At 42.5% G+C, this 64,428-nt stretch overlaps 2 protein-coding genes across 3 annotated transcripts; both read right to left on the bottom strand.

Annotated features, from left to right (window-relative positions):
- Positions 1 to 8,481: 8,481 nt before the first annotated feature.
- On the bottom strand, positions 8,482 to 22,116 carry LOC140188561 (claudin-16-like). 2 transcript variants are annotated; one of them, XM_072244969.1, is made up of 6 exons: positions 22,035 to 22,116; positions 21,749 to 21,882; positions 16,871 to 16,973; positions 12,539 to 12,703; positions 11,161 to 11,352; positions 8,482 to 8,899 (listed from the first exon to the last, which is right to left on the bottom strand). In XM_072244969.1, the coding sequence occupies exons 2-6, from the start codon at positions 21,860 to 21,862 to the stop codon at positions 8,811 to 8,813; spliced, it is 663 nt and encodes a 220-aa protein (XP_072101070.1). In that variant the 5' UTR covers positions 21,863 to 21,882; positions 22,035 to 22,116; the 3' UTR covers positions 8,482 to 8,810. The 2 variants fall into 2 exon arrangements, with proteins under 2 accessions (XP_072101070.1, XP_072101071.1); XM_072244970.1 differs by lacking the exon at positions 11,161 to 11,352.
- Positions 22,117 to 35,533: 13,417 nt separating this feature from the next.
- LOC140188775 (claudin-19-like) lies at positions 35,534 to 44,908 on the bottom strand. Its single transcript, XM_072245398.1, has 5 exons — positions 44,513 to 44,908; positions 42,868 to 43,032; positions 40,857 to 40,941; positions 37,527 to 37,673; positions 35,534 to 35,673 (listed from the first exon to the last, which is right to left on the bottom strand). Exons 1-5 carry the CDS (start codon positions 44,733 to 44,735, stop codon positions 35,625 to 35,627), a joined length of 669 nt encoding a protein of 222 aa, XP_072101499.1. The 5' UTR covers positions 44,736 to 44,908; the 3' UTR covers positions 35,534 to 35,624.
- Positions 44,909 to 64,428: the final 19,520 nt, after the last annotated feature.

Here is a 64,428-nt window from a genome sequence, read left to right as displayed (position 1 = left end):
TGTACGCCGGGCTCCCAGTTTGGTCTGGCTGAAGTTTTTGTTTAGCCTTCTTTGGTCAAATAAACTTTCTGCTGTTGGGGATGTGGGATGAATGCATCTATGAAGCTGTAGCAGGCTGTGTCAGTCATTAAATGGCAGAGGCATCCTTCACTGAGTAAAGTGGAGTGGCGATCACAGACGCATATCATAATTGCTTTAGTCTTCAGTCCATGTTGGAATCACTGGAAATGGGCAGCTGGCCTTCACCTTGTGAAGAGTTTCCAAGTACCAGTTCCATCATGACCCTCCAAAACATCTTATTCAAAGCGTTACTGAGTTTATAAAGGTAAATTAGTGAAGTGTTGTTGCTCAATGACCAGGAGAGTTAATAAATACAGGATCCATTTCTCCAGGAGAATATTAAAGGTCAGACACTAGAGAAGCCCATTCAATCCATGGAACTTATTGCTCATTGTCCTTGGCCACGTTGACCCTCCCAGGTTGGGTAAACTCCCCACCCTACCATATATTCCTTCCTCTGCACCACGATCCCTCCCCTGTGGTCTCTTCTTGCCCATCATGAGCGTGCTTTCTCTTACTCAACTCTGAGCAACTGACCATGATTTACTGACCTCTGAAGAGAGAATTCTTCGGTAAAGAGGAAAGTGAAGCCAATAAGATATAAAAACACATCTCACTTTTTTTTTTATCAAACAACTACTCCTAAACTAATTAAAACGTAGAAAACTAAGTAAGTAGACCACTAAAGTAATGACTGGGGTACATGAACTTTATAAAATATAAACTACCTGAGGGAAATCTGGGAATTCTGCAATTCTTGAATTCTTTTCATTTTTCTTCAGTTGAACAATGCAAAAGATGCACATTCTTCGGTTAATTTAACTTTCTGCTGTTGGGGCCCCTGAGGTAATTGCATCTATTAAGCTGTAACAGGCTATTGCACTGTGACATCCAAAGTTCATTTTCAGGGCATCCTACTTCACCCCTGTGCTGATCCGCCTATTTATGGCCTTTAGCTGATCCTCTGTGGAAGGGACTAGAGGAGGAAAGTTCCCCAAGCACTGGTGATGGCAATTCAGTGGAGGAGAAGCGTCAAAAAAGCAAAATATTTCAGATGTAGGAAATATGAAGTAAAAAAGGAACACACAACTGGTCTCATAGACAGAGAAACAGTTGAATGTTTTAGATCAGTAGCCTTTTATGGAAACTTGGAAAAGTTAGGAACGACAGGTTTTTGAGATGAAGAAGAGGGGATAGAGATAGGAGAATGAAAGGGGAAGTCTGAAAGGGTGAAGATTATAACCTTAAGACAAAGAATAAGGATCCTGGTTCTAGTCTGCGCGTGGCAGACTTTGTCCAGCAGACAGTTGTAGTGATAGACCTTATTTCAAAATATCTGAGCTTAAGAATATGAGATTAATTTCTGTGTTTGCTGATCTTGTGATTACCCATGGTAACACGGTAAATGTCTTTGTTAGTGGGATATAATGAACAAAATTTGTAGTGGGACAGGGGAAGACAAATTGATATGCGGTGCCGGAATGACCTTCTTCTTTGGAAGCAGGGTTAAATGAATGCACAGTGGCTGACGTTCAAATGCATGAAATGACAAACCTCTGACTGATGATATTAATAGCCACATGCACGACACCAAAATAGCCAACTGCATGTAGGCGATGTGTGAATACTCAGCCACCTACTCTGGTTCTGAACCATGCTGAACCTGGGACAGAAGTGCCATAACAACAGCGTACCTTTATATAGCACCTTCCAGAAGCAAATGGCACAAGGCATTTTAGAGAGTATTAAGCAGAAAGGCCTCTACAGATGCAGGCATTATAAAGCAGAAGAAAAAAAATGTTGAATATATACAGACGATCTGTGGTGATTGAAAAAAAATAAAAATTAGGTGAAATTCTTGGAAGAAAGCCCCTTGTCAGAATGGGGAACTAGAAGTGGTACAGGAGAAGAAACATGTTGGGGGAAGAGACGCTGGTCATAGAAAGCACGTTACTGAATGGCAGGGCCCCTAATGTTTTCATTTGATAAAACTTAAACTTAATACAAGAGATAATGAAAAAGTGCTTAAAATGCAAAAAAGGAAGTGTGCAAAGCTAAGAAAATGAAAAGTTCTGGAAAGGTGAACTTGTACTTTTCAAAGTACGGGATGTCCTGAGCACTTTACAGCCAATAGAGTACTTTCCAAGTCCGGATATTGTTGTACTTGGGAACTGGTACAACACGTTTCTTCAGAAATTAACTCCTGGTCAGTGGCACTGAATATGTCGGATGGTTACTAAAGCACATGGCATTTGACCTGTAAAATGCAGTTCCTTTGACTCTAGAGGCAACATTCAGCAGAGGCCGCGTACCAACGACTGAGGATTTCTCTCCAATGGCTGCTCCATCAGTCCAAGACTGCAGACCCTACCCCAAAAGTAAGCTCTGGCAATCAGATCAGTTCACCTCATCTCCATCTAGATGACAACTTCCTTCCACTGGAAACAACCCTTATCTGCTCATAAAAACACATGTTGAAAATGACAAACTACACCCACAAAATGCTGGAGCAACTCAGCAGGTCAGGCAGCATCTATGGAGAGGAATAAAGAGTGGACGATTCAAGTTGAGACCCTTCACCAGGACTGGAAAGGCAGGGGGAAGATGCCAGAATAAGAAGATGGGGGAGGGGAAGAAGGAAAAGCTGAAAGGTGATAGGTGAAGCCAGATCTGTGGGGGTGTGGGGATGAAGTAAGAAACTGGGAAGTGATTGGTGGAAAAGGTAAGGGGCTAAAGAAGAAGGAATCTGATAGGAGAGGAGAGTGGATCGTATGAGAAAGGTAAGGAGGAGGGGTACCGGTGGAGGTGATGGGCAGGAGAGCAGAAGAGGTAAGAGGCCAGGGTGGGGACGAAGTAGAGGGAAGGGGGAGGGTGAAAAATACTGGGAGAAATCAATGGCTATGCTTCAGTTTGGAGGGTACCTGGATAGAATACGAGGTCTTGCTCCTCCAACCTGAGAGTTGCCTCATTGTGGCAGAAGTGGAGGTCATGGGCCGACGTGTCAGAACAGGAATGGGAATAAGGATTAAAATAGTTTAACCACTCAGTGGTGTGCATTCACTGTCCAGACTCACAGATGAATGGACAAGGCATCAGCCGACTGTGATGCCTTTTGCAGTCTGAATGAATCTCCTCTGTAGGTCAAAATAGAAATTCAGATGGGAATAATGTGCAAGTTACAAAGCCTAATATGTGCAGGATATATCTTGGAATTGGAATTGGTTTATCATTGCCACATGTACCGAGGAACTTTGAAAAGTTTAACTTGCACACTTTTCATACAGGTCAAATTATTACTAGGGTGATCTATTCAGTAGCTTGCATTATCTTACTGAATACAAATTGCAGGCAGCATTGGAGTGACTTGGTATGCAGCTGTCATTAGGATTGAGGTAAGTTTTGAGAAAGATAGTGCTTCAGAGCATTCACAACTGTTGTCAGCACCCGAGGAACTGCCAGTATACGTGTGCCAAATGTTGAGGCTATGGAGATTTCCAAAATGTAGTAACTCATTTCCAAAGAAGCAAATGTGTGAAGCTGGAATTAGGAGCTGGGAAAGCTGTTTAAAGAAATATTTAGCCAGAAATATCAATGTTTGAGTGTAAGGAAAGGAAAATGTGAACAGATCCTGACCCGGATCTGGGCTGTACCCTCCAAATATCCGGACCGGCCTCTCAGTTTTTTTGCAGTACCTTACTTTCCCTTTTCTATTTTCTATCTATAATTTATAATTTAATTTTTTAATATTGTACTCCAAGGAGCGGGAAGCGCAGAAGCAAATATTGCTGTGATGATTGTACATTCTAGTACCAATTTTTTGGTGACAATAAAGTATGAAGTAAATGTACTGAGCACAGTCAGCCATGTAGACTGTTGATATGTCCACAGTAATCAGTGAGGGCCGTTAGTTTAAAGAGGAGTATTTAAAGAGCATTTTGACCATCTTCAAGGAATGTCAGGATTCTGCTGGAGTACTGTCCTCTTTCCAGATGGCAGCAGCTCCAACAACTCCCCATATGAAACTACCTACTTGGCAGGCACTCCATCCCCAGCCCAAAACATTCTCTCACCACTGTTGCAGTGTCGTAGATGCTAGAGCATGCATAATCAAAAAATTCACCGCTGTTACTTGCTTAGGTTAACCTGATAGTACATCCCAAACTGAGACCTCTGTTGTCTTCAAGAACCCAAGCGGTAGGTGGACATGAGCACCCACAATCACGCATTCCTCTCTCCCCATTACGCGGCACCAGGGCTTGAAAAACGTAACGCTGTTTTCTTGTCAGCGCTCGGTCTAAATCTAAGAATTCTCTCCCCCTTCAGAACTGAGCGAGCCCCTTCAGCCCAATGATGGCAGCGGTTCAAGAAGATTGCTCAGCACCATCTCATCAAGGGCAACTAAGGAGGGAAAAGTAGCAGAAAATGCTGGAACTACTCAGAGGGTCAGTCACTTTGTCTGACCCAAAATGAAAACTCTGTTTCTCTTCCCACAGATGCGCCCTGACTTACTGAGTGTTTGCAGCATTTTCTATTTTTATTTCAGTTTTCTGGTGTCTACAGCTTTTCAAAATGTTCACTTACTTGGCGATGGACAAATATTTGCCTTGCCAGTTATTAAAGAGTGATTTTTGTAAAATAGAAACTAGGTTGTGTGAGGTTATTGTGCAACTATGATGGCATTTGTGTTTTTGAATAAACTTGCATTTGGACTCCCATTGAAGCCTGAAGCTCGGTGGAATTAACTTCAGAAAGGATTACCAATGATCCCTTACACCTCATGTACAGTTCAAAGAAGTACACTCTGTACGTGGGTGTATTTTTCCACATTGTGTATGAAGCTATTCTTGACGTTTCTGTAATCAAGCCTGTTCCAGAATTATAGGCAGCCTTGCATGTTAAATTTTAGCCTACGAGCAAATGGACTGAAACTGCCAAAGCCCTTTTTACCTCAAAGGTGCCTTGTTCAAGCAGGACGAGGTTCAGATCACCTCAATAAACTGAATGGATCAATATCAAGGCAAATGCAGACACTTTGAAATTTGTTAACTTAAACTCTCGGCCCGAAACATCATTGCCATAGATGCTGCCTGACCTGCTGAGTTCCTCCATCATTATCTGTGTGTTGCTTTGGATCTCCAGCATCCGCAGAGTTTCTCGTATTTTTGACCGTTTTGCTGTGTCCATTTTTTGACCTTCAGTAATCAAAGATCCACCGCTTGGGTGAGCTTTGACTTTTGCTCAGGGTACAGAAGTAAAGTTTATTCACAAACAATGATAAATTTGGATTTCTGTCCCCACTTATAATGGATGGCAGAGAAATTAAAATGCTAATTGTTTGAACAATTATAGGGCTTATTTTGAAACTGCAGACGACTTCTGTTTTTGTTTTGACTCCTGACTCCTTCTCTTCTGTAATAACTAAGTTATAGGTTTGTTGTATAGTCACCACATTGTGGCCCAACAATTTCATCAGTCATGTGTCTACTGCTGTAAAAATTCAATCATTCTGCGATTTTTTCCATATTCCAAGTGCAACCTCTCCGGTGAATAAACCATAACTGAGGCTTTTCCCGTGAACTGCAGAGCCAGCCCTTGACAACTGGAGATAGAGTCTTTAAATGTGAGACCCCAAAAAGCTCCTGCCATTCCCATTATAAACTATTACAACGAGATCATGACGTAGGAGCAGAATTAGGCCTTTCAGTCCATTGAGCCTGCTCCGCCATTTCATCATGACTGATCAATCTCTGTCCCAACCCCATTCTCCTGCCTTCTGGCATGTAACTTTTCACACCCTAGTTAATCAAAACCCTTATCAGCCTCTGCCTTAAATACCTGGCGTCCACAGCCACCTGTGGCAACGAATTCCAGAGTTTCACCATCCTCTGTCTAAAGAAATTCCTCCTCAGTTCCATTTTAAATGAACATCCCTCCATTCTGAGGCTGTGCCTTCTGTTTCTAGACTCCTCCACCGTAGGAAACATCCTCTCCACATCCGCTCTATGTCGGCCTTTCAACAGTCAAGAGGTTCCAATTGAGATCCCACCCTCATTCTTCTAAATTCCAGTGAGTACAGGCACAGAGCCATTAATCGCTCCTCATATGATAAGCCTTTCATGGACATAAACAACTAAAGGAAATTTAAAAAATTTACTAATACTTATTAAGTCTAAGCAAAACATAAAAACATTAAAATGAGATTAACTAATGAAATTTCTTCTCTCCCAGGGTCTAGGAAACCACATTCAAATAAATAAGGATTTTGGTTTTTTACAGATTCTGGATAGAATAAGAGAGGGATGTTCCCAGGATAATGCCAGGGAATCCCATCACAATGGGGCTAAATAACTGGACTGTTTTCAAACCAGATTTGCTCAAAGGCCAGCCGGCCTTCAGCAGACATGCCCTGAACTGTACCTTAAACTATATTCTCTAACTCAGAGGCAAATATAGGGAGTAGATGCATTCATTAAAACCATTAAATAAATAATGGGCACTCAGTACTCTTCCAGCCAAAAATAGACTATTTAAAGGGAGAACAATAATCAGACCTTTCTTAATTTTCCATAATCAGACCTTTCCTGACTGCGCTAGGTTTGCTGAGAGGCACCTCTGTATGCCAGGTGATTAAGGTTATCAAAGGCCAGAACTAGATCAACAGGCCTGCTTTGCTTGGGACAGAAATCAATAGCTCAAGAACATTGTTTTAAGATAATTGGTGGACATGTTTGAGATGGTTTGAGGTCATTTCTTCTTACTCAAAGAGTTGGAAGGCTCCGGGACCCACTGCCTGAAAATGTGGGAGAAGGAGAAGGCTGTATCTCAGTTAGAAAATATGAGATGAGCGCCCGAAGAGCCATAGGGTAAAGAATGGAGCTGAGAGCATTGCAGGCATTTGGTAAGAAGCCCCTATACGTGCTGTAGTTTTCTATGGTTCTATGACCCATTGGAGCATGACATTGCAGTCTCTCTCAAAACATGACAGGAGCGAAAACAATAATTGTCTCACTGAACTGCAAAGGAGTCATGTTTCTGAGGAAGGGGGTGGGACTGTGGTTGGATCATTTTGAATGGCATAGCAGTTTGGAGGGGCTGAATGACCTACTTTTATGTTGAAAGGAAGCATGAAGTATAGAATGACTAGCACATGCCTGTTTCTACTCCTCTTCTTAAGCTATGCCTGCTCTCGGCTCTGGCTCGTAAGTTGCTGATTCACTCTGAGATAAGGTGTCCCATTCCTCTAGGTTATTCAAGGGGGCCAATCATCATGCAAGCCTAGCTTGTGAGTTCTTGACCACAAAACTGAGTCAAGAAATTCTCTTACAGGCTCCATAGAGTTTTATGTGTTTTGTTTTATGCGCCGTGTGTGATATATGTTTTGTGGGTGCTCCACGGCCTGGAGGAACGTCATCTCATTTCGTTGCATACATGTCGTCAGATGTCAATAAACTTGAACTAGAGCAGGAGCAACGAGGCAGTGATAGAAGCTGCAATTCTGGTTTGTACTTTAGTTAGTAATCAGGGCTTTGAAAGCTTTAGGGTTTCTATTGTAGGAAGAAATTTACTGGGATTGTCCTCCCCATGTCTAAATTAATACCACATTTAATAGTTCAGTTTCACACTGATCTGGTGGAGAAATTGTCCAAATATGAGCCAGATGTTGAGAAAGAGAGAATCAGCCAGGTAATGATGGTGAGAGAGATCCTCCCTCATCTACACTCACAGTCAAGAGATTGTGTCCTTTAAGATTTGAAAAGTCTATGAATACCAAGGCAGAGAAACGTTACCTCTTCACCAGCTTGAGATCAAGACCTCATCAGTTCGGCTTGCACTAAATTGTTTTCTCCCAGTGAGTCAAGACCTCAGCAGATTGATTCTCTTGGTGAAACAAGATCTCATCTGATTGATTCTCCCAGTGAATCAAGATCTCATCGGATTGATTCTTCCAGTGAATCAAGAATTGGTCGGAACGAAATTGTTCTCTCCCAGTGAATCAAGACCTCATCAGATTGGCCAGCACTAACTTTTTCTCTCCAGTGAATCAAATAACACTGAAAGTTCTTAGATCCCTGGCTTAACTCATCTTTCTAAAGTCATAGTGTTTAAAACGATGACCTTGCTTTCATCATTAAAAGGATGCAGACATATTTCAAATTCCCTCTCCTACATTTTTAGCTTTCACCTTTTCCTCTTGATCCCCAATTTTTAAATAAAACTGAAAATCTAAGTGTGTGAACTACCTGTCCGTCTTTGCCCTTGAGAGTTAAGGCATCAAGGTTCAAGCCATTGTTTATACTCCTTGGGCAAAAACTTTCAGGATATTTTCAGTTAATTACCCTAGTTAAGATTTCATTGAGCAATTAGTATGTTCTTTCATTCATAATTTACTTCAGGCAAAACAGAGATTGCAAATATAGAATCTTTTCACACTTTGGAAAGGTACATTTTATTCTTTTCATCACGTTGCACTGAACTTTTCATCGCAACTCCATGTAAAGGGTTCATTAGGACAATTTGTTGCTCTAAATAAAAACTTTTGATCCTACTCATTGATTGCACTTAAATAAACTACATCGATGCCTCCTCTTTGCGATTCAGTATACACAGAACAAAACAATTTGAAAGCATTAACAATTAAAACCAGCTGCAATATGTAGCCTTTCACCTTTTTGAAGGGTGCAATATGTCCTCTGAGGGACTGGAGAAGCTGTTGCATTTAAATCTGGAACACAGTTCCAGAAGAGGTGCTCCTAGACTCGCGAATCCATGGCATACATTTTGCCAGTGGCTGTTCTTCCATACTGGTAGAAGGACAGGTTGTATCGGGCAGTTCTAGCATCTGTTTGGGGAAAGAGAAATGAGTGTCATTGAAGAGAAGGCTTCAGGCATCAGTGTGTGTGTGTGTCCCAATATCAGGCTTTATAGGAGTGAGTCTGAATATTGGTGTTTGTAGGTGTGTGCGTGTATCTGTGTGCCTGTGACTCAATATCAGTGTTTCTAGTGTTTCTGGGTGTGTGTGTGTCTGAATATCAGTGTTTATAGGTGAGTGCGTGTGTGTGTTTATGTCTGCGCCTGAATATCAATGTTTGTAAGTGTGTGTGTGTGTGTGTGTGTGTGTATGTGTCCGAATATAGGAGTGAGTCTGAATATTGGTGTTTGTAGGTGAGTGTGTGTGTGTGTGTGTGTGTGTGTGTGTATCTGTGTTTCTGTCTGTGTGCATGTGACTCAATATCAGTGTTTCTAGTGTTTCTGGGTGTGGGTGTGTCTGAATGTCGGTGTTTATAGGTGTGTGTATGTGCATGTGTGTTTGTGAATATTGGTGATTTTAGGTGTGTGTGTGTCTGAATACTGGTGTTTGTACTGTGTGTGTGTATGTGTGTGTGTGTGTGTGTGTGTGTGTGTGTGTGTGTGTGTGTGTGTGTGTGAATATTGGTGTTTGTACTGTGTGCGCGTGCGTGTAAGTGGGTGCATATGTGTGTCTGCGTCATTAGGTTACCAAAGTTGTGTCGGCCCCATTGTTCGCATGCCTGACACTCAACTGAAGCACTCTATTCCCAGCTCTGTCATGGGAAGCGATTACCACACACACAGAAGCAAAGCTGCAAGGATGCACTTAATGCCTCATTGAAGAAACACTATGTCCCCATGACTCCTGAGAGACCCTGGACCATGACTAGGCAAAGTGGAGAACCTCAGATCCATACACTGAGAGCGCACAGAGCCCCTGTTTAACCTGCTGAGGAAGTGCACCTCCTCACTTGTCCTGTCAATTACCTCCTGACCTATCTGTGGAAGAGCTTGCATTTACCATATTAGCCTCAATAACCATCTCTGAACACAAAACTGGAATGGAGGTAAGTCATCCTTAATCCCAAGAGACAGCACAGGTAGGAGAACACTGAAGTGGACAATGAGAAAGGGATGGTGTTATCGGAGGATAAAGTCATTTAATTCCATGAAGTCTTTACAGCTAATGCAGAGTGAAATACAACATTGGCCACTTCCAGGTTCTTTCACAACCACCTGAGAATCTGACTAGGAGTTACCTTGCTATCATGAACCCCCAAGCTGTTTAAAGAGGGTTTATGGAATGATGTCATTCTCAGTGTAACACTTCTTCAGGAGCGCTGCACGGGAATGAAGGTCTTATCTGCAACCAAGGGTGTTTTTGTCTTGTTTTACGATTGCAAGAGACTGCTGGGCATTGAGAGCTTCAAGCACTGTATGTCTACCCTGTCAGGGAGTTGCCTATTGGTAGAGGCACTGGGGTGTGGCTGGGCTTGGTGCGGACCGTGTGGCTGCCTGCTACAGTGCGCGAAGGTGGTGTGCAGTGTAACAGTGGGTGATTGTATAGGAGGTTTTCCTCGTGCTCGCAATACCCTGTTGCACACTGGTAACGTAGAACACTGCAAGTCGGGTCTGCAGGTTTACTGCCAAGACCGACGGCTGGAGAGTTTGTGTGGCGTTGGGGTTGTAATGAGGACTACAGTGTGGCCTGCGGCAGCCACCAGAAGGGGAGAGGCCGGAGGCAGTGTGGTGTGGCGTCCAGGCTGGGTTAGGGCTGGCGCTGCTCTCCAGTGTTTGCCTGGAGGGAGACAAGCTGAATACCCTGCATGTGTGCGTGCGTGCATTCATCCGTGGACTGCTGAGAGCTCGTTTTTGCAGACAGCACTCATGCTCCATCAGTCTAAGGGACATGTCACTTAGTAACTTGGGCTATATTGTTTGCTTCTGTGTGACTGTATGTTTACTGCTATCGTATACGTGCTATGTGTGTCTTGTGCTGTGTATGACTGTCAGTACTGTGTTTTGCACCTTGGTCTCAGAGGAATGCTGTTTCGTATGGCTGTATTCCTGGGTATTCATGTATAGTTAAACTTGTGGTTGTCACCTTTAGTGTTCTGGGATGCCAAGTTAGGTGGTTGAGATATTTACCTAAATCTGCCCCCTTCCCCCAATTCCAGCCACCCTCCCACTCCCCAAAACTCTATGAACATGGTGGCTGGCCCTTTGAACTTGCACTCTTTGAATGCTTTAGAACTTTTAGGTAAGAATGTAGGAACAGAGAGAATTACTGTGGAACGAAATAATTTAACTCACCTCTGAAGAGGTAAAGGCAGCAGGTTAACATGATGGAGGCTAAGAAGCAGCCCGTTGATCCCGCCATCCCCAACCAACAGGACCACCCGAATTCATACTGAATTCCCAAAAACACGTGCTGCAGAACCAGAGTAGCTCGCTCCACGTACACGTCCACGGCGTACCACACGGATCCAATCATACCCGGGACACCTGTAGACAGTCAGTCGCCTTGTCAACATATTCCATCTCCCTTCAGGCTCAGCAAAGACACCAGACAGAACTTAGATGCTGACGGCACACCGGTCACGTCCAGTGGCTCCCCAGCCAAGGTCGGCGAGGAATTTGGAGTTGTGACCACTTCACTGGAAGGGTCTGAGGAACTTCAACGATTCTGAAGTAGTTCAATGGAAAGTCCACGAATAAAAGTAAATGCAAGTCAACAATATACTCAGCACCCTCAATGTCCTGGCTTTAAGGCTGCTAATGGTTCTCCTGATTCTCTGAGCAGCCCCAGCTCTTTAAAAGGAACGCTGTGACATATTTTCACTTACGAGGATGGGGGCATCTAAGGAGAGGGAATAGCTGGAGCTATGGAGCAATGGGAATGACTGGTTTCCCATGATACCAATGCCAGCAGTCACTCAAATACTTCTCAGTGCCTCTTCCCTTCCCACTGATAATCATTTTTGTTTTTCTATTACCAGCATTCTTTCCTCTGTTTACTATCATATCAGCTTAAAGCTGTATCTCAGGAAATCCCGATGCTGACCCTACTGTCTTGCCGGCATTATATTGGCCTGAAGATGAACAATGTCAAATTGCTTCTGTTGGGTCCAAAGGATATTCCACAGCTTAACACTTTAGGGTATTAAGCAGGGGGTGTTCCCTGACTCCAGCCCCTCTTTAAACTATCTTCTTTCTTGTCTCACATACACATTTTGGAAAAAGTAATGAACAGCTTATGTCATAGTTATGTCATTTTTAATCCCTTCCATTTTTCCTGAAGATATTGACCTGCTGGGTTCTGTAAGATCCCGTAACTCACTGGTTGACATTGTTGTAATATATCAATCAGGAAACGTAGACTTTGATGAAAATCGAGACTATTCAGCAATCAGAGGCATCGAATGAACTCCTGACTCTAACCTCACACTTTGCCTCAGTGAGAGCGCTCTGAATTGATTGTACCATCTTGCTGCATGGAATAAGGAGGGAGATTGCAGCAGTTCTGCACATCACTGAACTCAGGTGCTGGCAGGATATTCCTTCTCAATGCTCCTCAGATCAACATCAGTCTGTCATGTACCAACCAGTCCTTCAGGAGGTCCCCTCAGTTACTTCATCATATGCTCTTTTGGAAATAAGCTACTAGATCAATGAAGGGAGTTGACCTTACCTCCAATTCCAAAAATGAAGCCTGCCATGTAGCAGATCCGTAATTTAATCTGAGGTTCATCTCTTAGTATCTTCACACAGTCCAATCCCAAAACTAATATAATGAGTGCAAAGCCAGCAAGAATGTCTGCCGTAATCATGAGTGCTCGAGTCAACACTATCTTAACTGGAAGAAAACAAGGGTAATTTTTTAAAAACTCTCTGTGCATCAGAAATGTCTCCAAATAGTGAAGCTTCTCCCTCATCCCTTTTGACCATGAGTATTTTTCCAGTATTTAGCAGTTTCCAAATGGATTCAGTAACCTGGCCTCAAAACCTTTCTTGACAACCGTTCTCAGATGTTCTCAGGATGTCATTGCTGCTGGAAAGGCTGACATAAGGTGGTGGCGCCTCCTAGAGGCACTTGTCATACTTCGCTACAGTGAGCGGATTGATCAGCCATCACTGAGGGAGGCAGCTACGAGGCAACCTCGTTGCTGTGGAATGAGGATCACACACTCCCAGACTGATCAGTCTGATAGATTTCTTTCCTCAATGGGCATTAGTGGGCCTTCTATCTAAAGAGATGGTACTGATCTCTCTGCTGATCTGGTTTGTATAACTCCAAATAAATAAAAGCATAATCTATCCTGAAACATCTCTGCAGTGGTCACTAAGTCCTGGAATGCTATCTTTCAGGTAAATTTTACCGGTAGAAGTACGTAAATTTTGAAATTTTTCAAATAAGTTCAGTAGAGTTTTCCCAGATCCTAATAATGTTTGTCTTCCAACCATTTGAACAGATTAACTGGCCTTTATATCATGGCTACTTATGTGAGCTTTTATGGCAATATGTTGTCTGCTGTTTCCCACTTTTTATCTTTGGTTGAATTTTGCAATTACTGTTGAATGTCTAGTACATCTTCATACCTAACATGTTTTGATGTTATATTTTCCTGTGGACTTGCTCTTTATCATTTCTATAATCAGCCCTCCTCTCCAACTCTGCACTCCCGTGACTTAATGCTTCTTGTTCTCCACCTACCTCGCCAAGAAACTTATCCCTTTTCCCGAACTTTCTTGCTCTTAATTTTCTACTCAGTTTGGGGCTGATTATTTTCATTATATTACTGAGTCCTTTTAGAGCAAGTTTTCTTTTTTTAGGTCCCATTAAAAGCAAATATCATTTTTGTTTTATTTTATTTAGAGATAATAGGTTCTACGTGCCATGCCGCTCAGCAACCCCTGATTTAACCCTAACCTAATCACGGGGCAATTTAGAAAGACCAATTAGCCTACTCACCAGTTCACCTTTGGACTGTGGAAGGAAACTGGAGTACCCAAAGAATAATTCACGCATTCCACGGGGAGATGTACAAACTGCTTAGAGAGGGCACCATAATTTTACACTTATAATTTTCCCTTGAAATTTATTCAGGGTTTCCCAACCTGAGGTCCACAGACCCCTCTGTTAATCGTAGGGGTAAAAGGAAAAGTACATCGCATCCGGAGTTTCTCCGGTAAGCGGACAATTTCCCTCCACGCCTCTCTGACGTAGTGGGGAACCGCGTACGAGGCAAGTTACAGAAGTGGTTTTCCATTGCCTTCTGCCGGGTGAGTTTCCAAAGAGATCACCAGCTCGTAACACAACACGGATGGAAAGCGTGCAGGGAAGCTGGCTGGATTCGAACTCGGGACCTTTCGTCCCGAAGTCCGACGCTGATGCCGCTACGCCACCAGCCAGGTCAATGGTAGGGGTACATGGCAGACATGGCATAAAAATGGTTGAGAACCCCTGTTGCAGAGTCTGGATGATGAAGATTCCCAGCCTTGATCTCTCTTTAATGTTCCCAATAACTCTTGCAAGAGATGGAATTTTCACCCATTCTGTGGTCAGGAAAATCCTAAATGAAATTAGTTGGAGTTGTCTCAGCCTCTGAGTAAAGATCAGTCACCATCATGAATTCTTCAGCAAACTATGTTAGATTGCTTGAAGACAGCTGAAGTGAAGTTCTTGTTTTTGCAGGTGGAGTCTTTGTCTGTGGGGGATGAGCATATCTCTAGTGTATTCAGTCTCCAACAGTCCACTCTTCACATCATTCGCAAGATTTTTACGTACACTAATTTATCACTCTTGTAAAAGATCTGTGGGCTATTAGTTGCTCCGGAATTGGACAAGGATGAAGGAAATGCAGAAAAGCACTGTATGAGGATATAATGTCTCTATTCAGAGTTTCAAAGCAGTTGTATTATTGCTACTTTTCTGGCTTGATTTTGGAATATTGGAGTTTGTGAGCTGCCTCCCAGAGTTTATTCTGCTATTTCCCAGTCTTGCACTTCAGAGGGTGTATTTGTGAATCATCAACCATCTACCCCTCAACCATCAGGTTCTTGAATAAAAAAGGATAACTGCACCCACTTGCCCCATCACTGAAATGTTCCTACAATCATTGATCACACTTTAAGGACTTCTTATGTCATTAGCTCATGTTCTTCATATTTATTGTTATTTATTTATATTTGCTTTTGCACAGTTTGTTATCTTCTGCACTCTAGTTGATCTTTTGTTGATCCTGTTATAGTTACTATTCTATAGATTTGCTGAGTATGCCCACAAAAAAATGAATCTCAAGGTTGTACTGTATATGGTGACATGTGGTGAGGGAGAGGGCGGAGCTTAGTTATGATGGCACAAAAAAGGCAGCTCCTTTGACTGCACCTTCAGAAGCAGCTCTACTTCCATCTTTAATATCTCTATTTTACCCTTTCAGGTTTCTTTTGAGGACCCTGACCTGGAGTGACACACTGACTTCGGTTCTTTGTGGGAATGGGACCCGTTCTCGGGGTTTCACAACTAGCCATTATTCGACATGCCGAGGTGTGGCCTAAGAGCTTAGCTCGCCTTCGGGGGTCCGAGATCTCGTGGCTCTGGAGGCGGGCGGATTGAAAGTTGGTGTCCCGGCAGGAGATCGGTGTATCATGGGAGTCGGAAGATCTCTGGCCGTGTGCCCAGAGACCCAAGATCTTTGGGCACAGAGCTCAGAAAAAGCAATGCAGCGGACTTTTAACATCGTAAACCAGCAAGCTGTTTGTTATGTCTCCCCTCTTGCTGTGAAATGGAGACACCCCTTTCTCCCTTATTAGGGAGAGAGAGAGAGAGAGAGAGAGAGAGAGAGAGAGAGAGAGAGAGAGCCTGTGTTATGTTGAATACTGGGTGAACGAGTAGTCTTTGGGATACTGCAAATCTGTGTCTTTGCTGATGCTTTGCTGCAGCTTACATGCAGGAGGGAGGGGAGCTGGGGGGTACTTTGGGTTTCTAAAATTTAACTGTCGTTCATTCTTTGGGGCACTCCTCTGTTTTTGAAGATGGTTGTGAAGAAAAAGCATTTCAGGATGCATATTGTATACATTTCTCTGGCATTAAATGTACCTTTGAAACTTTTGATATATGTACTTTGAACTTTGAATTTTGAATAGCTCTCGATAGTATCCTTAACGCTGTTTAAGTTAACCAATCTTTTACTAGGAAAGGAATGTTTGTATTCGTACATCATCTTTTATATCCTCAACACTTTTCAGAATGCTTTAAGCCAAAGGGTCACTTCTGAAGCCAGAACTACAATGTAGGAAACCAAACTATTATGAAACAGCAATTCAGTACTCCATGAATGGCCAGTTAATCTGTTGTTAATCTGCCGGTTGGGGGATGAATGTGGTTTCAGACATGGTGAACCCTCTAATCTCTTTAAATTATATTATAGGAGCTTTTCATCCATTAAGACAGTGGAAATGGACTCAACACCACACCACATCACAAATATGCAGTACTCTGAAGGATCTCCGAGAAGTATAAACTATATACCCGCTTCACATCCTGACCCACAGCTGCCTAATTCTGAAATGAGAACACAAAATAAGTTGGCCAGAAATGTTCAAATTTGTTTGCAAGGGTAAAGCCTTGTTAATTATGGTACATGTTGGGAATCATGAACTTTGCTGACATAGATTTCTGCCCCATTTCTCCATCTTTTTTTGAAAAATTACATTTGTTTTATCTCCTTTCAATAATACTTCACATCACATTAAATCTCTTGAACGGCATTAATTACTAATGACTGAGAGAAAACCAGGGAATATTTGGCAGCTGTTAGGATTCTTACAATAGTAGAACATTGGCCTATTTTTCAACAGGAGTATATACCTACATAACACTTTCAATTTTATTGTTTTAGTAAGAGTTTTCCACACTTACAATTATATTCCACAGACTAGGTGTGCAACAGGTGTCCCACCAATTTGTTCGATGGACAACTGGTTCAACGTTTCAAGCATCTGTTCTTCTGTAGATACTTACGTGGATGTTCTGCTAAAATGGAGTCATATTGATCACACGTCCTGATCCCATCCATGGAATTTGTGACACACTCCCACCACAAGCCCCTGCATTTTTGGCTGACCTGGGAACGTGAGCCAGAAACAGAATTATGAACACTTGTGTCTATGTCTCTCCAGTCAGACACCAGTTATCACTGCCATCAGTGTTCCAAGTTAGTCTGGGCATTCTGTACTGCCCAGCTGAGCACTGGTGACTGCAGGCCAGCCTGACCATCCTCGATGGCACACTGGTGCGAACGGCAGATCTTCTACTTCTCAGTCCAAGGACCTGGGTTCAAACCGAACCACCTGAGTTGTGTATATGGAGTTTGCACACTCTGCCCATGACCGTGTGGGTTTCTTCTCAGTGCTCTAGTTATGTCCTACATACCAACAACGTGTGGGTTGGTATGTTAACTGGCCACAGGAAATTGCTCCTTTCTCTGGCTATCCATCCCATAGGATGATGATGGTTCCTTTCAGTCAGTTAGTGGGGTGGTACCCCACTCCTCAGAAAGGAACAGTGTGTGTGTGAGTGGATTTTAGGTGAGTAGGGGGTTGCACAGGTCCAGACCCGCCCTCTCGACATCCCCTCCCGGATCCAGCGGCATGGTGGGGTCCAAGACGGCTGGGGGAAATTCTGTTGCAGTGAATGGTCAGACCAAGCTTCGATGCAAGGGATGCCCTTTCCGCGCTTCACGGCACGTGTTTGCTAGATGACCGTTGACCCTACGAGAGGGTTCATCCGCCCTTTGACAGGTCTTGTTTTTCATCCTGCAGGGTGTCTAGCCACCCTCCACACCAGGCAAGCTGGTGGGGGAGCCAGTTTAGTCGCCGACCACCGGACCATGCGACAGGTAGTACTGGGTTACATGGTACCAGTAGCACTCAGACGAGTGACCTAACCTGGAAATTGCTCCTAGTGTGTAGGTGAATGGAAGAATATGGGGAGATGATGGGAGTTTGGGGAGAATGAACTGAAATTCAAGTTGGATGAGTGTAAAATGGGTATTTGATGCTTAGTGTGAACTTATTGGGCCAAAAGGAATATTTCTACCCCTGTGCCCACTGAAGGCACACCAGCCATCTATACTGATCAGCAGGCCAGCAAGAATAACCTATAATTGTTCGAATTAACAATATCCGGCCATTAAAGTCTTCCATTCTGTTTGCTTCATCTCATCATAGAGAAATGTCTCTTCAGTTTAATGGGCAGGTTAGCCTGGTTGTGGATTTGCTGACTTTGTTCATAAATTTCCTACACCCACCACCTCATCGTCTACGTCCTCTCCAGATAATTGTCCCAGAGTCAAAGGGAAGCCGCTGGTATCTCGCCAGATGCTGCTCCATTGGAGTAAGTTTTCAGAAACTATAGTGATCCTCTGTTGGTGAAGTATTTGTCTGGGAAAGGTACTTGGGATGTGGGAGAGAACAGGAGTACTGAGCGAAAACCCATGCAGTCATGGGGAAAAGGTACAAATCCACACAGACATCACTGGCAATCCGGACTAAACCCAGGTCTTTGGTGCCTGAGGCAACAGCTTTACTGGTTGTACTACTGTGCCAACCTAGATAGATAGATAGATACTTTGTCGATCCCAAAGGAAGGAACAATGTCACAGTAACATTACAGATGCACAAATATACAAATATTAGAAGAGAAGCAAGAAAGAATAAAAAATAAATTACCTCAAACAGTCTAACAGGAGGGGGTCATCACTTCCCTGGCTATAGGTTGACTCATTATAGAGCCTAACGGCCGAGGGTAAGAATGATTTCATTTAGCGCTCTCTGGAGCAGCACATTTGTCTCAGTCTATTACTAAAAGTGCTTCTCTGTTCACCCAGGGTGGCACACAGAGGGTGAGAAACATTGTCCAGATTGCCAAGATTTGCTGTAGGGTCCTTTGTTCTACCACAGAATCCAGTGTGTCCAGTCTGACTCCTGCAACAGAGCCCTTGCACAGAATTACCATACATCACCCAGTCCCAGCTCATGCTACCTCTTATCCACTCACCTTCCTCTTCCCCTCTTAACCTCCATTAGATCAATTGTGAGTAGCCTTGCGAGAACACTTCCTCATCACCCCATATGAAATCCTGATATGTACTCAATGCCTGTGCTTGGAGCAGAGATTGGCATTAAGGTGGGCTCGCCATGCAGATGATGGTGGGTAATGTTGGAGGAGATAGATTGCAGGAATATCCTCAGGAAAGAACAATGCTGAAGTTAGAGTCATAGAGTACTATAGCGTACAAGTCCTTTGACCTATCTAGTCCATTCTGACCATCTAAAATGGAATGTAGAACCTTCTCCAAAAGAAGACAATTTTAGATGTTCTGACTGTGGGAATGGGAAGGACATCCATGCCCAATCAAGACTTCCAAATCTTGCCCAATTGGCTGTCAAACCATGTTTCTCATAGCATTAATGTGTATTCTGAAGATATGCAATATAGCAAATATTAATTTCAATAGCAATCAGTTTTCAGATCTGAATACAGATTGTAGATTGATGCAGCTCAGTACAATAGTCTTCCTGAAGCTGCATTTTTGAGTAAATTGCAGACCTGGAAACACTGAATTGGCCTGAGATATCTGTATATGCATGAATGCAATCAACACATTGATCTGAGATACCTGCACAGGAACAAGCCATTTGTGTTCTCAAGTTCATGCCACCTATCTACCACCCATTTACGTAAATCTTACACTAACTCCCTTTTCTTAACTCTCACTACATTTCCATCAGTCCCCCTAGATCTTTCCAGTCACCCACACACTAGGGACAATTTACAGTGACCAATTAATCCATTGAACTGCACATCTTTGGAATGTGGGAGGAAACCAGAGCACTCAAAGGAAACCCAGGTGGTCACTGACAGAGTGTGTAAACTACATAAAGACAGCAAAAGTGGTTGGAATATAATTTGAGTCACTGGAGCTATGAGTACACACAATGCCCACTGCTTAATCCAAATGAGGTTTAAGTCTGTATTGATTGGGGCTTGTGTACTGTGGCATTATGTGGCTATGATGATACAATACTGACGCCTTTCCTTTGTCGATCACATATCCAGCATCTCCTCCTCATGTGAGTGGCCAGACAGGTTTTAACAAGGCATACCATCACCATAACCAAACATGGGATGTTTTAATGAGGCTTATACTGGTATGGCCATGGTTTGGAGGCTTGTCTGCCTCAATGGCCCAGAGAGCTATGTTGGCCAGAGTCAGGGCCTTATGCTTTGGCTTTCGATAGGGTCACCCATGCCAAACAGGTTAAAGGGTAGAGGCCAGGTTAAGAGTGGTCCTCTGGTCCTCCAGGTTTGGATGTTCAGCTCAGGGCTGACAACCCTGACTGGTAAAACAAAATTGTTACGGAAACAGCAAAGAAAAATCCTTCTACATCTGAGTGTGATGGTATTCCTGAGTCTCCACCTGGGACTTGCATGATTGACAGCAGTGAAAACCAAGAGGAAGCTACTGACACGATGAAGGAAGCCCTGAACACCACCAGAGATGAAAGAGCTTCATTGCTGCCCTAAAACATACTGGCATATTGCCCATATGTGATCCATTGCATAATGTTTTAACATGGTTTTATTACAAAAAATAATGGTTACAGAATAAATGCAACTTGTGCCATCATCAGAGCATATTTTAAGTGCAAATCAAGGCAATTAATTTACTGCCTCTGGCATGCATCAGTAACTTAGGTAATAAGCATTCATTTAAAGGTTTTGCTTTTTGCTAATGGACCAACAGTGAAAAAATAGGAGGGTGAATTTTGAAATCTATCCCTTTTTTCCTAATCGATGAGATTATTCAATTTAGCTTCTCTCCTACTCAGCTCCCTGCAGAATACTTCGTAACTCCCTTACTAATTTGTCTATTTTGCAAGACAATACACACACAATGGAGACAAATTCTCAAATATCAGTAAATCCTCTGTCATCAAATGTTATGAATTTTGATATTTAATTTCTTCAGATGCCATGAATCCAACAGGGTTGACTACGGTAAATCTTACAGAACAATCATAAAATGCAAGTTCCAAATTCCCATTTTAAATACAGTAGATCAAGGTTTATTGCTTCCCCTGAAAGAATGACCCTGCATTTAACTGCTTGCCCGGTGCTCTCCTGTGATAACTCAGTGTCTCAGAGCAGTGGTCATTGCTGTTGCCCTCTCCCCACTGGACAGGAGCCACAGACCAGCATTCAGCTTGTCGACATTGGATAAGTGCAAATGACAAAAGATGAACAACTCTGATGATGTCCCTTTACAGCAACGCCTCTTAGTTTCAGAGCTTGAGGACAAAATCTTGATTTAATTGGTACCCTAAACAGCTATAAAATATTGCGTATCATTATATTATATTTGACGAGCAGGTGTCATATAGGATTGCAGGAGCAAAAAAAAATTATACACTGTAAGATCCCACAGACAGCAATGAGACAAATGCCTCCGAACTCTGTTTAACTGCTTGGTTAAGCAATAACTATTTGCCAGGGTACCTGGGAGAATGACCCTGCTCTTCAAAATGGCACTACAGTGCTGTTCACCTGTAGAGGCACAGCAGGTAATGGTGTTACGTTTCTTCGGAAGGAGGGCACCCTTCGTGCTATCTTGATCTTGTGTTGCATACTGTATCTCTGGGATGGAATCCAGAACTCACAACCACAGCACTACAGAGGCTAGGCCACTTCCTTAATACCCTCTTGAGCACCTCAATATCCAAGAGTGCTAGGAATCAGAACGACGAGTTCTTTAAGATATTGGTTTGCAAAATTCAGGAGACGGAAGCTGACTAAGGAGTAGGTAATAAATTGCAAAGGCAGCCAGTGTTCACTCACCTCCAAACTGTCGTCTGCATTCACCATCCAACAATCCGTCCAAGTCGCCACTATCAAGAAAAACGTTGACACAAAGGCCAGACTGAAGGACATAAGTTGCAGCATAAAAATCATCTTCACTCTAGGCTGGAGCACTGAAGGAAAAGAATATTCATTGTTAGAATTTTTAATGGAAGGGAATGGATTCAAATGTCAAAACAAAATACCCTGATCCATTCGCTCACTTGAGTTAAACATGTAATTATGATAAAAATTATTTGAAAGAAAAGGTTTGCACCAACATTACCTCCGCCCGACACACTCAGGAATCATTGTAAATATTCAGTCACTTTCAGAGGCACAGGACCTAATTATTCTGACCTTCCTGTGCTCAGAGACCCATAAAAATCCATTGTACAGCCGGAAATTTTGACTTGACAGCTAGTTTGAGCTGGAAAAATCCAGACAGCCGTTTACCCCTTTATCGCTTGAATATTTATTCACGCTTTTGTGCTGGGATTTCTATGAGACTTTTACCCGCTGTAGTAGTTCTTCAATCAGATAAAGAAATATAACATTTCATCTTCTCATTTCATTACAGAAATATTCAAACAATTTCACAAATTTTCCTTCCCTTTTACACACCGGTTACCCAGCTTTTGAACCCTGTAATCCCTTAGAGACCCAACGACAAAGCATAATCCTCAGAAGTATATTGGACACTATAAGTCGGGCTGCAGTGCTGATTCCATCCTTAACTAATAGTATAGACACATATTCACTCCCTAACTTTGTGACAGTGATTGGGGCTGTGAGCTCCTGTGACACTCCTGGTGGAGTATTGACTACGTTGTCCCAACTCAGCACAGACCGAGAATCAAACCTGCTCTACGTTAACCTGCCCATTAAAGTGAGCATGGACTCGGAAAATTTGCAACACAGGAGGTCACACAGCCCATTGTATCTGCACCAATTGAAATTGGGCTAGCCAGTCCAATCCCATTCTCCTGCACCAGGTCCAGAGAAAACATTCGAGACATGTTGAAATGTGGTGAGATTTCCTGCCTCTGTTACCCCTTCAGCCAATTAATTCCCTACCACTCCCTGGGTTAAAATATTTTCCCTCATCTCCTCCTACTCCTTCTACCAGATGCTTTAAAATCCTGAGCCCTAATTTAAGACCCCTTTCCTGAGGAAAATAGATCTTACTTTTTTTTTGGATTTGAGTAAATGAGTACTTGATGGTCATGGGGGCAGTTTCCATGCTATATGACTCTATGAGTATGATTCTTTTTCCACAGTAATGCTAAATCTAATTGAATTAGACATAGACATAGACATACTTTATTGATCCCGAGGGAAATTGAGTTTTGTTACAGCTGCACCAACCAAGAATAGAGCATAAATATAGCAATACAAAAACCACAAACAATCAAACAACAAAATGCAAACTATGCCAGATGGAAATAAGTCCAGGACCAGCCTATTGACTCAGGGTGTCTGACCCTCCACGGGAGGAGCTGCAAAATTCCATAGCCACAGGCAGGAACAACTTCCCGTGACGCCCAGTGTTGTATCTCGGTGGAATATGGCCGGAGTCCAACAGCAAAAAGTTCAATATCCAGTCTACAAACACATTCCTCGATCGTAATATGACCAGGATTGCACCATCCATTGTTAACCAGAACAGCAAGCCCCCAACTCCTTTACGCTTACCGCTCTCAGAGCACTTCCAGTCAGCCCGAACAGTCTGGAAGCCGTCCATGGAAAGGTTTTGGTCGGGTATGTTCACGTGCAGCCACGTTTCAGTAAAACACATAACACTGCACTCCCAAAATGTTCTCTGATGCCTGGCTAGCGCCATCAACTCGTCCATTTTATTACCCACCGAACTCCTCTTCTCCATAAGTCTCTGTTATCTCTATCCAGTCCTCTTTCCTCGCCTTTTTGATCCCCCTCTGCATCCTCTGTGTGTTTTCCGCCAGATTTCAGCTGGGGTGTCTGCCGCTTTGTTAGCTAAACCGGCCGGCATAAGCGCAATCAGCTGGTCCCTGGAATAAACAATGCGACCATACTGCTGACCCGCTAATGAGACGTGTCTGAATGTCTGAATTATGATCATTGCCATTGATATTCCTTCCTCCTCTTCAGTTTTATTCCCTAAAACCAAATCCAGAATTGACCCTCCATTTGTTGGACTTGCTGAGTAGTAAAGAGTAAAGAGTCTCATGAAGGCAACTTAGTGATCTGAGCCACGTATCACTTTTACACTCTGTTAACAGTAACTTATTGGAAATGTCCCAATATTACTGCCCTACTGTGATTATGTATTAGAAATCTGTTTGCACGTTTGTTCTATGACTTCCCTCAGACTAGTTAGAGGTGTCTAGATTAGTGCTAACAGTGTGATTGCTTTTTTTTTTTGTTTATCACTTCAATCCAAGCATCAGAGCTTGGTATGACTCCTGTCCTACCCGATTGCAAGGAACTGCAGAGTTGTGAACACACTTGGTGAATCATGAAAACCAACCTCTCCTCCATTTCAGCCAGCACAATCAAAGACCCCTCTCATGTCAGTCACTCTCTTTTCTTCTCCCTTTAATCCTCCCAAGATACAGATGCTTGAAAACATGCACAACAATGACTGTAATGTAAGGTACCCACTCTCTGATACCCACATGCTCTGACTTTCTCACTCCCTATGGCATCTAGATTGTGGAAAACAAGAAGAAAGTTGATAGTTTTATAGCTTGGCCAAACGCATTTCTACAGGTGTACCATGGAGAGCACTCTGACTGGCTGCATCATTGTCTGGTGTGGAGGCTCCACCATCGAGGACATCTATAAAGGTGGTGCCCGAGGAAGGCAGTACCATTCTAAACGATCCTCACCATCCTGGACATGCCCTCTTCTCATTATTACCATCAGGATGTACAGGAACCTGAAGACGCACACTCAACATTTTAAGAAAAGCTTCTTCCTCTCCACCATCAGATTTCTGAATAGTAGGTACTTTCTGTGCAACTTCTTAATAATATTCATTTCCAGGAGGTGATTATAACTGGAAAAATCAACAGCAATACCTCATTCCCAATAAATACAACACTTACAGACACCTACAGAGAATAATGACACATACAAGTTCCCTGTTGGATATTAATGAGGCCTAAAAGCAACTTGAGAGCCTCTTGTCCACCTTAACCTTTGTTAATGACAGATTATTTGTTAAAAACTATTCAGATTTTAGTTATTAGGGACCTTCATCATTCAGGACATATCTTCTTCTCATTGCTACCATCAAGTAGGAGCTACAGAAACCTGAAGAAGCATAATCCACATTTTAGGATCAACTTCATCCCCTCCACCATCAGACTTCTGAACAGTGCGTGGACCCATGAAATCTACGTGGCAGTTCCACTTTCGCACTGTAAACTTATCCATTTTTACCGTAAATTAGAATAATTGTTTATGTTTTGCTCTAGACTCCTGCCACAAAACAACAAATTTCATAACATAAGCCTGATTCTGATTAATGAGGGATGGGTCAACGAAGTAATTTATTACTTCCATGGCTTTCATGTTAATTCTTCAAATTATTTTGGATCAGGATTCCTGAGTTAGGAAATTATTGTATATTTAATTTGAGTAATATTGTTTAATTAAGAATGCTTTGTCATTTACATAATTCATTATGGGTTATATGTATAAGTACATGAATGGTATAGGTCATCATGCTACCATATGTATGCTCCTCACTAAAAATAGAACTACATTATTGCCGATTTGTGTTTTTCCTTCAATTAATTTCTGGAGTTGCAAAACATAATAGAGGTGATGAGTAACATTTAAAATGAACCCAAGATGACTACCTGCTTGTTGAGGTTGAGTGAGATGTTCTGGTTAAAAAATAGCACAGCACATTTCTCTACAAGAAGAGAGAAATGATCAAGTTTATAAAAAAAAAGTGCAGCACATGATTTTTTTGGAAAAGGAGCGTGATAGTTGAGTTTTAAAAAAGGCAGAAAATGGATCAGATTCGTGGTTTCATGAATAATGAGTACCGGGTGATAATAGTCACAATTTTTTTAAAAAGCAGAAATGGATTGCTAAGTTGGAAAGATACATTAATTCAATTGCACGAATGATAAGTGGTTGAAGTATACTGAGTGAATTGAGCAGTATTTTGAAGCAAATGCAATAGCCAATGAGAAGCAAGTGTCAGATTTTCTGAGTGCTTATGGTAAAAGGGCATAGATTTTGCTTAGACATTTGATGCTCCAACCAAAGCAGCCAAGATGAGCTTTGTTGATATCATGATTGTAATGCATGAACATTTAGAACTGAAACTATGACTGCCTGCAGAACACTTTGGGTTTCTAAGCGAAATCAAAAGGAAGGGGAATCTATTTCAGCTCATGTGGCTGAACCGAAGAAATTGTCCGAGCCTTGTCAGTGATATGCTAATATTGCACTGAGAGATCGTTTAGTTTGTGGAATCTTATCAGAAAGCATTCAAGAATGGCTTCTAACTGAAGCACAACTCACATTTAAAAGGGCAGTTGAAATCACTGCATCAACAGAAACAGCAGCCAAAGACGCAATAGACTTGCGGTCAGGAATAAAAGCGAGCATGAACAAATTGGCAGAGTCTGTACAGAAATCTGCCTGGCCAGACAAATTATGTTACCATTGAGGCAGGGGCTCACGTACACCAGACCAATGCAGGCTTAAAGGAAAAACTTGCAGAAAATGTGACAAAGTTGGACACTTTCAAAGAGAATGTCAGGCAGACATAAATAAATGGACTGCACAGGGAGGAGAAAAGGATAAAAATTCAAGTGGCAGTTTCAAAAAAAGTAGTAATCTGCATGCTGCTGACGAAAACTCGGATAATAGTGAGTGGTACAGGACTGAGTAGCCTTGAGATTTACAATGTGAAAACTAACAAGAGAGACAAGCAAATGGTTTACACTAAAAGTGATCGGAAAAGTAATTAAAATGGAAGTGGACACTTGCCCAGCCGTTTCAGTCATTTCACAAAATCAATTTGAATGGGATTTCCAAGATACAGAGCTGAAACCTGAAGATGTCCAACGAAGAACTTCTAATGAAATAAGATAACTCCTGTTATGACATTCATAACAGTGAAATACAACAACCAACAAGCCACATTGGGCTTGTATGTAGCAAAAACAGAAGTGCCAGCATTGTGGGGTAATGAGTGACTGAGAAAACTACAACTTGATTAGAGATCCAGCCATCATTTGCATGCCACATTCCCTGCAAGGGCGTCAACTGAAAGCAAACTAAGAAAGGTATAGATGATGTTAAAGCAGCATTCGTAGGAAATGTATTAAACATATCAAGGGTAAAATAATGTTAAATGAAAATGACACTCCGGTTGAGGTCACCATTAACCCAGTAATGAAAGTACAAACGTTTGTAAATCATACCCTCTGCCCTAGATAGAGGATATCTTTGCAAACCTTTCTGGAGGAAAACACTTCAGCAAAGAGGAATTAGCTAAGGCCTCACAACACACACAAAATGCTGGACAAATTTGGCAGGCCAAGCAGCATCTACAGAGAAGAGTACCGTGGATGTTTCCTGCTGAGTTCCCTCTGTGTTACCTGGATGACATCATTGTTACTAGTGAAGATAACAAGGAATACCTTCAAAAATCTCAAAATAGTGATGAAATTAAAGAAGATTATGGGCTCAGAGCACAATACAACAAGGGTGAATTCTTTAAATCAATCATCACTTAATGTGGTCACATCATTGCCTCACAAGTGTGCTGAGAAAATTGAAGCTGTATTGGATGCCACAAAAGGTCAAAGGATGTGTCATAGTTGTGGTCCTTTTTAGAATTTGTCAATTACAATAAAGGCATGTAAGAACAGGGTTTCAATATTCAGGTAAATTAGGAAAATCAGGTTGGTGCTGGATCCCGAGAGAGAAATTGTAGGATACCAACAAGGTGGCTTTTTAGATCTGGTTGTGGTTGGCACACTACGGGATGAGCTATTCTGGATGGCTGTTCTGTAATGTACTGGATTTGATTAGAGAGCTGAAGGCAAAGGAGCCCTTAGGAGGCAGTGATCATAGTATGATAGAACTCACCCTGCAATTTAAGAGGGAAAACCTAAGTCAGATGTATCGGTATTGCAGTGTAAGGGAAATTGCCGAGGCATGAGAGAGGAGCTGGCCAAAGTTGATTGGAAAAACACACATGCAGGGATTATAGCAGAGCAGGAATGGCTGGAGTTTCTGGTAGCAATTCAGGAGGTGCAGGATAAATACATCCCATAGAAGGAGAAGAATTGGGGGAGGCTGTGCCTGTCTGTAAATGGAGTAGCAGCAGTTTTTGTACTGCTCCCAGTTTTGTTCCTTTCCTCCTAGTTTAAACTTCGAATTTAAAATTTTTATTTGTTGATTCTTGAAGGGGAACAACATGTCTATGTCTGCGAGGAGTGGGAAAAACTTGTCTGAACCTAGTGATAAAGGCAATCGGAAAGGAAAGATGCAAAAGGGAAAGATCTGATGAAATGCCAACGTAGGGTGAAGATATGTTTCGGACACTGAATTCAATTAAAGATCAGAATGGGTCAATTAAAACTGGAAAAGAATAGTAATGAAATGAGGTCATTTCTGGGAAAACTTAAAGACCCAGAAACTCAAGTTATCACTCACGAAGAGAAATTGAAGAAGGAGAAGAATTCTAAAGATAAGATGACACAACTGTGGCTGAGGAGGGAAGTCAAAGCCAACATAAAAGCAAAACAGAGTGCACATAATACAGCAAAGATTAATGGGAAGTTAGAGGATTGGGAAACTTTTAAAAAGCAACAGAAGGCAACCAAAAGGGGGGAAAAGATGAAATATGAAAATAAGCTCAGCAGCAATATCAAAGGGGATATGAAAGCTCTCTCTGATGTATAAGGAGTAGAAGAGCAGGAATAGTAAGATATTGGGCCAGTGGAAAAAGACGCTGGAGAGGTCGGGTCAAGAAAATGGCGGACAAACTGAACAAGTATTTGCTCACTCTTCGCTGTGGAAGACACTAGCACTATGCCAGAGGTTTAGGTGTGTCAGGAGGCAGAAGTGAGTACAGCTACTATTACTAAGGAGAAGGTGGTTGGGAAACTGAAAGGACTGAAGGTTGATAAGTCACCCGGACTAGATGGACTACACATTGGTGTTCTGAAGGAGGTAGCCAAAAAGATTGTGTGGGCATTAGTAATAGTCTTTCAAGAATCATTAGATTCTAGTATGGGTCCAGAGGACTGGAAAATAGCAAATGCCACTCCACTCTTCAAAAACGAAGTGAGGCAGAAGAAAGGAAACTATAGGCCAGTTAGCCTGACCTCCGTGGTTGGGAAGATGTTGGAAACAATTGTTAAGGATGTGATTTCGGGTTACTTGGAGGCACATGATAAAATAGGCCAAAGTCAGCATGGTATCCTTAAGAGAAAATCTTGCCTGACAAATCTTAGAATTCTTTGAAGAACTAATAAGCAGGATACAAAAGGAGAATGGGTGGATGTTGTGTACTTGGATTTTCAGAAGGCTCTTGACAAGGTGCAGCACATGAGGTTCCTTAATAGCCCATGTGATGACAGGAAAGATAATAGCATCAATAGAGCATCGGCTGATTGGCAGGAGGCAAAGGGAGGGAATAAAGGGAGCTTCTTTCTGATTGGCTGCTGGTGACTAGTGGTGTTCTGCAGGAGTCGGTGTCGGGACCGCTTCATTCTAATTCAGCTCCTATGTCGTTAGTCTTACGGTCTATAACAGGTTCCTGGCAAACCTGGCTACTGTGCTCCACCTTTTGAACTCATTACTACCGATAGTGAAGAATGGCATGGGACAAAGCAGGGTGAGCTGGCCTTCAGAAAGTAAAGGACGTGGTGACATCAAACACTGTACTCACACGTATTGATCCCTGTCATCCAGTGAAGCTTGCCTGTGACACCTTACCTTATGGTATGGGTGCAATCACGTCACCTGTTATGAGAGATGGAAGTGAATGGCCCACAGCCTTTGCATCACGTTCCTTTTTTGCTGAAGAGAATAATTACACACAGATTGATTGAGAGACTTTGAGTCTGGTTTAGGGAGTAAAACTTTTCAGCCAGTACTTGTATGGGAGAGTGATCAACCACTGGGGTCCATTTTCAATCTACAGAAGGGTGTTCCATTAACAGCGGCAGCACGAATGCAGAGATGGGTTCTGATTCTTGGAGGACACAGGATTGAACTCAAGAGGACAACTGATCATAGAAATGCTGTTGGATTGTCCTGCTAACCCTTGGAAAAAGAAATACCTGAAAAATGTACAAAATAGGATACTCCTCTTGAGGTATTCTCCCCTACACAAATCAAATGTCTCCATATTACAGCAGAGGAAATCCCAAGGCACACCAGAAAAGACCCCACGTTGTCTCATGTCTACATGGCAACCCAAAATAGCTGGAGTGAGCAGGTGAAATTCCCCCATTTTAACTAGCGTCAGGATAAACTTGACCTTGAAGTGCCTTGCCTTATGTGGGGATTCAGATTTGTTATACCATCCAAACCGACAGCTAAGTTTTTGGAGAAGTTACATCCCTGTCTTCTAGGCGTGGTCAAAATGTAAGTGTTGGCCCACCAGCGCCTTTACTTCCTGAGAAAACTAAAGAAATTTGGCCTGTCCCCTAAAGCCCTCACTAATTTTTATAGATGCACCATAGAAAGCATTCTTCTAGGTTGCATCACAACCTGGTATGGAAGTTGTCCTGTCCAAGACCGGAAGAAGCTGCAGAAGATCGTGAACACAGTGCAGCACATCACACAAACCAATCTTCCGTCCTTGGACTCACTTTACACTGCACGCTGTCGGAGCAGTGCTGCCAGGATAATCAAGGACACGACCCACCCAGCCAACACTCTTTTTGTCCCTCTTCCCTCCGGGAGAAGGCTCAGGAGCTTGAAGACTCGTACGGCCAGATTTGGGAACAGCTTCTTTCCAACTGTGATAAGACTGCTGAATGGATCCTGACCCGGATCTGGGCCGTACATTCCAAATATCCGGACCTGCCTCTCGGTTTTTTTGCACTACCTTACTTTCCATTTTTCTATTTTCTATTTATGATTTATAATTTAAATTTTTAATATTTACTATCGATTTGTAATCCAGGGAGCGGGAAGCGCAGAATCAAATATCGCTGGGATGATTGTACGTTCTAGTATCAATTGTTTGGCAACAATAAAGTATAAAGTAAAGTAAAGATCAAGCCCTCTTACAGCTTACTATGTCCTCTTTGGGATGCTGACACGTCCAGAAGATGCCAAGACCAGTGCCTCTCCATCCCTGGAAATGGCCCGCATTACCCTGACAGAAGATTCATGTGGATTTTGCCAGTCCATTCATGGGCACAAATTTCTTGGTGGTGGTGGATACAGCCGCAAAGTGGCCAGAAGTGCTCGCAATAACCTCTACTACAGTACTACACTACATCAACGCACCGTTGATGTGTTGAGAAGCCTCTTCCCAAGGACTGGTGTTCCAGAACACTTAGTCAGTGACAATGCGCCACAGTTTGTTGCAGAACATCTTCCATCATTCCTGAAAATGAATGGAATATGACATATTACATCTGCACCGTACCACCCAGCTGCAAATGGCTGGGCAGAAAGATTTGTCCAGAGACTGAAGAATGCATGGCGATCAATGTCGCAGAGCACACTACACTGACACTGAATCAGGAGCTCGCTAATTTCCTCCTAGCATATTGCAATGCAGCACACCCCACAACCAATAACTCACCAGCTCCGTTGTTCCTGAATCATCCCTTGTAGTCACGCTTGGATCTGCTCAAACCTAATCTTAGAAGGAGTCAAATTGACGGCTCCTCAAACAAGGAGGTTCGATGTTTCACTCCGGGAGAAGTAGTCCTGGAGAGAGACTACTGAGGTAGCTAAAAGTGGGTAATTGGAAAGATTAAGGACAGAAATAGACTACTCTCCCTCACAGTGGAGATTGCATCTGTTGTCATCGGGAGATGACCCATCAATCATTTGAGGAGAGCAGAGTCAATTGTCAGAGAAGAAAGGGGTCCAGAGCTGTCAGAACCACCTCCTGCAGGCCTAGAGTCAACTCCTACAACCACAACAAAGACCCGGTGCTTGAGGAACAACAGTTAACAATATCAGCTAACACTGAGTCAGGAGGGCAAGTTAAGTGGTCTTTTAGGCTTAGAGGGAACGAAATTGAAAATCATGAACGTGTACCGTATTAGGAAAGGCAGAAGAGGAGGTAAGAGATACACCAGAAAAAACAGTGCTTGATAACCGTAGACTTCTGAGCAGCATTGTATAGGGAAAAACACAGCCCAATGTGAATGGATCAATTGCTTCATTACTATATCAACTCAACTGTGTGTTCCTTAAGTGTAAAAGATTAGTGATGAGGGCAGTAGCATCATAGTCATCGAGTACACAGCACAGAAACACGCCCTTCAGTCTGCCGAGTCTATCTCAGGCAAGAATTTGCACTGATCTTACAAAATCCCATTGAATACTCCCTACATTCATCGATTCCCCTCAGGTTCTACCATTTACCTGCATGTCCCGGGCAGGTGAACCTGCACATCTTTAGGATGTGAGGGGAAACTGGAGCATGCAGAGGAAAGCCACAGGGTTACAGGGAGAGCACGAGATCTCCACACAGGAGCCCGGGAGTTAGAATTGAGCACAGGTCACTGAAGATGTGAAGCACTGTCTACACCAGCTGTGTCACTGTGCTGCACTTGAAGACTGTGTGTTTGGTGAGGTGTGAAGGCTTTTGGGGATGGTTTGATTACTGCTGCTGAAACTGAGCAAGCAGAAGGTCAGAGATTAGATGACTGGAAATGTGGGAGTGCAGATATGAGTGAATTGGAAAAGAGCTTTACCCATCGATAGCGTACAGTTAGGAAGAAGGGAATAAGGGATCATGGGGGGCTCTATCTGAAGAAACAGTTTGGTCTGAAACATGGGCTGATTGGAGGGACAAAATGGCAAAAAAAAATTAAGAGGGCAGAGAAGATGAGTTGGATGGTAGTTGAAATTATTGATGATGAAGGGGCTGAGGGAGTTAAGTAGGGAAGATATGGAACACAGCACAGTATAGGAACAGGCCCTTCAGCCCATAATGGTGCTGCTGAGCATGATGTCAGTCCAAAGTAATCCCACTTGCAAGTACATGGCATGTATCCCTCCAGCCCCTGCTTGGTCATGGGGTTATTTAAAGCCTCTTGAACGCAGCTATCAAATCTATCTCTATCTCCACCCCTAGCAGTGCATCCTAGGTGCGTAATACTCTCTGTGCAAAAATATAGCTGAACAATCTCTACATTTATTCCTGGCTCATTTTAATGCTATCCCATTTCTACCTTGGGAAAAGACTCAGATAGTTACCCACTCCTATGCCAGCCATTATTTTATAAACTTCAGTCATGTCACCACACAACCTCTGAAGCTCCAGGGAAAAAATTCAAGTTTGTCCAACCCCTCATAGCTAAAACTCTCTAATCTACGCAACGTCCTGTTGAACCTCTTCTGTGCCTTCTCCAAAATGTCTACATCCCTCTTGTAATGCAGTGACCAGATCTGCACATGATACTCCAAAAGTGGCCTTACCAAAGTTTTACAAAACTACAACTTCTCAACTTTTATACTCAATGCGCCAAATGATGAAGGAGAGTATGCAGTATGCCTTCCTTACTACCTCATCCATTTGAGTTGCCACTTGTAGGAAATAATGGCAACACAGGCGTTATAGACGTTGACCATAGACTAAAGGAGTTACAGACATGCCCTCAACATCCCTCTGCACATCAATGCTTCTAAGGGTCCTGCCTTTTAATGTACCTTCTCTTTTTATAATTAACCTCCCACTGTGCAACGCCTCATGCTTTTCTGAATTAAACAATCCACAATTCCACCGATTTTTGTATCATCTGCAAACTCACTAATCAGCCCACGTATAATTTCATACAAATCACTTATATATATCACTGTCAACACTCCTTGATATCTTGGTGAGAACATATTTACGGATTTTGTTTATCTGATTGAGAACGACAATTTTAAATGAGAGACAAAAGGGGTGAACCTTTGTGATTTGCAAGAAACAGTAAGTGCCAGACCAAAGCGGAATTTGATGAGAACCACACCATTACCATGATATCTTGGGTGAAGAAAACATATAATACCTAGGAATAAGATGTTTATCATCCATCAGCCAGGTTTCCTTCAAGGCAAATACTTCTATGAAGAAGAAGAAGAAGAAAGCCCTTAACTCCCAGTGGAGTCATCGGGACGCCATCATGACAGTGTTTTTTTTAGCAAGCTTCTTATTTTTACGAGGCCGAGTTGCTAGCTCGACACTCAACCCAGCACGGATGGAAAGCGTGCAAGGGAGCCGGCTGGATTCGAACTCGGGAGCTTTCGCTCCAAAGTCTGGCGCTGATGCCACTACGCCACCAGCAGCTAAAATACTTCCATAGTTACTCCATATTTCTGAGTGTGCAGATTTTTTCAGCTGCTCCTTAATGGAGAATAGGTGGGCCAGGGCAAGTTTAAGACCTTTGCACTTTATTTGGGTGATCCCTGGGATGGCATGGTAGTGTAGTGTTTAACACAACACTTTACAGTACCAGCGGTCTGGGTTCAATTCCTGCTGTGGCCTGTAAGGAGTTTGAACGTTCTCTCCATCGCTCTGTGGGTTTCCTCCGGATGTTCTGGTTTCCTCCCACAATCCAATGACACACCTATTGGTAGGTTATTTGGTCATTGTGAATTGTCTCATCATTAGGCTAGGGTTAAGTCAGGGTTTGCTGGGCAGCATGGCTCAAAGGGCCAGAATGGCCCACTCTGCACTGTGTATTAATAAATAAAGTCAACCAGGAACCAGGAACTAGAGTTCAAATTTCCACGTGACTTATCCGAAAGAAAGCAAATGGAAAAAATAGAAAATACGCAAGTTATTGAGAGAAAAGATTATTTTAAAGTGCTACAAATCTTAAAATAAGCATCAGGAGGTGTTGTGCAGTTTTAAATATGGTAGCAGATGGCTAAAGTATTCACTCCATCATCACAAAAAATATGTTGCTCAAATTGGAGCTTGGGTCCATGGCAAGTATAGTGAACTGTGTTTTATATGGAGAAATGGTTTGGTAGTTCATGGCCCTTATTCATAAAATTGCATGATTTTGTGAATAAGATAACCACTAATCCACTTACGTCAAAGTCACTTGTCTCTGGCATAAATCCCAGAGGGTCAGAGCAGTACTCTGAAATTACATCCCAGTTCATATTGTCAGAGGTGTTAACTTATGGAATAGATATAAAATTAAGACCTCCCATCCTTAGATTTTCATACAACGATATGAATCGAAAACAACTACCAATTCTGCTGGGAGACGTTTTTCCCTTAATCAAACAGAGCAGCAGGCAATTCATCATCTTCTCTCTGTTGGATATTCTGTGCAATACCGCAAAACAAATTGGATCCTCAACTACTCCAATGTGATTCATTTACTGTGAAGCACACTGAGGTCACTTCATCAGGTTTTATTGAAGGACTTTCCCTTCTTGAATTCAGTATAATTAGTAAATAAACATAAAAATTCAGTTTCCTTAAAGCACAAATAACCAGAGGGTGTATGTGTTTTTGAGGTCTAATTCCGGACCTCTCTTTAAGCAACAGAGATCAAGACTGAGCTACCCAGTGCCTTGTACATTGACCAACGCTCCAAGTACCTTCTCAGTAAAGACACAAAGTTTTAAAATTACTTTTTATTTTGCCATTGACTGAATCCTTCACATGAACAAAATATACGATATTGTCTTGAGATGCCACAGGAGTGGCTAGCTACAAATACTGCTCCCCCTTGACAGACGTTGCTTTCTTTAAATTTGACCTGTAATTTAAAAGAAAAAGCAGAGCTTTAGTAACTTAGATAAACTCTTTGATCATCTCATCACAACCCTGTCAATTGTAATCAGGTAAGCCTGTGGTACCAACATCTTGAGCTGGCTGGTGGTGCAGTGGCATCAGCACTGGACTTCAAGGCAGATGGTCTTGAGTTCAAACCCAGCCAGGTCCCAACCTGGGCAGCAGCAGTATCTGAACAGAAGAAAGGCTGTACACTTCTGTATACAGGTCCCATGAAAACCCTATGGACCCTATAGGTCATGAAAAGTCAGAATTGACTTGATGACTGGCCAACATCTTCAACTACAGCAGGACCGATAGACCAAACAGTCTGTTTCCTGTAACATTTAAGTATTCCATGAACAGGATATAATTTGCACTCTCAAATTCTTTGGTTGGCCATCCTTAAACTGAGTGAAATCATATTACATTTTGGTTAGTACCTACTGCATCCACGGGTACCAACAACTACAGGCTCTAAGTCACTTTGCATTAATATATTAATTTTCTAGAGGTGCTCATACCAGGCAAATTCAACAGCAGTACCTCATTCCCAATAACTACAGGGCTTGTAGACACCTACCGACCAGAACAGTGACATCTACAAGCTCCCCATCAGCGAGGCTCTAAAAGCAACTCGATAGCCCCTTGGCCATCATAACTTATCAAGTTTGTTAATGACAGATGATATGCTAAAATAAAAACAATTCATATTTAAGTAATTAAGGACCCTCACCACTCAGGGCATGCACTCGTCTCTTTGCAAGAGGTACAGGAACCTGAAGATGGATGCTCAATATTTTGGGAACAGCTTCTTACCCTTTGCCATCAGATTTTGAAATGGTCCATGAAGCCATAAACCCTACCCCACCACTTGCCTCTCTTCTTACACCATTTATCTTTATATATTTTCTATTGTGACTTATTATAAATTTTCATGCACTGTAGTGTACTGCTGCTGCAGAACAACAAATTTCACAACGTGTGTCTGTGATAATAAACATGTCTCAGATTCTGATTTACAAACTGCCTTGGAGGGAGTGGAACGCAAGGCAACCATGTACATTAACTATACTATGTAATATTTAATTGCAGCTTCTACACATGCTCTGCTTAGCAAATTCTGCTGGGTTCGAGAACCCAGCAGGTACTGGGTTCTCCCTCTGAGTGCCTGACTTTTCTCTGGGTGTTCTGGTCTCTTCCAATATCCCAAAGCCATGTGGCTTGGTAGGTTAATTAATGACTGTGAATTGCCCTACGTGTGTAGGTGAGTGGTAAAAGGTCTGGCAAATTGATTGTAACGAGGCTAAAGAAAACAAAAATGAGATCAGTTTAGGATTCGTGTAAATGGATCGCTGATAGATTTGATTTATTGAGCTGAAGGAAATGTTTCCATGCTGTGTGAATACGTGCAAGGTATAAAAATAGGAATGTAATTAATTTAAATTGTGTAATACTTCTGTCATGGGATATGATTTAGCAGTTTAGATGGATGCTGCTTCACTTGACTTTTGCTTCCTTCTCCCCTGCCTCTACTCCCACCTGTGGTCACCACTAATATCCATTTTTACAAAGCACTACCTTCATAGATCAATTGGAAACTCTTCATATCCTGGCAAATGACTTACGATCGTCAATTCTCTCTGATGTCTCCGTGGTAGCAGCTCAGGGAGTGGAGGTATGCACAGAAAATGAGAAAATAAAAGCAGCAAGCTTCTAATGCCTTGCCTCCTGTCTTGTCGCTAACTCTGTATGTCCTTGGGACGCTAGGTTAATGCTGAAAAATTACTAATTCTTGCTTTATTGGAGCATCTTACATAAATTGTGATTCCAACCTACTCTTTGGCTGAGGATAGTTGAGATGATCTGTAGTACAACTGGCTCCTTCTTTCTTCATTTGGACAGGAGCAGCAAAGGAAGGACCCTCCCAAGATTGTGAGGCTCGCAGATGCCCATCCTACAAATAGGGCCGAGCCAAACTCATACCTGCAAACATCAATGGATAAGTCGTTACTGAAGGAAGCTTCATTCTTGCAGAAAACTGACACTTAAGGTCTAAATAATATTCTCTTCTGCCTTTAAATATATAATAATTTTTAAAATCCTGAATGCTGAACAAATTGCAAATTTGATGGGTGGCCAGAATCTCAAACATATTTCTCTGAACAAATTTTAACCCATGGTATATACTTTCTTAATGTTTATACCTCTAAGGAACATATTTCCATACTGTGTGCATCTCTGTGAATATGTGCAAGGTATAAAAATAGGAATGTAGCAAACTTAAATTATATAACTACTTCCAGATTATAACTGGAGCAAAAAAAAAACTGGAAATCCAAAACAGAAGTATATATTGTGAGAAACACTCAGTGGGTCAGGCAGCATCCATGGGGAGAGAAAGAGAATTTATGCTTTAGGTTCAGCACCCATCACCAGAACAGGATTGTTAAGGAAATAATCTTGTTTTGTGTTGCTGGGGGGGGGGGGGGGGGCAGTGGGGTTCGAGGGACCAGAGGCAATGGCTGTGATACTGTGCTGGCCAGTGTTATCAAAGTAAAAGTTGGTTGGTAGTTGACATTAGAAGAAAGAAGTTAAAAAACTTTAATCCATGAATAGGGACAGTGGGATGGTAACTTAAATTGTTGAACCCAATGTCAAGCTCTAGTGTCCCCAGACAAAGATGAGGTGTGGTTGCTTAAGCTTTCACTGAACGTTGCTTTACCAATGTAAGTGGTCACAGCCAAAAATGTAAGAGTGAAATGGGACTGGAGAGTGACTGGGAGCTCAGGATTACCCTTGTGAACTGAAAAGAAAGTGTGATGTAAAGTGGTCAAGAGATGTTACATGAAGTGGTCACCCAATTGATATTTGTTTTCTCCAGTATGGAGGAGACCACACTAAGAGCATTAATGCAGTTCACTATAGATTGGACAAAGTGCAAATGAATCACTTCTGTATCATGAAAGATTGCTTGGGTTGCAGGATGGTGAGTAAGGGAGAGGTAAAAGGTGTTACATCTCCAGCGCTTGCATGGGAAAGTGACTTGAGAGCATTTGAGGAGATGGAAAAATGGGCCAGGGAGTTGTAAATATAACATCTCTTTGGAATGCTAAAAGGCTGGTGGAAGATGCACCTAGGAATGGAATCACATTGAAATTGGCAGAAATTATGGAAGATAATCCATTAATTATGAAGGATGGTAGCTTGGAAGAAGAGAACAAGGGGGACTATCATTGTTCTGGTTGGGAAGAGAAAACGAAAGGGCCTAAAATGCAGAAAATAGAGGAGATGTGGTTGAGAACCCTGTCAACTTGATAGAAGGATAGCCATAGTTAAAGCAAGACATCATAAAGACGTTGGTGTAGAAATCTCATCATTAGAGCAGATATGATGGAGGTACAGAGAACAGAGTAAGCAGACAAGTGGAAGGAGATTTAGTTGAGATAACTTTGGGAGCTGATGGGCTTATAATAGATACTGTTCATCAACCTAATTCTCAGAGAGAATAGGGGTGTCAACAAGGTGAATAGAACCGTTGTTTATGGATTGGGGAAGATAAGAACAGGGTAGAAATTAGCAGCAAAATTAATGATGTTTCAGTAACGTGGCTGAAAATGCTATACCATTACAACTATCAATATAAAAAGATGTAGAATCAGACTCGAACAGGACAGTGTGTAGTAGTTTTCCAAATTGGGATGGGGAGGGTCGGGGTACGATGGCTGTTATTGCCCTAGAGCTGTTCCCAGCTTCCCTCTACACAATAGCGCAGTTTAACAAGAATGATTTCAGAGGCAGAGTTCAGGATCATTCTCCCAGGTTCTTATCTCCATGGATGCTGACAATGATCACATTGCAGAAACTGCAACTTCAGACAACATATAGTCTCCAGGTATTAAAGATAAGTAAACAGAAACTTCTTTTCTTTCGTCTCTTCATTGAATCATCAAACCAGAAATAGAGGTGTGATGGCTGAATGGGGAGAATTAGGACAGAGGTAACAAAGTTTTGGATAACCTAAGGTTTGTAGGCAACAGAACACCACTTTGGATTGGTGCAGTTACACTTAGAGGCAACAAAGAAACAGATGAAGCTCCAGCAACAGAGGAGACTGGGCCAGCCCAGATGTGGGTGGGCAGTTGTAGTTATGGTGCGGGTGTGAGGTCCAAAACTGAATTCCAGATTGGAAACAGTCTGGTTTCATACCGATGCTAGGGAAGGAGATGGAGCCGATAGCTCGGAGCACAGATTGATACTCGGACCAAACACGATAGCTTCAGTCCCCACGTTATTCAGATGAAATATTTGTTCATCGAGTATGAAAGTCAGTTGAGCAATCTGCCAATTTAGAGAAAGCAGGAAATCAAGAGATATGATGGTTGAAGTGGTATGTGATCAAAGTATACAAGAAATCTACGCTATGCCTTCGATCAACATTCCTGAATTGTATTGTACTGATGAGAACTGGCATCAGATCATGCAAGCCTTTGCTTCTAGCTCTTTGGTTCTGACTGGATGGATAAGACTTGAACAAGGCAAACGTATACCCACCCAGCTGGATATTATTCGAAAGACACTGGTGGAGACTGTGTGGTCAACCTATCAAACAGATGCAGCCATGTCCAGATAGGTAATCATATATGATTCAATATATCACTTGTGATGTCATTGTTGACCATCATCACAGCAATATCAATATGCAAATGAACAGTAATATCACCAGTAAATAATTTATGTGTTTTATTTCATTTCCTTGAAACAACGCAGTTCTTTAGTTATGAAGGTATTAGAGAAGGGGCTGATGACATAGGGCAGATGGAGCGGCCAAGTCATGTCAGGAGAACTCCTGAAGAAGCCCCACCAAAGCCAACATCATAATGGAGAGTCCCTGCAGGACAGTGGTCATACTTAGATAGAGACAGCACCAACTTACATGACAATGCACACAAACCTCCATCCCCCATCTGTAAATCACTTAGGGACACTCATTGCTGGCAAATCCATAAACCACATCAATCATTTCGCCCAGGACAAAAGGAGAAGAGATTTTTAATCTCCAGGACATGGGTTAATTTGTCTCAATATTGTCTTAAGATTAATTTTTGCTCATGTTTCTGTAGTTGAATGATCAATCCATACAATCATTCTTGTCTCTGCGCTATTTACCTGGCATTGACTGGTGTTAGAGGGTCAAAGAACTCATTTGAAACATTCGTTGCATACCAAGATACTGCCACAAGGGTGCAGAGTCCTGTGGGACAAACAACAAGACAGGAGTCAGGGGTCAGTTTTCAGTAAAGCTTCAAGTCAACAGTAAAGACAGGAATGGGCAGACTGCAGTCTGGCTTTGCACGATTAAAGATGGCCAGGCAGGAGAAATTAATATCTCACTTGTGTAACTTTCCTCATCTTCAAGCATCCTAAATGGAAATGTGTCCCAAAACAGACCAATACATTCCCAAGATTCAATATCTACTGAGCTCTCCAATTGCAGGTTAAGCAGTGGGAATACCAGAACTGATCTCTGTGATCCTGGGACAGAAGGAGGGATGGGGGAAACCAATCAAATCCCAAACCACATACAGTGACACTACCTGGAATATCTAAATAAATAGACCTCAACCTTAAACTCACACAATAGCAATGTACTGCAGATGCTGCAAATCTGAAACAAAAAAGTAATGCTGGCGATACTCAGAAGATCAGGCAACATCTGTGGATGGGGAAATTGAGTTCATGTTGCAGGTCTTGCAAACTTTTCACTAGAAGAAAAGATTTTGAAGAATGCCCATCAGCTTTAAACATTAACTCTCCACGGGTGTGCTTTCATCTGTTGAAGCAGAATGTGATGAGGATACCCATTACTTACTCTTCTGCATTCAACAGGCTGTTCACTTTCAATTTCAGGACATCTATGGAGGGTAATAATGGGTCAAGAGTAGAAGTACTGTAGGATCATGCTGTACAACACAACTAGCTTTATGAGGGCACTTTGTAGGAAATGCCAAGATACAAGGGGTGATTGATAAGTTCGTGGACTAAAGTAGAAGGACTCAATTTTAGAAAACCTAGCACATTTATTTTTCCTACATTTACACAGTCCAGCGGTCGTGGAGCATACAGATCCCTTCTTTGTAGAAGTCGGCGTCTTGGACCTCCAGAAGTGGCCACAGCAGGGGTGATTGATAAGTTTGTGGCCTAAAGTAGAAGGAGATGAGGAGAAACTTCAAACTATCTGCACTTTCACTCAAAGAGTTGAACTGCATGTGCATGTAACGAGAGCTGCATAACTCATCTCCTTCTACCTTAGGCCACGACCTTATCAATCGCCCCTGCTGTGGACCACCTAGAGGTCCAAGATGCTCTCGTTACATTCACGTGCAGTTCAATTCTTTGAGTGATAATGCAGAAAGTTTTAAGTTAATAACTCATCTCCTTCTACCTTAGGCCACGAACTTATCAATCAGCCCTGCTGTGGACCACTTCTACAAAGATGGGATCTGTATGCTCCACGGCCGCTGGACCAAGTGTGTACATGTAGGAGGGGACTATGTAAAAAAAAAATATATGTGCTAGGTTTTCTAAAATTGACTCCTTCTACCTTAGGCCACGAACTTATCAATCACCCCTTGTATATCTGGTGTATGCTAACAATATTAGCTCATAGTATTTTAACAATACCCCATTAGTAACAAATAATATTCAAGACCTCTAAATAATTAAAGCATCAATAATATTTATTGAAAGCAATCCAAGTGGAGGATCAACTCTGCATGGTGCAGAGATCGTCATAGTCCAAAAGAGTGGCCAAGGTATTACAATAAATAAAGTAATTTTAAAGTGATTCCACACATGGGTTGTTGCAAGTCTGCAGACTGCAGTAGAGATTAAGGATTCAAGTGATCAGGAGTACCTTTTGAAATCCAGAAACACAATAAACAAGGGACACTGTGACAGGGCAGAGATGGGGCAAGATCATCTTCAAATCACATTGCTAAAGTTACTAAGTCCAGTGACTGCAGTGAGGTGGGGAAAATATTGAATGCATTATAACTGTTATAGAAAAAGCCAGCTTAGTAAAGCTACAGCTACAACCTCAGGTCAATTAGTATTTTGTGGAAAGTATTCCTTTTACATAATATGGGATACACAATTAAAAAATAAATTTTGCACTGACCAGCCACGAGAAAGAGGACACCTCCTGAGACAGCAATCCTGCTCTTGGTAAGGGGGTTATTGTCTCCTACTTTTGTGCATTTCATTCCAACCACACTGACAATGATGCCGATAAATCCAAGGACAACGGAAACAATCATCAGGGCCCGGGATGCCTGGATGTGGGCTGGAAGCAGGAAGAGGGTAAACGAGAGTTAGCCAAGAAACCATGCATCATTTGGTCCACTTCAGCGCAATCAGGGTTTTTAAGACTATTCCAATTCACAGAGCAGATGAAAAGAAACATTAATCCCTTCATGTGTAAATATTTACTATACAAAAATAACCAGCTATTTTCTGATCAATAATTCTGCCTTTCAAACACTTTCAGAAAAGTAACATTAAATTCAGATTTTTAAAAAATTTTTGGACATGGCATATATAATGTGAGATCTGTTTAATAACGTACACGAGAAAATCTGCAGATGCTGGAAATCCAAAACACACACAAAATGCTGGAGGAACTCAGCAGGTCGGGCAGCATCTATGGAAAAGACTGAATAGCCCTGAAGAAGGGTCTCGGCCCGAAAAGTCGACCGTTTTCTCTTTTCCATAGATGCTGCCTGACCTGCTGAGTTCTTCCAGCATTTTGTGTGTGTTAGTTTAAGAACGTGTTTGAAAATTCAGAATGTGTTTTTCTGAGGAGTAATTTAATTTCTCTTCAATTGTACGGATGCTTAGTGAGTGTGAGATGTTGAAGTAGTTAATTGTACTGCACAGGCGACAATTATACGTCATAGCATGTAACCCATTAACAAACTGGAAGAAATAATCATGACCCGCTAGGAACTCATCTGTGAGCGAAATGGATTGAGAAAAATCTGCCCGCCCATCACAAGTTAAGAAAATTGGAACCTGTTGAAGTTACTCCATCCCAAGGACACCAATAACCTCTGCTTACCTTTCTCTGGGGTTACTAACCCTGGGTGCATTTACAATCACACCATCCAACCTACCAACCCCTCTCACTCGCCCACTCCCACTCCCGCTCCCGCTCATTGGCTCAGTCCATGTCGCTCACAGATGAGTTCCCAGCGGATTGGTGCATGCCAATCCTCAGGGGCCCTCATTTTAAACCAATTGAAATGTGAAATTTTCTTCTTCCCCCACCCCCACCACCCACCCACCCCAGGAGTTGGTCCCCATCCCATCTGAGTATTAAACAATACTTTTCTACCACCTCGTTTTTTTTAAACTAAATAAAGTTTTCAAAGTAAAAGGCAACACCTCCCTTAATGATTTTCCTTTAACAGATTTTTCTCCGGGACGGTCCTGATGATAGAGATACAAAATAATTGAATCGGTTTAGTGTGTTAATCCCCGTCTGAATGTGTAAACTAATAAACAAGCACATTTTTTACGCTTTTGCAATTAACTTAAGTAAATGCCTAAGGTACTTATCCGTTATCCACAGTGATCCACTTTATGCAATGTTTGAAATTATTATTTGGCAGAAGGTTCTTACCGTTAATTTTAACTCTAGCCCTGCTTGCCAGATGATACCGGACATCAAAACAATGCAGACATTAAATCAATCCATCACAATGTAACTCCACACACAGAGAGCCGTTCAAAGCGAAGGCGCAAAGCTTTATATGTGTACGTACCCTCCAACAGCAACAAGGAGTCGTAGACTTTGCACTGAACTTGCCCGGTGCTTTGGGAAGCGCAGGACATCCACAGACCCTCGTACAGTCCCACCGCGGTGATTATCGCGTCCCCGGCATAGGAAGACTGTTTCCACTGGGGTAGCGCCGTGGTGGAAATAATCCCGACCCAGCCTCCCAGCGCCAAGAAGTACCCCAGCAGTTGAAACCCCGAATTAGCCATCGCACCCTCCTCAGCCCGAATTATTTCCTGTTCCCCGTTCCCGTCCAAATCCCAGTCAGGGGAAAATTCTCCCGTCTGCACAGGGTCTCCTCAGAGATAGGCAATGGTGTTAATGCCCCAGAGACTGATAACGGGATTTGTCCCGGATTATAGCAAACAGCAGTTTGAAAAAAAAACAAACGCCAAGTAATAAATTTCTCACCAACAGAGGACTTGACGTGTTGAAGGCAGATGAAGCCGGCCAAAGACGATTGGTTCTCTCTGCAATTCAGCAACTCCCTCCCGGAGATATAGAAAGAACCGAGTAGGAACCGAGCCCCACACAGCCACCGGGAGTCAACACGCTGCTCTAAACATCTCCTCAGTGTGTGTCCTATTGCACTGATTTGAAATATTTAGTAATGTTTCATTCCTTTATCCCCTCTTTCCCAAAGGCACCAAGTTTGCCAACTTTTTCTGGAAACGAAAAATATGCAGATGCTGAAAACTGCGCTGGGAAAATGCTGGAAATATTTGATAGGTTAGGCAGCATCTGTGGAGAGTGAAGTTTCAGTTTGCAGGCTTCTGGTCCCAGTTCTGATGATGATGAGGCCACCCGGTTAGTCTTGGACACCCCCTTTAGGCGTCTTCATTCTGTCTCCTTCACCTCTGTACCTATTTCTTTGGCAAGGGCAATGGTGAGGCAGTACTTGGAGTACCGTGTCCGGTTTTGATAACTCTGCTGCAGGAAAGACATCATTAATAAAGAGAGCAATGAAGATTTGACATGTCGTTGCCAGGATATTGAGTTATACTGTATGCTCGGACTTTATTCTTGGAAAATAGGAAACGGAGGAGTGATCTTATGGAACTGATGGGGTACAGATTGGGTGAATGCATAGTCTTTTCTCCAGGGAAAGAGAATCCAAACTAGAGGGCATACTTTCAAGGTGAGTGGGAAAAGATTTTCAAGGGACCTGAAGGACAACTTCTTCACCTAAGGGTAGTCTGCATGTGGAGCAATCTGCCAGAGAAAGTAGTTGAGGCTGCCAACAGATGCTGAGTTCCTCCAGTTGATGCTCCAGATCTCAGCATCACCAGTCTCTTCTGTCTCCATTTATTCACCATACCTGAACAACCCACTGATAGCAATCTTATAACCATATAACAATTACAGCACGGAAACAGGCCATCTCAGCCCTTCTAGTCCGTGTCGAGATCTTACTCTTACCTAGTCCCACCGACCTGCACTCAGCCCATAACCCTCCATTCCTTTCCTGTCCATATATCTATCCAATTTAACTTTAAATGACAACATCGAACCTGCCTCAACCACTTCTACTGGAAGCTTGTTCCACACAGCTGCCACTCTCTGAGTAAAGAAGTTCCCCCTCATGTTACCCCTAAACTTTTGTCCTTTAACTCTCAACTCATGTCCTCTTGTTTTAATCTTCCCCACTCTCAAAGGAAAAAGCCTATGCATGTCAACTCTATCAATCCCCCTCATAATTTTAAACACCTCTATCAAGTACCCCCTCAACCTTCTATGCTCCAAAGAATAAAGACCTAACTTGTTCAACCTTTCTCTGTAACTTAGGAGATGAAACCCAGGCAACATTTTAGTAAACCTCCTCTGTACTTTCTCAATTTTGTTGACACCTTTCCTATAATTCGGTGACCAGAACTGTACCCAATACTCCAAATCTGGCCTTACCAATGCCTTATACAATTTCAACATTACATCCCATCTCCTATTCTCAATGCTCTGATTAGTAAAGGCCAGCATACCAAAAACTTTCTTCACCACCCTATCCACATGAGATTCCACCTTCAGGCAACTATGCACCATTATTCCTAGATCCCTCTGTTCTGCAACATTCTTTAATGCCCTACCATTTACCATGCATGTCCTATTTTGATTAGTCCTACCAAGATGTAGCACCTCACATTTATCAGCATTAAACTCCATCTGCCATCTTTCAGCCCACTCTTCTACGTGGTCTAAATCTCTCTGCAAGCTTTGAAAACCTACTTCATTATCCACAACTCCACCTAACTTAGTATCATCTGCATACTTACTAATCCAATTTACCACCCCATCATCCAGATCATTAATATATAATGACAAACAACATTGGACCCAGTACAGATCCCTGAGGCACACCACTAGACGCCATCCTCCAATCTGACACACAGTTATCCACCACTGCTCTCTCTGGCGTCTCCCATCCAGCCACTGCTGAATCCATTTTACTACTTCGATATTAGTACCTAACGATTGAACCTTCCTAACTAACCTTCTGTGTGGAACCTTGTCAAAGGCCTTACTGAAGTCCATATAGACAACATCCACCACTTTACCCTCGTCAACTTTCCTAGTAATCTCATCAAAAATTTCAATAAGATTTGTCAAACGTGACCTTCCACACACAAATCCATGTTGACTGTTCCTATATAGACCCTGTCTATCCAGATAATTATATATACCATCTCTAAGAATACTTTCCATCAATTTACCCACCACTGATGTCAAACTCACAGGCCAATAATTGCTAGGTTTACTCTTAGAACCCTTTTTAAACAATGGAACAACATGAGCAATACGCCAATCCTCCGGCACCATCCTCGTTTCTAATGACATTTGAAATATTTCTGTCAGAGCCCCTGCTGTTTCCACACTAACTTCCCTCAACGTCTGAGGGAATATCCTGTCCAGACTCGGAGACTCTTCTCTCTATTATAGCTACTTCTCACTTATCAAATGCCGCTTCAAACTTTGTCTAGTTGATTTCATTCACCAACCCCCACCCCACACCTTCCCCATTACCAACACCGTTTTCTCTTGACGCTTGTCTTCATGTGGGGCACATAACTTACCAATATGCATGTTGGACATGTAGGAGTAGACCAGGGCATCTGTTGGAAACTGACACAGTCATGGGAAAGCATGCAAACTCCACACAGTCAGCTTTATTGTCTGTGGGTCTGCCACAACCGCCTTGCCTTGGAGAAAGAAGAGGATGCTGGGATCTGAGACAACAAAAAAATTGCTGGAAGATTTCACCAGGTGAAGCAGCATCTTAGGAAGGAAAGGAATTGTTCCTGTTTCAGATTTGAAATCCTGCGTCCTGAAGTTTGGATATCTATAGTATACTCCAAATAGTGTGACTGCCTCCTTGCTGATCCCTAGATTAATACATAGAGCTTCATTTGATATAAAAACGGAAAATTCAGTTTCTCATTCTCCACAGATACTGTCTGACCTGCTGAGTGTTACCGACATTTCTATTAACATGTCAGAATTGCAGCATATATAACTTGTGGTTTTTCATTTGACAATGCTTCTTATGCATCATCCCTTCTCACAGCAGTAATTGTTTATATACCCACAACTTCACTCTTCTTCCTACCTCTTTCTCCCCCTCTCAGCTGTAACCCCTTTTGGTAATAATGTTAACCTTCTATTGGCTTCAGAGGTGTGTGATACCATTCTTCCACATGTCTATCAGTGCACTCAACTTATCAGCAAAAATTACATTTAGTATATTGCTGTGTAGCACAGAAGATCTCCTTTCAGTGCATCAAGAAGACAGCATTTATCTCTAAGGACCCTTACCATCCAGGACAGTCAAATGAAACCAAATCCTTAGAAAGAGGTGACATAGGATCAGAAGATGCAGAATCGTTATAGGTAGAGGTAAGAAACTGCAAGGCAAAAAGAACCCAATGGGAGTTGTATACAACCCCCCCAAAAAATAGCCCAGATGTGGGTTATAAATTTCAATAGGAGATAGTCATGGGGGATTTTAATATGCAGGTAGATTGAGGAAACCAGGTTGGTGCTGAATCCTAAGCAAGGGAATTTATGGAATGTCTATAGCTTATTGAATGGCTTTTTAGAGCAGCTTGTGGTCGAACCCTCTTGGGAAAGGTGATGTGTAAGGAAACAGATTTGATTAGGGAGCTTGAGGTAAAGGAACCTTTGGGAGGCAGTGATCATAATATGTTAGAATTCAGCCTGCAGTTTGAGAGGGCGAAGATATAGTCAGATGTATCAGTATTACAATGGAGTAAAGGGAATTACAGTGGTATGAGAGAGGAGCAGGACAAAGTTGATTGGAAGGGGGCACTAAAAGGGATGATGGCAAAACAGCAATGGCTGGAGTTTCTGGGGGCAATTTGGAAAGTGCAGGATAGGTACATCCCACAGGTGAAGAAGTATTCTAAAAGGAGGATGAGGCAACTGTGTGTGACAAGGAAAGTCAAAAACAGCAGAAAAGCAAAGGAGAGAGGATTTATTATTGCAAAATTTTGTGGGAAGTTGAAGGATTGGAAAACTTGTAAAAATCAAAAGAAGTCAAATAAAAAAAACCATAATGAGAGAAAACATGAAATATAAAGGTAAGCTAGCCAAAACTACCAATAAAGATACTAAAATTGTTTTCAGATATATAAAGAGTAAAAGACAGGTGAGAGTGGATATTACATCACTGGAAAACAATTCTGGAGAGGTAGTAATGGGAGAACAAAGAAATGATGGGCAAACTTAGTAAGTACTTTACATCAATCTTCACTGTGGAAAACACTAGCACTGTGTCGTAAATCTGAGAGTGTCCGGAGGCAGAAGCTATTACTAAGGAGACTGTGCTTGGGAAGCTGAAAGATCTGAAGGTAGATAAGGCACCTGGACCAAACAGACTGCAGCCCAGGATTCTAAAGGAGGTGGCTGAAGAGATTGTGGAGGCATTAGTAATGATCTTTCAAGAACCTTGAATGGTTCCAGAGGACTGGAAAAATGCAAATGTCACTCCATGAAAGGAGGAAAGAAGAAAGAAAATTACAGGCCAGTTAGCCTGACTTCAGTGGTTGGGAAGATGTTGGAGTCCACTATTAAGGATGAAGATTTTGGCTACTCGGAGGTGATTGATAAAGTATGCCAAAGTCAGCATGATTCCTTTAAGGGGAATTTATTGACTTTCTTTGAGGAAATAACAACAGCATGGACAAAGGAAAGTCGGTTGATATTGTATAATTGGATCTTCAGAAGACCTTTGAAACCAACAGAATCAACAAGCTCATTCGTAAGGCCAGTGATATTGTGGGGATGGAACTGGACTCTCTCGAGGTGGTGTCTGAAATGAGGATGCTGTCTAAGTTGCATGCCATCTTGGACAATGTCTCCCATCCACTACATAATGTACTGGGTGGGCACAGGAGTACATTCAGCCAGAGACTCATTCCACCAAGATGCAACACAGAGTGTCATAGGAAGTCATTCCTGCCTGTGGCTATCAAACTTTACAACTCCTCCCTTGGAGGGTCAGACACCCTGAGCCAATAGGCTGGTCCTGGACTTATTTCCTGCATAAATAATTTACATATTACTATTTAACTATTTATGGTTTTATTACTATTTATTATTTATGGTGCAACTGTAACGAAAACCAATTTTCCCCGGGATCAATAAAGTATGACTATGACCATGACTATGAAAAGGTGCCACACATGAGCCTATTTAACAAGAAAAGAGTCCATGGTATTACAGGAAAGATACCTGCTTCGATAGAAGATAGGCTGTTTGGCAGGAGGCAAAGAATCAAAGTAAAGGGGTCCTATTCTGTTTGGCTGCTGGTGACAAGTAGTGTTCTTTTGGTATTGGAACCACTGCTTTTCATATTATATGTCAATGATTTGGATAATATAATTGATGGCTTTGTAGTCATGTTTGCAGACAATACAAAGATAGATAGGTGGAGAAGCAGGCAGTGTTGATGAAGCAGGGAGCTGCAGAAGTACGAGAAAAATTGGCAAAGTGGCAGAAGGAATATAGTGTAGGGAAGTGTATGCTCATGCACTTTGGTAGAAGGAATAATTGTGTAGGGTATTTTGTAAATGAGGAGAAAGTTGAATAATCAGAAATGCAAAGGGACTTGGGAGACCTCATGCACGATTCCCCGAAGGTTAATTTTCAGGTTGAGTCAATGGTAATGAAGGCAAATGCAATGCTGGCATTCATTTTGAGAGGACTAGAATATAAGAGCAAGAAGGTTATGCTGAGGCTTTATTTGTCAAACCACAGTTGGAGCATTGTGAGCAGCTTTGGTCTCCTTATCTAAGATAGGATGTTCTGGCATTTGAAAGTGTCCAGAGGAGGTTCATGAGAATGATCCCGGGAATGAAAGGGTTAATGTATGAGGAGTATTTGATGATTCCGGGCCTGTACCTTCTGGAGTTTAGAAGAATGGGGTTGGGGGGAGGGTGAAATCTCATTGAAATCTGTTGAATATTGAAAGACATAAACAAAGTGGATGTGGTGAGGATGTTTCCTATAGTTGGGGAGTCAAGGACAAAGGGCACATACTCAGAATAGAGGGACGTCCATTTAGAACAGAAATGAGAAGGAATTTCTTTAGCCAGAGGCTGGTGAATCTGTGGAATTCATTGCCACAGATGAATGTGGAGGCCAAGTCATTGAGTATATTTAAATTAGAGTTTGATAGGTTCTCGGTTAGTCAGGGCATCAAAGGTTACAGGGAGAAGGCAGGAGAGTAGGGTTTGTGACAATATTTCAGCCATGTTGGATAGGCCGAGTAGACTCGATGGGCCGAGTAGTCTAATTCTGCTCCTATGTCTTTCTTATGGTCTTCTCATTAGTACTCTCAGGGAACAGGTACAAAAACACTCAACACTTCTTTCCCTCTGCCGTCAGATTTCTGTATGCTCCATGAAATCAGAATACTACCTTGTTTTTCATTTTTTGCACTATTTATTTATTTCTATGATTTATAGTGATTTTTTACTTCTATACTGTCTTGGTGGTGCAAAGCCACCAATTTAACGTTGTATAGGTCAGTGATAATAAATCTGATTCTGATTCCTTTTTGACCTTTATTTTATCTGCTGTTTAACTCTTTTCACTAATCTTCTGCCCCGTTTCCATTTCTGATTTTCTCTCTTCAAAATCTTTACTCAGTTTTGCATGACCCTACCAACCTTGTTCACATTTTTATTAGAATTGTGTTATTGATAAGTGGTGAAAAGTGGACCTAGCTTTACTCAAACTCTTAATTGCAAAGACAATGTGCATTGTATTCTAGCTTTTGGTATATGAGTTGACCAATGTCAATTAAACTTCTCTTAATTCTCTGAGTTCTTGACTTCAGATTTCTCCTTTCGGAGTATTGGTTCTGAGCTTTCACTATGATCCTTGGTCCCTATTCTGTTTCGGGGTTGGTCTACATTCTTTTTGCTACTTCAATGTGCTTATGTTTGGCACAATCTTTCTGTATGGTACACACTGTACCTCAGTACGTGTGATAATAATAAACTAATACCAATAAAGTGTTAAATCCTGTTTAATGACCTATCTCCCTCCTATTCCTTGTATTCCTCTCAAATGAGACAGTTCCACATCAATAGTCCAGTCCAGGTCTAACCCATTGTATCCTTGAGTGGCTGAAGATCAAGTCATTCATGTCTCGTCTCAGCCAGTATCAAACTTGAATATTTTAAATAAATCACTTTTAATTGAATGTTATCAACCTTTTACAGGATATAGAAGTCCAAAAGAGAGTGCATAGAAAATTTACCAGAATTAATCTAGAGATGAGAGATTTCAGTGGTAAAGTTAGACTGGAAGAGATGGGATTGGAAAAGAAGTTGGGTCATGTGGAAATTTGTTTAGAATGGAGAAGATCATGACTGGTTTAGATAACTAAGTGATGAGTGTCTTGTTTGAGAAATTCCAATGGCCTTGACTGCCACCTTCCAAGTATGTTGAGGTTCAGGGATGGTGCCAGACGACAGAAAAATTGAAAATGTTACAACCTTAGCAACACATAAAAAATAATGGAGGAACTCAGAAGCTCAAGCAGTATTTATGTTCCATCTAAGCTGTGCGTGTGTGTGCGCACACACATCTTTTGCTATTAGCGCACAAAAGAATTTAAACTGCACACAAAAGGTTGTCACCCTCTACCTCATTGGCACGTTAAGTGTATTTCCCGATCGTACACAATCACATTTCACACAAACCTGCCTGTCCTGGCAGACCTATTGTCTCAGCTTACTCCTGCCCCACTGAACACGTTTCTGCATACCTCGACACGGTTTTATCCCCCCTTGTTCAATCCCTTCCTACCTATGTTCGTGACACTTCTCATGCTCTTAAACTTTTCGATGATTTTAAGTTCCCTGGCCACCACCGTTTTATTTTCACCATGGATGTCCAGTCCCTATATACTTCCATCCCCCATCAGGAAGGTCTCAAAGCTCTCCACTTCTTTTGGATTCCAGACCTAATCAGTTCTCCTCTACCACCACTCTGCTCCGTCTAGCGGAATTAGTCCTTACTCTTAATAATTTCTCCTTTGGCTCCTCCCGCTTCCTCCAAACTAAAGGTGTAGCTATGGGCACCCGTATGGGTCCTAGCTATGCCTGCCTTTTTGTTGGCTTTGTGGAACAATCTATGTTCCGTACCTATTCTGGTATCTGTCCCCCACTTTTCCTTCGCTACATCAACGACTGCATTGGCGCTGCTTCCTGCACGCATGCTGAGCTCGTTGACTTTATTAACCTTGCCTCCAACTTTCACCCTGCTCTCAAGTTTACCTGATCCATTTCCGACACCTCCCTCCCCTTTCTAGATCTTTCTGTCTCTATATCTGGAGACAGCTTATCCACTGATGTCTACTATAATCCTACTGACTCTCACAGCTATCTGGACTATTCCTCTTCTCACCCTGTCTCTTGCAAAAGTGTCATCCCCTTCTCGCAATTCCTCCGTCTTCACCGCATCTGCTCTCAGGATGAGGCTTTTCATTCCAGGACGAAGGAGATGTCCTCCTTTTTTAAAGAAGGGGGCTTCCCTTCCCCCACCATCAACTCTGCTCTCAAACGCATCTCCCCCATTTCACGCACGTCTGCTCTCACTCCATCCTCCCGCCACCCCTCTAGGAATAGGGTTCCCCTGGTCCTCACCTACCACCCCACCAGCCTCCGGGTCCAACATATTATTCTCCGTAACTTCCGCTACCTCCAACAGGATCCCACCACTAAGCACATCTTTCCCTCCCCCCCCCCCCCGTTTTCCACAGGGATCGCTCCCTATGCGACTCCCTTGTCCATTCATCCCCCCCATCCTTCCCCACTGATCTCCCTTCTGGCACTTATCCTTGTAAGCGGAACAAGTGCTACACATGCCCTTACACTTCCTCCCTTACCACCATTCAGGGCCCCAGACAGTCCTTCCAGGTGAGGCGACATTTCACCTGTGAGACGGCTGGGGTGATATACTGCGTCCGGTGCTCCCGATGTGGCCTTCTATATATTGGTGAGACCCGACGCAGACTGGGAGACCACTTTGCTGAACACCTACGCTCTGTCTGCCAGAGAAAGCAGGATCTCCCAGTGGCCACACATTTTAATTCCACATCCCATTCCCATTCTTACATGTCTATCCATGGCTTCCTCTACTGTAAAGATGAAGCCACACTCAGGTTGGAGGAATAACACCTTATATTCCGTCTGGGTAGCCTCCAACCTGATGGCATGAACATTGACTTCTCTAACTTACGTTAATGCCCCACCTCCCCCTTGTACCCCATCCGTTACTTATTTTTATACACACATTCTTTCTCTCACTCTCCTTTTTCTCCCTCTGTCCCTCTGACTATACCCCTTGCCCATTCTCTGGGTTCCCCCTCCCTTGTCTTTCTCCCTGGGCCTCCTGTCCCATGATCCTCTCATATCCCCTTTGCCAATCACCTGTCCAGCTCTTGGCTCCATCCCTCCCCCTCCTGTCTTCTCCTATCATTTTGGATCTCCCCCTCCCCCTCCCACTTTCAAATCTCTTACTCACTCTTCCTTCAGTTAGTCCTGACGAAGGGTCTCGGCCTGAAACGTTGACTGTACCTCTTCCTAGAGATGTTGCCTGGCCTACTGCTTTCACCAGCAACTTTGATGTGTGTTGCTTGAATTTACAGGTTGCTGATGTGGCTGGTGTTGACAACATCGAGTTTGCGATGATTTTTCTGCAGATTTTGGAACTGGCTTATTTATATTGTTTTTATTGAAGAAATTATTCAGTGTGTACACATTATTGTTACTGGGCAAAAAATTGCACAGCACAAGATTTTTGTGCGTACTGGTCCTTACAATTTAGAGGGAATGTCGGGCAGCATTGATGGGAAAGTGTAAACAGTTGATGTTTTGGGCTGAACCTTGTCTAAAATGGCTGTAGGAATAAACAGAATAATTCCAGTCTATCCTTGATAATGGGGAATATTTTAGAAGAAGTATTTAGAATTAACAGTTGCTTGGACACAAGTGGTGATGGAAGAAATGAGTTTAATTCAGCATCAATACATTAATTAGGTTGGCACAAAATTGTGGGCCAAAGATGTTCTAACGAAACTGCTGACCCGAAGTTCCAGTGACCCAGCTTCAACCCTGACCTCCAGCACTGACTGTACGGAGTTCGTATGTTCTCCCTGTGACTGCATGGGTTGGCAGCTGCACTGTTCTGGTGTCTTCCCCCGTACCAAAAGTGTAAGGATTAGTAGGTTAATTGGTTATTATATTGGGTGGAGCTGATGAGAATATGGGGTGGGGAGAATAAAATGGAATCAGTTCAGGTGTAAATAGGTGGTTCATGATCGATACAGATTCGGTTACCCAAAGGATCTTCTTCTGTGCTGTAAGACTCTATGACTCCATAATGATAACAATAGTTCATAGCCTGTCTACTGCTTACAGTTCTCATCACTACAACATTGAAAAGGTGAGAATCCATTAGAGATAGTGCACAGGAGATGTCAAAGGGGCTGTGAAATTGTAGTTCAAAGTACATCAATGTCACCACATACATTCATTTTCTTGTGGGCATTTACAGTAAACAGAAAGAAGTGCAATAGAATCAATGAAACCCTCGCATGAAGGAGATGCACAGACAACCAATTTTTAAAGACAGCAAACTGTGCAAATACAAAAAGGAAACAAATAATATTGATAATCATAATAAATAGGTAAGCAATAAATCTAGAGAATGCAAGTAATGGAGTCTTCAAAAGTGAGTCCATAGGTTGTGGAATCAGTTCAATGTTGAGCGATTGACAGTATCCCCTCTGGTTCAAAAGCCTGGTGGCCGAGAGGTGATATCTGTTCCTAAACCTGCTTCTCCCTGATTCTCCTGTACCCATCTGGTTCCTTATACCATTCATGATAAAGTAGCCAGTGACCTAGATTGCATGGAGTCTGAAGGATTTCTTTCCAAGGTTGAGTGGAGCCCATGGGCATCACCAGTAGTCCCAGGAGCCAAGGAGAATAGGATTGACAGGATCTGTGCTGATTTTAAGGACACCATCAACCCAGTACAGAAAGTAAATCAGTACCCTCTGCCCAGGATTGAGGATACCTTCACAAATCTTTCAGGAGAGAAGCATTTCAACAAAGTAGACTTAACTGAGGCCTACCTATAGATGGAGATGGAAGAAGAGCATAAAGTGTTTCTCACCATACACACTCATAAGGGGCTTTATCATTATAATAGGCTTATCTTTGGAATAGCGTCTCCACCTTCGCTCTGGCAGAAAGCTATGGACCAGGTACTGTAAGGCTGCCCAGGCACTCAGTATTACCTCGATGTCATCATTGTTACCAGTAAAGATGATAAGGAGCATCTTCAAAATCTCAAAACAGTGTTGAAAAGATTAAAAGATTAGTGCTCAGAGCATGATGTAACAAGTGTGAATTCTTTAAACAAGCATCACTTACTGTGGTCACACCATTGACACACAAGCATTACACAAGTGCGCTGAGAAAATCCAAGCAGTGGTGGATGCCGCAAGGCCAAATGAACCGTCACAGCTATGGTCCTTTTTAGTATTTCTCATTGCTGTCACAGATTCCTGCCAAACCTGGCTATTGTGCTCCACCCCTTGAAATCATTACTACAGATCGGGAAGAAATGGCAAAGGACAAAGTAGTGTGAGGTGGCTTTCTAAAAGGTAAAAGAAATGATGACTTCAGACATTGTATTCACACATTATGATCCACATTGTCCAGCAAAGCTTGCCTGTGATGTACTTGGAGCACACAATAAAATATGCTGAAGTCAGCATGGTTTCCTTCAGGGAAAATCTTACCTGACAAGTTTGTTGGAACTCTTTGAGGAAATACCAAGCAGGATAGACAAAGGAGAATTGGTAGATGTTGTGTACTTGGATTTTCAGAAGGCCTTTGAAAGTTGCACTCGTGCAAATTGAAAGCCTCCCTAATATGGTAGAGATTATCCAAAGGGAAATCAGGAAAGACCTCAAAGTGTCTCAGATCTACATGATACCCAAAATGGCTGGAATGTGCAACAGAAATCCCAGTACCCCCATTTTTACCAGCACCAGGATGAACTTGCTCTTTACAGAGGTTGCCTTATGCAGGGATTGAGAGTTGTTGTACCATCCAAGCTGAGAAATAACAAGTTGGAGGAGCTACACACCGGTGATCTCGGTGTGGTCAAAATGAAAGTGTTGGCGTGAAGTTTTGTCTGTTGGCCTGAGATAGATCAGCAGATCGAGCTGCCTGCCACGTACTGTTCGGAATGCCAACACGTCCGGAAGTTGCCAAGAGTGATGCCTCTTCACCCCTGGGAATGGCCTGCATTGCCCTGGCAGAAGATTCATGTAGATTTTACCAGACCATTCATGGGCACAAATTTCTTGGTAGTAGTGGATGCAGCTACTAAATGCAGCCTTGCACATGGTTGATGTGTTGAGAAGCCTCTCTTCAAGGACTGGCGTTCCAGAACACTGAATGAGTGACAATGCGCCACAGTTTGTTACGAAACAACTTTCAGTCATTCCTGAAAATGAATGGGATAAGACATATTACATCTGCACCGTACCACCCAGCTACAAATGGTTTGGTGCAAAGGTTTGCCTAGAGTCTAAAGAGTGCACTACAAGCAATATCAGCAGAATACTTTACACCAACATTGAATTAGAATCTCTCCAATCTCTTCCTTGTATATTGCAATGCAGCACACTCCACAACCAACAACTTACCAGCTATACCGTTCTTGGGCCGTCTCTTCCGTTCAGGCTTGGATCTTCTCAAACCCAGTCCCAGAAGGCGTATGCAGGACAAACAGCTGAGACACACTGAGGTCTCCTCAAACAAGAAGGTTCGATGTTTCACTTCTGGACAAGCTGTCCTGCCCAGGAACTACAGAAGTGATCAAAGGAGGGTACTCGGAAAGATTAAGGACAGAACTGGACCACTCTCCCTCACAATGGAGATTGTGTCTGGGATCATCTGGAAAAGACATATTAATCATTTCAGGAGAGCAATTTCAACTGTTCGAGGTCCAGCGCTGTCAGAAACACTTCCTGCAGTCCCAGAGTCAATTCCTACAGTCACTGCAGCGGATACCCCAGAATCTGAGATTGTTTCACAGCTGCAAGTCTCACCTGCCAAGCAGAGGGAACCCCTTGGCAGGAAAGATGCTATCCCAGAAGAGTAAGAAAGCCTCCACAGTGAATAAGTCTTTTGGCCTGATGGGACAATTTAAGATTTGCTATGCTGTGGATGTCTGTATAACAGTTGTATTACATATCTAATATTTAATATTTCAGTAATAATTGAGTAATATTGTAAATATATTGTTTGATTAAGCATTCTTTGTAGTTTGCAGAATGCACTGCAGGTTATCTGTAAAAGTACGTAAATGGCATACATCATCATGCCACCACATGATACATGTGTGCCTCTCTTAAAGTAAATGCAAACTAACTTCTCTTAGCTCTCTTGTTTTCAATTAGTTTTTATATTTTGGCATTACAAAACATAAAAGACATCACTTTGATAAGTCTGGCACTTAGAAGTGAGATTGCATGCTGGGATTCACTTAATTTTGTCATGAACCCTGCAAGCCTCTCCAGCTAGCCGTAGAACATTGGGTTTCCAGGTTTCTCGAGCACCTGTATTTACTAATTGTTGCCTTAATGAGAGTTGTTAAGCTCTTGTGCTTTCTGTTTAATTTTGTCAGATTAATTGTGACTGGCTCAGATTTTTCTGCATTCCATGATTATTTAATGTGGATGTCCGTTTAGTCTTCCGTATGATTTGTATTGCGACGTCTCTTGCTCATGGCACCAATGTTCTGTTTATATTGCTACGTAAAACCTCTTGTTTTGTTTCAACATAGGAGTTTGCTGCTCCTCTGCACCTGAGTTCATTTATTGCCAGCGTTCACCATGACAGAAGGACCTCATGCTCAATGGACCCAGCGGGATTACTACAGCAGCTTAGACATTGCTCTGCTGGAGGTGAACCCTAATACCTTCTACACTCAGTTCATGTCCTGAATGTCTTGAGTCTATGTTCAATGTCCTGAGTGTCATGTCCCGAGTCTACATCCCAATCTTCATCAGTCTCCGAACAAGACTTTTTTCCAAGGTTCTCTGGATTGACAAGGCTCGTTAGGTCTCCCATGGTATTCAATCTTTCTGAGGTATATGCTATGTTCCTGAGTTATATGCTATGTTTCCGAGTTATATGCAATATGCCTGAGTTAAATGCACTATTGTCCAGAGTTGTATGCAGTGTTTTGAATTTTCCAGCGGTCTTGAGAATATCAGATCTGCTTCGAGTTTTCCAGCCCTGTCTTGACAGCATCTGGTCTGTTTTGAGTTTTCCAGCCCTGTCTCAAGCTCCCCAGGGCTCCCTGGGCCATCCGGTGCCAGCCTTAGGGAGGGAGGTACCTCATGAGCCCTGCAGGCCTCTGTGGCATTCCTTAGAGTGTGGACTTCTAGGTTTCTCAAGCAGCTGTAATTACTAGTTCTTGTGTTAATGAGAGTCGTTAGGCCCTTGTGCTTTCTGTTTAATCTTGTCAAGTTAATTGTGACTGGTGTGGGGTTTTTCTGCATTCTACGATTAGTTAATGCTGACCCCGTTTAGCACTCGTAGCAGGGTCCTTGTGTTCAGTATGATGAGCATCACCGTGCCACTCGCTCGTGCCACCGATGTTTTGTTAATATTCCTGTGTATAATCTTTCATTTCCGTCTCGACATGAGAGTCTGCCATTCCTCCGCACCTGGGTTCTGTCTTTGCCAGCGTTCATCATGACAAATCTATTCTACGGCATCTGGAGCAGAAGGTGGTAAAGGAGTAGTAACTTGTAGTCGAGTAGTAGTAAAGTGGAGTGGAATTTAGCTGGAGCTTAGGGTACCAACACATATATTCCCAGGAGGTACTTTTACGTCTTATGATTTGGGGTAATTTATTATGAATGTTTGCAGTGAAATCTCAGCATTAGCAGCACAAACATCAGCATTTAATCTGAGGATTAAATTCCTTTTTCAATTTACTCAGAGCTCTTGGTGATTCAAACCATGAATATTTCTTTTCCAAATTTTTTCTCAACTTTCTTTCCTTTCTTCTGACCTCTGCTGTATTGCAGTTCCAACTGGTCCTATCTCGTTTCCCTTGCCAGGCCATTGACACCAATACAGAATCCAATACTTTCACCTCTCCCTCTAGATCAGATTAGATTAGGTTATGAGGACACGCAGTCCTCTTTTATTGTCATTTAGTAATGCATGCATTAAGAAATGATACAATATTCCTCCAGTGTGATATCACAGAAACACAGGACAGACCAAGACTGAAAAACTAACAAAACCACATAATTATAATATATAGTTACAACAGAGCAACAATACCATAACTTGATGAAGAACAGGCCATGGCACAGTAAAAAAGTTCAAAGTCTCTCGAAAGTCCCACATCTCACGCAGACGGGAGAAGGAAGAAAACTCTCCCTGCCATGCCCGATCACAGTCCGACTCTGAGTTGTCTGAAAACTTCGAGCTCTGATCAGCCCTCCGACACCGAGTACCGAGCACCATCTCTATCCGAACAGCAGCAGGCAAGGCCGGGGATTTTGGGGCCTTCCCTCTGGAGATTCTCGATTGCACAGTAGCAGCGACAGTGAACCAGGCATTTCAGAAATTTCTCCAGATGTTCCTCTGTGCTTCTCACGTCTGTCTCCATCAAATCAGAATTGTCCATGGCCCCTATTTAACAGATACAATATCATTTCACCGGAGAGCTGCATGCGCTGCGTCGCGCTGCCATCTTCTCCTCCTGCCTCCTTGGGCTTTAGACCGTGGAGGCCCCCCAAGCCTCTATTGTTCAGTATATCAGAGGGCATCGGAGTCAGCAGGCTGTGCTAGTGGAGGGAGAACTGGTGTTGGGAGGTGGGGTGGAGATACAATTTCAGAAGAGTAAGTTTCATGCTTCCTTCCAATTCCAAACAATGGGTGGCACACATTCAATTCTATTTTCACTTTAAAAACAAGCAGGCACATTTGGCTTAATGCTGGATTTAAATTCCCCATTTTGAGCTTTAATAGCTAACAATAATAGCATTACTGTTAGATATTAATGCACAGTTCAAGGTTAGAACTGTAGAATGAAGGCAAAGCAGGAACAACCCTTCCAGCAGTTCCAGGCCATTCAATTGACTAAAGTGTCAGCTTCTTCCTGTTGTCTCCAATCCAATGTTGTTGATGAATGCTCTTTCATCTGAAGCAATAACTCCCTGTTTCTCTTTCCACAGATGCTGAATATTTTCAGCATCTTCTGTTTTTATCACAATTTTCTGTTAAGCCTGCCATCAATATTCCACACAGACAGCCACTGGTGTTGCCTGATTTTGTCGTGTGCAGTGGGAGGTAACTGGAAATGGTTCATGTTTTGTTTCTGACTTGCACAATCATCAGTTACTCAAAAGAATGCAATTTCATGAGAAAATTCATCAAGCAAATGAAGTTCAAGTTTAATTATCATTCGACCATACATGAAAAGCCATGAATACAGCCAAACGGATCAATGTTCTCTGGGGCCAAGGTACAGCACACATTACCAACAGCACATAGCTCATAGCGCAAATGGCACATACAGTTACAATTTCAGAAAACCATCCAGTCACAAAGGAAAAAAATAGTATTGCCCAAGTCCCTTTGTGGCTTGGCTGTAGTCCTGGTCCAGCTTGTTTTCCACTGAGCGAACACTGGAGAGCAGTACCGACGGGAGGGGCCAGGCCCCAACCAAGTATGGATTACAGCGGGCCCCACAAAAGCTCTCTCACACTGCTTTGGTGTCTCCTCTGCTGGGCGGCTGCAGCAGGCGACCCCCACAGCTTGTGCCTGGTCCTCGCCACAATGGCGGCAACACAGTTCTCTCCCCTTTGGCACCGCCAGCGAACAAATGAACCAGATTTGCAGTGTACTCAAGCAACACGCATAAAAAAATGCTGGTGAATGCAGCAGGCCAGGCAGCTTCGGGGTCTTGGCCGGAAACGTCGACTGTACCTCTTCCTATAGGTGCTGCCTGGCCTGCTGCGTTCACCATCATTTTTTATGTGTGTTGCTTGAAATTCCAGCATCTGCAGATTTCCTCGTGTTTGCAGTATACTCCATTGCCAATGTCCAAGATAGCCTAGTGATGCCAGAAAAATGTTCAAGACAACCACTTGTCACGGCGTAAGAGTAGGCAACAAGTCTAGGTGACAACACAAAAATTGTATGCAATGTCCAGCTCCATCGCTATTGAGAACTTGCTGATGGGATGGTCCTGTGGTACTTGATGTTCTTAGTCTCCAGCAGTGACTTGCAATCTCAAAAAAAGATGTACAGGATGAACAAATACACCTTTGATTGGATCCAGAGTGGCCGCTGCATCTGAGCACACTGCCAGTTACTACAAGCTAAAATCAATGTCTCAATCTCAGTATTTTGTCCTCTATATTGCAATATTTTCTGTAGTCAACACACTTCCAGATCAGTATAACTTCTTTGACACTTCCTCAACTTTCCCCACTGCTCCGAAATGCATCTCAGGCACGCACTGGTTTCTTTGAGATCTTTCATGTAGCGTTCAGGTTCACTAGATTTCCTTGCTACTGTTGACAAAGTCCCTTCACTGCAGACTGCTTGGCAAGTCTTACTGATGTACAGTTGAGTCACTCTAAGTCATCTTCAGTTCTCTGTTCAAGCGCAAAATTGCTAGGGACTGACCCAAGGCATTAATGGGAAACAGTTCCACCCATATCACAACCACTCCAATAGCCAACATTCTCACGTTGGTACCAGTCAATGTTTCTTTTGATGCAGTTCCAAATGGATGAAACACTGGGTCATGCAGATCAGATCTTGGTGTCCTCGGCCTACGATATGTAAATATGATCTCAGATGTCTCTTGGTGAAAGAGTTGCACTTAATGTCCCAGCCACTTCCCCAAGGGGTTCAGACATACATAGAATTTTTAAAAGTTGCTTTTATATTTTCCTTGTGTATATTCCTGGGGAGGGCCACCGTACAGTGGTAAATGCAACAGGGTAGCTTTACTGTGGAATCACAGCTTGCTAATGACTGTGCTTTCTGATTATTACTTACCCAAGGTCAATGTCACATTACAGGTTCATAAAATTGTCATTCCAGTCACCCATGAGGTTAATGCATGGTAATAACTAACATTCTTGAGACTGGCTAATAGCTTACTAATGCCAATAATGAACATTCCAGTTTGTTAATGCTGAAATAAAGGAGTTTAGTCAGGTTAAACAACTCATTTCCCACTCTCAGCTTCTCACACTTCGATCTGCTCCAGTTCCAAGGTAAAAAGCAGAGAAAAAGACCTTTTGCCCCCAATCATGGACGTGGGTAAATGCAGCGATGAGGTACTATTGAATGGAAGGATTTATAACAGGGAGCTCAAATGTGGTAGAACAATTAATCCAATACTTTCGTTCTGTCTTCATGGAAGAGGACAGAAACAACTTTATAACCAGCAATAATGGGAAAGCAACACACACAAAAAATGCTGGTGAACGCAGCAGGCCCAGCAGCATGTCTAGGAAGAGGTACAGTCGACGTTTCAGGCCGAGACACTTCGCCAGGACTAACTGAAAGAAGAGATAGTATATATAATAATAAATAAATAAATAACGGATGGGGTATCTCCTTGCCCATCCTCTGGGCTTCACCCCTCCCCCTTTCTTTCTCCCTAGGCCTCCAATCCCATGATCTCTCATATTCCTTTTGCCAATCAACTGTCTGGCTCTTGGCTCCATCCCTCCCCCTCCTGTCTTCTCCTATCATTTTGGATCCCCTCCTCCCCCTCCCACTATCAAATCTCTTACTAGCTTTTCTTTCAGTTAGTCCTGACGAAGAGTTCCGGCCCGAAACCTTGACTGTACCTCTTCCTATTGATGCTGCCTGGCCTGCTGCGTTCACCAGCATTTTTTGTGCATGTTACTTGAATTTCCAGCATCTGCAGATTTCTTCGTGTCTGCAATAATCGGAAAGCAACAGCTTTTTAGGAAGGACGATCTAAAGGAAATTAAAATTACAACAGATAAAATTGAAGGAAGTACTGGCAATGGAGCCGATAAATCACAGGCACCATCTCCGCTACATCTGTTCTCAGGATGAGGCTTTTCATTCCAGATGTCCTGCTTCTACAAAGAAAGGAGCTTCCCTTCCTCCACCATTAACACTGCCCTCACCTGAATCTCTTCCATTTCACACACATCTGCCCTTGCCCCATTCTCATGCTACCACACCAGGAATAGGGTTCCTCTTGTCCTCACCTACCAGCCCACAAGCCTCCACATCCAACACAAAGTTTTCTGTAACTTCTGCCATCTCCAGTGGG

This window comes from Mobula birostris, chromosome 27 (genome assembly GCF_030028105.1).
Source record: "Mobula birostris isolate sMobBir1 chromosome 27, sMobBir1.hap1, whole genome shotgun sequence".
NCBI classification, from domain to species: Eukaryota; Metazoa; Chordata; class Chondrichthyes; order Myliobatiformes; family Myliobatidae; genus Mobula; species Mobula birostris.
The sequence above is the reverse complement of the archived record's forward strand: the minus strand, read 5'-3'. Positions and strand labels throughout refer to the sequence as shown.

Coding starts and splice junctions, on each gene's coding strand:
- LOC140188561 (XM_072244969.1), bottom strand. CDS start 21,862: ATGATTTTTATGCTGCAACTTATGTCCTTCAGTCTGGCCTTTGTGTCA. Junction 12,704..16,870: donor CATTTTAGCAGAACATCCAC/GTAAGTATCTAC, acceptor GTTTTCTTCCAG/TTAAGATAGTGTTGACTCGA. Junction 8,900..11,160: donor CTGCCTTTACCTCTTCAGAG/GTGAGTTAAATT, acceptor TTCCCCAAACAG/ATGCTAGAACTGCCCGATAC.
- LOC140188775 (XM_072245398.1), bottom strand. CDS start 44,735: ATGGCTAATTCGGGGTTTCAACTGCTGGGGTACTTCTTGGCGCTGGGA. Junction 40,942..42,867: donor TGTCCTCTTTCTCGTGGCTG/GTCAGTGCAAAA, acceptor TTTGTCCCACAG/GACTCTGCACCCTTGTGGCA. Junction 37,674..40,856: donor CTAACACCAGTCAATGCCAG/GTAAATAGCGCA, acceptor TGATGTTTGCAG/GTATGAGTTTGGCTCGGCCC.